We start from the raw sequence: 72,089 nt of genomic DNA, 5'->3' as shown, positions 1-72,089 counted from the left end.
AACACAGACTGCCAGACCAGGCTATCTGTAACTTATCCTTCAGCCAAAATATCCTGGAGGTATTCCTGGCTGGCCTCTAGCCAAGCTGTGTCAGTTGAGGGAAGCTTCATATCTCTACTGTGTCAGAATAGAACTGGCTGTTTGAGATGAAACAGTGGTTCAAGTAGAGAACCCTTTAAAGAAGACAAGACAGAAAGAATGTATAGATCTAAAGAGTCAAACAGTTGATGGAAGCACAGGAATTATTTCATAAACCTAGAAGGAAAGAACCATTCCTGCCATTGCTTGGAAACACTAGTAAAGTGTTGCTGAGTAGGTCACTTATTGATGCTCTGTGCTAGAATACCGAAAGGCTCACCAATTCTCTAGTAGGCAGGTGGGAGCCCCAGTTTACTAACCACTGAGGGATTGGAGAGAGGGTTAAAGATGAGCAAACAGCAACTGAGCATAAAATAGAAAATACTCTTGCAGAATACAGCCCAGTCTGGGCTTCTTAATGTAGCTGTAGAACTGTCCTGTATGTATCTTTTATGACTTCTCTGTTTAGGAGTTTAGAAAAGGTTGGCATGAAACAGAAAGAAACTAAGAACTGGCTACCATATTATACCATCTCATTTAAGACTGATAAACAGATTAGAAATTAGGCTCCTCATTCAAATTTATATACAGAACTAAGAGGCTGAAAAAGAAGAAAAGATTCCACACAAGTGGAAAACTGCTGTAGCAGACATGTGATCTTGAGTCTTTCTGTCCTTAGCTCACCATCTGAAATTTCCCCCACAGGATCAAAAGTAACACAGGCAGATGATGGGAAAGCCTGCCCTGTCCACTCTGTCTTGGGATAATGTGCCCTTCCAATCTTCACGATAAATTCCCTCTATAAATTGTAGAAATAACAGGTATTATCCTGGAAACTTGCAGTTTATTATTTCAGTCCTATTCTTAAAACACACGGTGGCTATGACCATTGGAAACAAACGGGAGGTGATCTGGTCCTGGGAAAGTAAATAACGGGAAAGTAAATAACCGTGTAATTAGCAAAGTTAATGTTGTACAGTTTCCATAAATAACATGCAGTCTACTTTTGTTATTAAGAGACACTTAATATTAACAAGTGAGGCAGTGTATGAGATAGAAAGGATAGTGCTCAGCACATCTTAAGGGGGAAAATAACCTAAGATATTGTAGCCTTCATTTTGAATGACCTCTGTATTTAAAAGAAAACACACACACACACACACACACACACACACACACACACAACAAAACAAAAAAATCCTTCAGTGTTTCTCTTGAAGCCTTAGGGCATGCTTACTTGCTGCATGAGACATGTGAGTGGTAAAGTTAAATTTCCACCTGAAAATTTGCCTACAAAAAAGACGGCCTGTTATTATTAGCCAAGACTGGGAGTCTCCTGGTCAAAATCCCACCCCTAAGGAGTCTGAGCTGAGGCAGAAGAGGATTAATATTAGATCATGCAGCCTCTGCTTTCTCTCCCAAGGTTCTTAGAAATGGCCGCAAACCAGCCCTAAGCTAGACATTTCAGACTCCTTACATGTCCCTCATTCCTAACTGCCTATGTCAAACTCATTTTCTCCTTACTTACCTTTTCTGGGAATGCATTATTCAATATTTCTGCTTTGGAAGTATTCTCAATTCTTTCCACTTTGTGGCTTTGCTATCTAATTTCAAGCATAAATCCACTAAGCAGAGTGGACATCTAGTTTTAGGCTTTGTCCAAGGGACTACAGACATGCAATAAATGTTAAATCATGATGACAACAACAATAGACCCAAATGGCAAAGTGATCACAGTGAAACACTTCATTTTCCCAATTGCATGAACTCTGTAAAGCTTCGACCCCGACACAGCTTTGTATGTACACACACACACTTCTATGGTTTCTGTTACCATAGGAGATGTTTCCATTTCTGCACCACTCCGTGTTTACACAACACCTCATTTCTATGGTCTGTAGGAACATTGCTTAAATTAAATGAATAGGAAGCGTCAAGGGAAAATAAATGGATTAAAATAAAGGAAGCTAATAGGGAACAGAAATTACAGAGGGTAATAGATGATTTTTAAAAGCAAATGTTTTCTAAAACAATTTTATTCTGATACATTTTCTTTCTAATACATACTTCACTGAGCATTCTGATTCGCTCTGTCCATTGTAAACCAACTCAGAGATATAAAAAGGACATTTTTTTTTTGTCTTAAGATATATTTTAAAGGGTTTGGAGCCCAGACCAAATCATGATGTGTTTTCTTAGCTTCAGTGGCAAAGCACAAGAGATATATAAACGAAGACTATTCTTGAGGGAAAATTTCATAAGATATCAAAAATCAAACTCCAAATCCCCAATAATAACATGAGCACAGCTAACATTCACGCTGAGCATGGCGTGGATGTGAAGAGCGTTCACGCTGCTGACATTGCTGCTGGCTAAGAAGCTCAGGCCTTTACCAGCATCAGGCGTGGTCCCAAACTCTGTGCCCTCCTTCTTCCCCATTTAGAATTCTCTAATTCTCTTCTATAGTCTCTCAGAGCAGTCTGGATTTTAGAGTAAAAGTTTCTCTAGCTCCATCCACAGGAGCCTCTTTCAGGTCAGATTTGATGTCAGCCCAAGCTCACTCTAGGTTCTGCTTCAATCTTCTGCTTTGTTCCCCTGGGCTGAAGTATTATGTCCTTGTATCTGCTTATTTTCCATGTCCTTCATGACTGGGTACTTGCCCATCTTTCAGCTTCTAACTTTTCTCTCTATTTGTACCACTCATACCTACATACCCTCCCTATTCCCCTATGCTACACACACACACACACACACACACACACCGTTGAGCTCCTGGTGCAGCCACTGCTTGTTGTCAGGACCCTTGACTCCTCCCTCATTTAACATAAGTGTCTCCTGTTCTGAAGTAGCACCGCCACTTGCTGCTTCCCGGTAGGAGATAATGTTCTGTGAAACTGAGCTTCCTCTGCTTTGGGACAAGGTGTAGTCTTAAATGCCAGCCTTTCCCACTTGGCTCCATCCTGCTGCCTCCTGGCTAGATATGAGGCCATCCACCTCCTCATCCAAAATAGCACAAACCTAATTTGACCACACCCTCCATTTCCATCCCAAGAACAGTTGTTCTAAGGAGTGACTCAGCCCACCCATTTCTGGGTCTATAATAAAAATCACATTTTGTGCCGGGCGTGGTGGCACACGTTTGTAATCCCCGAGCTTGGGAGGCTGAGACAGGAGGATCACGCAGGTTCAAATCCAGCCTCAGCTGGCTTAAAAGACCCTGTTTCCAAATAAAGTATAAAATAGGTCTGAGAGTGTAGCCCAGAGGTAGAAGGCCCCTGCATTCCATCTCCAGTACCACCAAAAAAAAAAAAAAATCACATTTTGTTTTGGAATGTAAATATTTCATTATTTCACTTATTTCATTAGATTAATCAAATACCACAGTGCCTTTCTAGGTTAAAAAACAACAACCACAGTTTGTAGGCTATAGTGATGGAAATGGGACCTACTTAATTCTCCCTATGGGAATGCTTCATTGATTCACTACTTTCCACAGATGGATCCTGAGAAAGACCAGAAAGCCACCTTTTTAGAATACCTAAATCTGCTTACTTGAGAAAACTGATCTGAACCCAATTCCCAGGAAACTGGCATCTAAGTCAAATTTTAACTTTAATCTGTTGATAAATTGCAAATGTACAATATAGAAACAATTAACATCATCAATAATGGAATAAATTGTCATCAGGGCCTCCTAATATTATGCACGAGAAGAATACACATCACTTCAGTTTTTTTCCTGCCCCAAAGTCTACAACTTCAATCCAACTACAAGGAAACATTAGACAAACTAACTCAAATTGAGGGATATGTTGAAAGGCAACGACCTATGCTCTTCAAAAAGCAAAAAGAAAGGGAGAAAGAGAGAGAGAGAGAGAGAGAGAGAGAGAGAGAGAGAGAGAGAGAGAGAAAGAAACTGTTTCAAACTAAAAGAGACTCAAGAGACATGACAACTAGATGTAACATGTGATCCTAGATTGGTCCATAAGTATCCCTCCTCCCAAATACTTTCACTGGGATAATTGAGGAGCTAGAATCTGTAGATTAGATATTAACATTCAATTGACACTAATTTTCTTATTATAATAATTGTAATGTGGTTATACAAGAGAATTTGCTTATTCTTAAAAGTTACACACCAAAGTATTAGGGATACAGGGATATTGTATCTACAACTTATTCCTAAATGGTCCATGAAATAGTAACCAGTTATCTTTAATTTTTATATTTATATATATATTTTATTGGTACATTATAGCCTTACATCATAATGTAGACCATGTTGACAATGGCATATATTCACACAGTACTTGGTGCCCTTCCTCCCTCCCCACCTCCCCATTTTCCTCCCTCCCAATACTGAGTGTCCAGGTTAACTATGTTATATTCACATGTAAACACATAGTCAGAGGTAGCATTTCCATTAATGAACCTCAACCTTCTTCCTCCCCTACCCTTCCTCCCAGGCTCAACTGAGGGACCAACCTAGGTGTCCATCAACAGATGAATAGATTACAAAATTATGGGAAATACACACAATGGAATTCTACTCAGCAATAAAGAAGAACAAAATTATGTCATTCATAAGAAGAAGGAAAGGCATGTAGAACAATATGTTAAGTGAGATTAGTCAAGCACAGAAAGAGAAGGGATATATGTTTTCTCTAATATGCTCGAGCTAGGGAGTATTTGGGATCAGTTGTGTGTGTGTGCGTGCGTGCGTGCGTGTGTGTGTGTGTGTGTGTGTGTGTGTGTATGTGTGGTACTGGGGGTGGAACCCAGGGGCTTCTCTACCTCCAGGCTACACTCCCAGATCTATTTTATACTTTATTGGAAACAGGGTCTCACTAAGTTCCTGAGAGCCTCACTAAGTAGCTGAGGTTGGCTTCAAACCTGTGCAATCCTCCTGTCTCAGCCTCCCAAGCGCTGATATTACAAGCATGCACCACCATGCCCCGCTAGGGGATAAGTTATCTTTATGTAGAGAAATGATAGGAGCAAATGTGCTTAACAATTAGGGAATTCTGGGAAAAGGAGTATGGGATTTTTTGTACTGGTCTAGTAAATTTTTTGAGATTCCAAAATATTGAAATAATTTCAAAATAAAAATTATTCCCGAAATTTTTAATCTTTAACAGTTGAAGGCTATTCTTTTCTAGTTATCAGGAAGCCTGAATAGGCCATCCCATTACTATCCATTGGTGCTGCACTTGAGAAGTCAATTCAATCAAACAAGATCCAACCCTGCACAATCCCCATCATCTCAACTGTTGATAGGACCCCATGTTATCCATCCTTCTTTCTACATTAGCCTTCTTTCTTTCCATCTTTCTCCTTTCTTTGTTGTACCCATGATTCCTAGGGCATCACGTTCAATGGACTGAATGTTCTAGAAAGTTCAGTGAAAGGAGGGCCCCAATTCCCAGCTCTTCTGTCTAATTTAGTAGCTGTGTGCTCCAGGGTAACTAATTTTTCATCTTTAACATGAAAGTGAAAATAGAACCAACCTCATGAGGTTGTTACAAGTATTTAATGAAATATGAATGCCATGCGCCTGGCACAAAGTAAGTATTCAACAGATGGTATCTATTTGTACTTTAGGTCAAATATGTTGAGAACTATAGAAGAATAAGGAAATCAATCAAATAAATAAGTTAGCACTATCCGTAATGAGTTCACTTCCGTAGGGCACACTACACTAGGATTCAAAAGGGGATGTGAATTCTGGCAATTGCATATCCATGACTGAATTAAGAAATGCCCCAAATCCACAACACCAGAAGACATGAGCATATATAGGCAGCTTAATTCCATTTTAGGGCTGTGACAAATCTAAAACAAAATGGAAATTATAGGCAACAGCTTAAGGAAAAATGAGACAAAAAAAAAAAAACAGTACTTTGCCTCCCAGTGGGAAACTTAAAAAAGATAGGGAAGAATATTTGATTGTGAGACAAAAACATGTGTAACTTTCTCATTTCCTGCTCACGAGATGCTCTGGCTGCCGCTATTTAAACTGTGTTGAGGACATATAATAAGAAACTAAGCAGAGATAAATGTTCAGCAGAACGGTTCTTTATGACTCCTTGGCACCCCATGCCAAACATTAATAAGGTTTACGAGAAGCCAGTGAGCATTGTAAATTGCTTTTCTTCCAATTTGAATCATGCTACAGACTTCATTTGTTTCCTGCATGCTGATCTGACAATGAGAGATAAATCTGATAAAGTTCTCTAACTTGGAAAGAGATTTGTTTTCTGTCCAGGGAATCTATCCGTGTGAGGAAAAGGTTATTGGGCCTGGAGCCACAGGCAATAATATGTGTACCTGAACCACTCTTTTGATATGCTGAGCATTGTCACACAGGATTCTTTGCTTATTCGGCCTTTTTAAATGGTCCTGAAGGAATGTTTTTGTGCAGCCCCATCAGCCACAAACTCGCCTGCAATAATTTAGGACTGAAATGTCATTAAGTGAGCCATATTTTACTCGCAAGTGCTGGGTGGCCATCACGTTAGTCCTCTGTCATCCCAAACTCCATTTCTTATTTACACTTTTAATATTTAGTGGATAAATAGTCCCAAGACACTTATTCTGGTTCATACCTTGTCAGAACAAATCAAAGAAAAAGGATTGGGCTTCTCCTTAATATCCAAGGGTTTCAGACTATTTTGTATTTTGAGCCTAGCCATATTCTTTTTAAAACAGTAGTGTGTCATATTAAATTGCACAGAGGCAAAGTCATAACTGACAACTTTCAGGAAGGAAATTTTCCATCCTGTGGGAAACATGGATACCATACACATTTTATCCAGCACTGTATTCACATTCCTTCTTTAATGCCTGGAATCTCAAACACTACACTTAGAAGTAAGTAGAAATCCAAGCACTACTCTTTGTCCAAAATGGTGAGATTATTTGAATAAATATCAGTGGTACTCTTTTAACACAAGGATCTCACATGAACCCTGATCAGTTGAAAAGAGGCAAGTTAAAACTACAAGTTTTGCATAGGATGATAGTCACAGCACCACAAGATTATCTGAATTTTGACAGAAACATAAAAATTATAGCAATAACTTATGTATACACCAATTCTACTACCAATGATTAAACTCTCAGATCAGAGCTCACGTTTATTGAGTGCTTATGGATGTCAGCACTGGAGTCAGCTCTTGATCATGGATGATCACTTTGAACCCTCACTTCTACAGAAGAGAATGGAACTTCGACTTTCCGAGTTCACAGTGCTTTTAAGTGGTAGATTTCATATTTGATTTTAAGACTCACTTCTAAGCTCAAGCCCTAAATTCTTTGCCATACCACCTCAGTCACTTCAGTCTAGCCTACTTCTCCAGCAGCAAAACTCTTGTCAAGACTGAGAGTATTAGTGGTACTAAAAAGCTAACAATTGCGCACGCTTGTAATCCCCGCGCTTGGGAGGCTGAGACAGCAGGATCACGCAGGTTCGAAGCCAGCCTCAGCTACTTAGTGAGGCTTCTCAGCAACTTAGTGAGACCTTGTTTCCAAATAAAAAATATAAAACAGGTCTGAGAGTATAGCCTGGAGGTTGAAAGACTCTGGGTTCTACCCCTAGTACCACCAAAAAAAAAAAAAACAGCTAACAATTTTTTTAAAAACCTACATAAAGCTCTAGTAAGGACAAACACTAGGATATAAAAAGTTTTTTTTACAGATGTCAGCTGTGCATAGTGGTCCACACCTATAATCTCAGTCCTTGAAAGGCTGAGACAGGAGGATTACAGACTCTAGGCCAATTTCAGCAACTTAGTGAGACCCTCAGCTATTTAGCAAGATCCTGTTTGAAATTTTAAAAAATAAGCTAGGCTTGGTGACACATATTTGGGAGGCTGATACAGGAGGATCTCGGTTCAAGGACAGCCTCAGATACTTAGTGAGGCCCTTTGCAACTCAGTGAGACCCTGTTTCAAAATAATAAATAAAAAAAAAATAGGGCTCGGGGTGGAGCTTGGAGGTAGAATACCCTGGGCTCCATCCCCAGTACCAGAAAAAAAAAATTTAAATAAAATAGGGCTGGGGTCCAGTTCAGAGGTAGAATGCCCTGGGTTCAATCCCTAGTACCAAAATATAATAATAACAAAATAAATATTTTGAATGGACTGGGAGTATATACACAGAGAAACACCAGGATCTTAATGTTGTCAAGGATTCCACTTGCTGGAAATTCAAGAAATATGGATTGAGTGCCCATGGCACATCTGGCAAATTTTCCAAAACTTGAATTTATGGGGGTGACATACCTTTGATTTTTCTGTATTTGCTTAACATTTCTACCAGAAAGCCAGGTAATGCATATCTGTACTGGGAGCCAGAATTTCCAAGTTAACTAGGACACAGGTGCTGGTTTCAAAGAGCTCAAAATCCACAGACAAGAATCAGGAGTCCTTGGCTTTTTACAATAATTATACTTCTTCCTATTCTCTTCTTTTCCCTAAAAAAGAGGGAAGGGGTTAAATGCCTGTATCCAAACTCAGATCTTTGAGGTACATAATGCTGGTTTTCACAATTAGCCTTTAAAAGAGGCAATGATCCAAGAACTATCTTTGCTCCATGGAATCAGGAACTGAAGAGAAACTTAAAGCCACTCACTCTCTGGGTCTATAGATGAGGAAACTGAGCCCCGCCTTACAGGAAATGACTGGAAGAGCTGTGGCTCTAACCCATGCCATTTTGCTTCCAGGGACTTTGTTCTTCCTGGTGCACCATGCAGGGCTACCTCCTACATGATTGGCCCATATCTCTTCTGCTTGCCAGGAGAAAATGAAAAGTTTTACTGTTCATAATTTTGGATAAGTTGCAATATTGTGGGTTTATATAAATTCACTCACAAATTACACTCAATAAACCCCAGTGAGCCATTTAAAGACACGATACTACCCCCCTCTCTTGCTGGGAGGGCAAGGTGATGATGGCGCTGGAGAGAGGAGAATGAAGAAAGTCCATAAATTATGAGAAGCAAAGGAGTGATTTCATCAAAGTGCCAAGCTCAGTCCATGGAATGTTTCAATTGTATAAAATTTATAGTTTTCTGAGGAGGATGATTTACGGGCCCTAATTTTCCACAATAAAAAGCTCAGTGGGGATTCTGTGAATGAAATATCTTTTTAAAAATAAATAAAAAATGTAGTTCGAAATGAGGGTCAATGGTGCCACGTCTGGAGAATAACTCCTTCTCGGATCGGCTCCAAAAATGAGTCACAGGAGAAAGACCCCATAAAACATGTGTTGTTTAAAAAGGCATAGGAAGTTGTATAATAAATAAGCAATATGAAGAAGAGCATATCTGATCCAATTTGTTCAATTGATAGGGTTATATCTTTACCTAACTTTTATTAGGTTTCAGTGAAAAGAAGAACTGGTTAGAAATCTCAAGGGTTTTAATGAAAGCTAAGATGTTTAAACAATAGAAAAGAAAAAGACAAGAAAAAACAAAATCTTATTTCAAAGTTAAGTGGAGCCAAGCATGGTGGCATATGCTTGTAATCCCAGTACTTGGCAGGCTGAGAGAGGATGATCGCAGGTTCACAACCAGCCTCAGGATAGTGAGACTCTCACCAACCTAGTGAGACCTTGTTACAAAATTTAAAAAATAATAATTAATTAATTAAAATAGGGCTGAGGGTGTAGCTTGGGGGTAGAATGCTCCTGGGTTCAATTCCCAGCACCACAATAAAAATAAAATTAAAATTAAATAAAATATAAAATAGTTAAGTGAATTGCCTTATATTCAGGGGGAGAAATATAAGTATGTACTTCTCACAAATTGATCAATGTGGATCAAAGCCTATATTTCATGAGATACTCCTAGTCACTTCCTTCAGGAAGACCTTTTTCAAGGAAAACCTCAGGTCAGCCAATCCTAGCTTCAGGAGTGAAGACAGATCCACTGAGTCACCATCAACTTCAACCCCACCTGTATGTTGATCAGTTCTCCACAGCCATGCTTAAACCTTGGCTTCTTGCCAGCAGAATCATGTCCCAGCAGGCTCTACTCCTAGCCTTCAAGACTGCAGTCCTCACAAGTTCCCTGAACCTTGCCAACTTCTCTCCCTGAGAGACTGAATGAACCCCAGTTCTAGTGTAACCCATTCCTGTCATCTGCTCCTGATGAGGTGGCCCTGTATATCAGCTCCAGGAAGAGCAGAGCCTCAGTGGACCAGGTTCTTTGGGGCAGTGACCACTCATAATGAGTTATCTCCCTCAACATACACCCACTAGACAGATGCATTCCTGGGCTCCGTCTCCACAAGCCACAATCTGCTGCTTAACGAAGACCATTTGAATTATGATGGTGATGTCATTGCAGCAAGACAATCAGAATCAGGTTTTTAATTTTAAGAACTAGTACTAGTATTTGCTAGATGAGTCAAATTCTCAAATGTTTGTACATGTCTTATTTCTTTCACTTTAGTAGTGGATAGATTTTAAGATGATCCTCCCAGGGTCCCCAATTCTTGTTTTTCACACTCCCATGTGACCCAATCCCCTCTTAGAACTAATAAAAATATAGCAAAAGTGATGGAATGGCATGCCCAAGATTACTTTATTTAAGACTTTGTCTTACCAGTAAACTTGCTCTAGAAATTCTTTCCAATGCTTGCTTCCAAGAAGGAAACAATCATTTTGTAAAAGAGTAAATGAGAGAACCATGTAATGTGGATTGGGCTGGAGGGGGCAGCTACCAGTTGCTGATAGTGGCCTCCATCTAACAGCCAGCAAGAAGCTGAAGCCCTCAGTTCTACAACCATAGGAAATGGCTTTTCCCAACATAAATGATCTTAGAAGCAGATCTGTTTCCATTCTGACCTCCATATGAGAACTCTCCCAGCTGAAACCTTAAGAGCAACTGTGCTGAGCCCCAGTTAGAGGCCCAGATCCTGACCAGCAGAACTCTAAGATATACATGTGAGTTGTTTTAAGATACTGTGTTGGTGGTAAATTTGTTCAGTAGCAATGAATAACCAGTGCAACTCTAATTCAAATCAATACAAAGAAAAGTGTTCAGTGTTCACTACAGTAGGCACTATAGTTAGTTTTAATCCCTAAAATAAAGTCACTAACTTGAAGAAATTTACAAACTGGATAGAAAGATCCCACAAAATTGAATAATCTTTACTCATATGAGAGTTAGCATAAGATTGTTTATGATCAACTGCTAAATTTTTTATATATATATAGATATATAGATATATAGATATATAGATATATAGATATATATATCCACATTCATGGCAGCACAATTCACAATAGCCAAATTATGAAACCAACTTAGGTGTCCATCAACCGATGAATAGATTACCAAATTATGGCCTATCCACACAATGAAATTCTACTCAGCAGTTAGAAGAATAAATTATGTCAGTTTCAAGAAAATGGAAGGACCAGGAGAACATTATGTTAAGTAAGATTAGCCAAACACAGAATGTGAAGGGTCATATGCTTTCTCTAACATGAAGAAGCTAGGGAGTAATAGGGATACCAGAGGGACTCCAGATAACAGAGGAGAAACTTCGTGGAGCCAGGGAGGTGGTCTAAGTAAAAAGGGAGGGGGAAGAGTGAGGTTCATGGAAGGATAACAATGTCAATTTCAGTACTCTATATAAGGAAAAGGGAAATGGGGAGGCAGCTGGTGGGGGCACCAAGTGCTGTGAGCTTGTATGTCACTGTCAACATGAATTACATTATGATGTGAGACTACAATGAGCCAACAAAAGCCTATAAATAAATAAATAAATAAATAAATAAATAAAGGCATATGTTTTCTAAGTGCATTGTGGGAAGGATGATCCATGGGTCCCAGGAAGAGTTTATGATACAAGAACAGGGCACCCACAGTTCTGGAAGAATGTATAGGGCTTTCTTTTGCAGGGATGAGGGTGTAAGAAATTTGAAACAGGTAGCACACCTTCTTTAGAAAATTATTAACACACTATGATCTTCGTGGAACAAAAATGCCATTCTCTATGAGATCAATGATTTAGAACACAACAAACACATGACTTTGGCAAGTTATTTATCTCTCTGAACCTCAGTTCCCTCAGCAATAATACAGAAAAATTAGGATATCCTCATTATTGGGTTGTTTTGAACATCAATGGCAAAGAATATTAAAGTGTTTAGCACATGTAAAAACCTGGTAAGTGGTAGCTATTATTACCAACAGAACTTCTAATGGTTTTGAGAAAGGAATGCAGTTCATCAAGAGAAATCTCTTTCCACCAGCCCTTAGCCAGCAATGAAACAAGCTAAGAGTCTCAGCCTCTCTCTCAGTGCCCTGCACTGTAAAGCTATGTTACCCTCAGACCCCGTGTCCCAGCCTTGCATTGTTGGCACTTTTATGATGATGAAGATCCCCTGTACTGCATTGTGAGGGCCCCAAGGACAAAGACCTTGTTCATTTTACCTTCTTAACTCTCACCAGGTCCAAAACAAACCTTGGCATGTAGTAAATCCTACCAAAGTAATTTTGCTTTGTGCTTTTGTTTTCTGATGATTAGGCCAACATCTCAAGAGGCTACAGGGGGAGGAGGAGTAATAAAGATATTGCTCACAATTCTAGTCTCTATTCTGTGTCCTTTCAAATACGTTGCTTATGGTTCCATAATTTATTCACATACTTTTCAGCTTCAGGGGAATTTCCCTGGCCCAGTTTATGTAGTTGGATCTTTTGTTTTTTTTAAAATATACCTATTGGCAGCCAGACATGGTGGTGCACACTTGTAATCCCAGCATTCGGGAGGCTGAGACAGAGGGATCGTGGTTCACAGAAAGCCTCAGCTACTTAGTGAGACCCTTTGCAATTCAGTGAGACCCTGTTTCAAAAATAAAGAATAAAAACTAGGGCTAGGGGTGTAGCTCAGAAGTAGAATGCCCCTGGGTTTCATCCCCAGCACCACAAAAAAAAGAAAGAAAGAAAAATTATACCTATTGACTACCACTTACACATTCTTTCTTCTTTTCATTCAAGATTCATCTTGAGAAATGTTCTTTGCAAATTTCTTCATAATATCCAATTGCTGTGACCAATGAGAACAGCAATGAGAAGGTTCCACTGATTTCTACTTCTGCAAACTATGCCTGCTCCGTGTACAGGGCATGCAACACCTCTGCTGTACCAAAAAGTCAAGTTCAGAATGCATTGCGTCGATTGGGTATTTATAAATATGAGGCATATATGAGTCTTCTGGTTAGCTGATGGAATTTACAGTCTTCCTGTTGTTCAGCACTGACACTGGAACATAAGTCCCCAGGAGTTTACTGGATATTCACATATGGTCAAATATTACACATGCACTTGGCATCTTGATATATTTGAGATGCAGTGTGTTTTCGCACAGACAACTGTCATCTGGCTCAAATGTTGAATAGTATGGAGGGAAAGAGAGCTGCCAGTAGGAAATCAAAAGAAAAGAAAAGAATATAGAATGGCCTTTCCCCAGCCCAACAAGCATTGGAAATGCTGCAGTTCCATCAGATGATCAGCTGTCCGACTTTGAAAACTCAGTGTGCCTTCGGGGCACTTTTACTTAAAATTAATCCAGAATGTTGTTTCCTTAAATCAAACGAAAAAGACCTGAACAACAGAGTTGATTTATTTTAAGAACTGAAGCCTCTAGGAAGAGGATGTGGTAGGAAAGGCTTATGTTCCATCGCTATAAGTTACCAGCTGTGTGTCCTTGGGCAAATTGTAGAACCTCTCTGCACATTGGTTTTCTTGCCTATAAAATGGGGACAGATATACTTGTTGCTTTACTGTATTCAGCAGTTATAATTTCAAGATAATGGAACCTGTACATTTTTATAAAAGAGAAAATGTTACTAACTTCATTGAGTCATTTTGTAAATATATCATCACCAATTTCAAAATCAATATTAAGTGCGTTTCTCCTTCTTCTTCTTCTTCTTCTTCTTCTTCTTCTTCTTCTTCTTCTTCTTCTCCTTCTCCTTCTCCTTCTCCTTCTCCTTCTCCTTCTTCTTCTTCTTCCTTTGTCTCCATCAGAGCATACTATCTCAGCAGCTTTCCTGTCACTCCCCTAGGGTTCATCAGTCATGTAAAAACCACATTATTCTAGCTTGATTGGACAATATGCCTAGGTCTTAGCCACATTTCTGTAATCAGGTATGTTACATTTCAAGAAATTCATAATAAATTCCAGGTAGCAATTTTTCTTACTTAAGTTCAACTGCAACAAAGAAAATTTTTAAACAATGGATTAAGAGTAAAAAGAAATGAGGAGAATAATATTAAATTTAAAGTGAAAATAACCAAGGAAATAAGACTGCCTGAGTTACAGCTATTTATTTCTCTCCTTTTTTTTTTGAAGATTTAAAGGAGTTTATTAAAAAGATGGAAATACAGAAGATAGTTACAGCCTCGTGTTACCCAGTGGTAACATGAGGGAGTGCTTCAAATGAAATCACCGACACAGTTGTTTATTTCTCCTGAAATTTTTATCATTATGACTACACTACATTGAGAAAATCACAATCTGATGTTGCTTTAATCTATAAAGGAACTGGTTTGAAGTGCTCATAATATTTGGGATACAAATATGATCCTTGATCATATATAACTACATTCATCAAATATAACTAAAATCAACACAAGCATCTCATACTGTCTTGGTCCACAACCTTTCCTTCCCCTATATCATGTGAGAACCCTGGGAGGCTTAAATATACCAAAGAGGAGAATCATCTAAGTTTCTGTTAAAGGCATGCAAAAGATGCCATTAGTTGACGTGCCAGTCTCTGGTAAGAGAAAAACTGTCAGCAGCTCTCTTCCCTTGGCTGCACACTCTACAAAATGGCATAAGTATGTATTTACCCAAGACTATGACAGATAGGGAAACTGATCCTCAAAGGATCACTACAGTGTGAAATATTAATATTCCTTAGTGGGCTTCTGTTAACTACACTGTTATCCAACTTGTCAGGGCTCCCTGCCCTCCCTCAACCTCACTTCACAGATCTCTGACAAGGAAGATAAAGAAAGGAGACCACTGCTACCATGTCAGAGGGGAGAGATAAAGAATTGCTGCTGCAGAGAGAAGCAGGCAAAGGTAGTGTTTCGAGAGACAGTTTAAAAACTCAGACTACCATTCAACAGGCTATACATACTTCAGAACAGCATGTGTGCATAATACAGTTTTTATCTGTCAATTAAATAATAACTTTAAAAATATTGGATCATTTAAAAATAATATAGCCTAAAAGGCTTGGACATTTATGGAACCAGAAACAACCACAATTCATTTACTATGTTACAGTAATGCAACTGAAGCATACCCTTCATTAGAAGACAAGGATGTCTAAGAGAAGTACACATGGTTTACACAGAACCATTGTTCAAAAATGAAATAGTACCTGGGACAAAGAGAGGACAGATTGTCAAGAGGACTAGTGAGTTTGAGTACACAGGACTGGGAGGAGGTGTTAACACCTGTCCCAAGGGCTCTGCTGCATCTGACCATGAAAACAAGGCAAATGAGTCAAAGATACTGGAAGAACAGAGATGGAAAGTGAGGAACACCAAACAGGAGTGATACTCCAAACTACAGCTCAGCAGGCAGGGGAACCAGGGAGGAAGAGGAGCGCTATCTGGCTCTTCTAAGGACGCATTCTCCGGGGTGGCCGAGTCTGGAGACGTGACCCATCCAGAAAAAGAGTGGGGAAGCACCACCCAAGACCACACACCCTTCCAGTTAGTGTTCTGGAACAAATTTTGAATGATTCCTCAGATCATTAAAATCCAGGGGAAATTTCAGGGAAATTATCCTACCCAGCACTTTGGAAAACCACTTACCATAAAAATAAACAAAGAAAAATTGGAGATGTTTCTTTAAAAGGATAGAGGCATTTTTAAGTACTTTCCTCTACTTCTTCTCCTTAATGCCCACACCCCTGAGTCTTTGCCCCAAGAACATACACTGTATTGAAGTGTAAAGGAATAAAGGGCCAGAAATGGTGCAAACATACCTGTAACCACAGAAACTTAATTTTGAGACTTTGTTTCAAAATAAAAAATAAAAAGGGCTGGTGGTATAGCTCAAAAGTAGAATGTTTTGATACTGGATTTGATCCTCAGTATTAATAATAATAATAATAATAATAATAATTAGAAATAAAGAGTTTAAACAAATTTTACTCTTTATATGCCAACTGAACCTAGGGACAAAAGACATAAAGATAAGAACAAATTGGGTTCAAAGTCTGATTTTATTTTTATTTCAAATGACTACAAGTGATTAAAAAAATGCTCAAATCATGCTCCAGAAACCATTTAAAATAAAGTTTTACACTTGCTATGTATGCAATGAAATAAAAAGTATGGCATGTTCCTAAAACAACACCATAATATACTATTGTCCTAAAAAAGGAAAGCTGAGTACAGTGGGAGCACTTCTGTAATCCTAGTTACTAGGGAGGCTGAGGCTGAAGGGTGCAAGTTCAAACAGCAAGATTATTCATTGTTGTTTTTTAGCAGCAAGTTGGACATTGACAGCACTAACAACAGGCTGAGGAAGGAAGATTAATTTCCCAAGAAGAAGAGACCTATTCTTTTCTTTTTTGTTTGTGGTTTGTTTTTTAATTTTTTATTGATGCATTGCGGTCATACATCTTAATGGCGTACAAGATGATAGAGGCATACATGCACACATCACTTATTTAGCCCTTTCCCAATTCCACCTCCCACCTCTCCCCCTCCCTTCCTCTCATGTTTGGCTTACTGATTGACCTTAATATGTTTGTGAATGTACATTATGTACATTAGGGAATTTCCCTCTTCTTCCTCCCATTTCCCCTCAGGTCACCTTATTTGCTCATCTATGGTTTCTCCTTCCTCGTCTAGAGTTCTTCCTATGACCCATTTTCTCTCTAGCTTCCACATATTAGGAAGAACATCTGATTTTTTACTTTTTGTGACTGAGTAATATCAATTAGCATAACGGTCTCCAGTTCCATCCATTTCCCTGTAAATGGCGTAATTGTATTTTTCTTTATGGCTGAGTAAAATTTCACTGTATACATATTTCATAGTTTTGTAATCCATTAATCAGTCGATGGACATCTTGGCTGGTTCCATAGTTTAGCAATGGTGAATTGTGCAGCTATGAACATAGATACTCATGCATTAGTTTGTTAGTTCAGTTTCCATTCTTTTGGGTAGATACCCAGAAGTGGTATTGCTGAGTTATATAATAGGCTCATTCCCATTCTTTTGAGGATCATCCATATTTTCCAAAGTGGCTGCACTAAATTTGCAATCCTCCACTTTTTCAAAGTGGTTGCACTAGTTTGCAATCCCACCAACAATGTATGAGAGTTTCCACTTCTCCATATCTTCACCAACATTTGTTGTTATTTGTGTTTTGAATGATTGCCCTTCTAGTTGGAGTTAGGTGAAGTACAGGGTAGTTTTGATTTGCATCTCTCTGATTGGTAATGATGTTGAACATTTTTTCATACATTTATTGGCCACTTGAATTTCTTCTTTTGGAAAGTATGTATTTAGTTCACTTGCCCATTTTTTATTATGTTACTTGTTTTCTTAGTGTTGAGTTTCTTGAGTTTTCTGTATACTCTAGATATTAGTCTTCTATTGGACGAATAGTTGGCAAAATTTTTATTCTATTCTGTTGGCTCTCTATTGAGATTTTTGATGGTTTCTTTTTCTATACAGAAGCTCTTCAGTTTAATGCAATCCCACATATTATCTGCCTTTTAGTTTTTTGTGCCTTTGGGGTCTTGTTGAAAAGTTTTTACCTGTGCCTATGTGTTGAAGTGGTAGACCTATGCCCTCTTCAAGACATAGGAGCTGCAAGGTCTCTATAGAATTTACCAAGAAATTCAGCAAAGTTTCTGGATACAAAATAAATCTTAAAAAATCAGAAGCTTTCCTACATGCCAAACACAAATCCACTGAAGAAGAAATCCAGAAAACACTTTCACTCAGGATATCCCACGAAAAATTTAGGAATAAACCTAAACATAGGTAAAAAATAAAAACTTCTACAAAGAAAATGATAAAACATTAAAAAAAGAAATTGAAGAAGACCTTAGGAGATGGAAAGATCTTTCATGTTCTTGGATAGGCAGAATAAATATCATCGAAATGGCCATTCTTCCAAATGTGATCTATAGATTCAACATAATAACCATTAAATTAGCAAGAAAATTATTCACAGACATTGAAGAATCAGTCCTAAAATTCACTTGGAACAACAAAAAACCCAGAATAGCAAGAGTATTTCTCAGCGACAAGAACCATGCAGGAGGCATTACAATACCTGACTATAAACTATACTTATAAAGCCATAATAATAAAAACAGCATGGTACTGGCACAAAAACAGACACATAGACCAATGGGTAAGAATAGAAGACTAAGAAACAAATTTGCACACTACAGCCAATTGAGTTTTGACAAAGGGACCAAAAACATACACTGGAAAAAAGATAGCCTCTTTAACAAATGGTGTTGGCAAAACTGGTTAATCATATGCAGAAAAGTTTAAATAGACCCCCCTCTCTCACCCTGCACAAGAGTTAATTCAAGATGGATCAAAGACTTGTTTGTTTTGTACTGGAGATTAAATCCAAGGGCATTCTGCCTTCCAGCTACACTCCTATCCCTATTTTCAATTTTTTTATTTTGAAACTCAGTCTTGCTAAATTGCTGATGCTGGCCTCCAACCTGAAATTCTCCTGTCTTAGCCTTCCAAGTACTGGGATTATAGGTATGCACCTCTGTACCCAATTGGGAAAGATTTTCCAATCAAACTATTCTATTATAACCATGAAGATAACTAATTTCTCCCCAGAAAATACTACCAGAGAATTCTGTCTCACAGTTATCACCCTCAAATCATGTATTATGGGAAATGCACAATTCCACTCATTTTTATCTAGTCATCTTTAGTTTTGATATGTTAATATCAAATAAAAGTTATGCTATTTTAGAGGAATAAAAGTCTGCAGTCTAAAAGAGTCTGATGAGACAAATAACGGTTCCTGTAATTACATATTATTTTATTTTATTTTATTTTATTTTATTTTATTTATTTTTTGTAGCCAAGAGATTTATTGGAAGGGCCGGTATGAAAGGAAGAAAGACAGACAGACAGACAGACAGACAGACAGACAGACAGACAGACAGACATAGCGAGAGAAAGAAGAATCCAGGAAACTACATATTATTTTAGCCATTGATTGTGGTTGTAAACCCAACACTTCTATCTGCAGCCATGACTTACTGCCTTGAAGTCTCTTCTCTAGAAATTTTAGTGTTCACACTTTTTTAAAAAAGCCTCTTTCTTAAGAAATTCTCCAATTAAATTGAATCTTTTAGTCAATTTTATATTAATGGATATATAAAATATTATCAAGATCCAGATTCCTGATGCAATTCAAAAATAATTTATGGGAGAAATATGATTACAAAGTAAACAGAGAACAGAGATGTTATTTCTACTACAAGTACAGGATCATCCTAAGAATAATAAGGATTCAAATGTTAAGATGACCCTTTCCCATTTAGTGAGATTTAAAACATGGCCATGAATAGCAATAATATCCTAATGTTCACAACTACAATAACATCTAAAACATTTAATTCTCATTACAAAGGGGCTGAAATTTAATGTGTCTGGGCTTTTGATATTAGACATTGCAAGAGCCTATTTAGCCTCATTCTGTGGCTGACAGAGTTGGAGACAATGATTAAGGAAAGAGGAAACATGATAGAAGGTAACAGAATGGTTTTCCATTCTGCAAATTCAGAAAATCAAATTTTCTGGAGATATTTGTGATTAATCAGTCCCAGAACAGATTGAAACTAACAAAATTTACAATTAACTGAATGGCAAACTTAGAGCACCACTTTACCAATTTACACTGATCAATCAGATTAGTTGCCAATGAACCTGGAGTTTTATGACTTTACTGGCCTCCAATTAAAACTAAATATTCTTCAGTCAAGAGTAATTTCTAAGAGAACCCAAAGTCTCCTTGGACTCTGTTTTCATTGGCTCATCATTTTATGCAGAATAAAACCCAAAACCTTGTTCTGGAAATCAAAGTCAATCTGTCTGATGCCAATTTGAATCCAGTATTATCTCTTTCTTCTATGTCTTCTCATAACCCCCAAAATACCAAGTTCCAATCACGCAGGAAAATGGCTTTATTTCTTCAATAAGACTTGCCTTCTTACACCTTAGCAAATAGCTGATTCCACATAATAAAAAGTTCTCCCTTTTCTCTCCTACTTCCTAAGAGTCAAATTAAACGTCTATTACCTCCTAAATGAAACAATTTCTTTCTCTCTTTCACTTAAACTTCGTCCCTGTATGGTTAGTTGTTCCCAATACATTCTGTTCATACCTCTGTTGGAAAATATTTTTACATATTTAATTTCTTTCCCCTTCCCAACCCCAAATAGATCATAAGCCCCACAGGGACAAGAACAGGGACAACATTTCTGAACTCTGACTATATAGGCCTAGCACTTGGCACATTACAAAAATGTTTGCAGATTAAATAAAGTGGTTCTGCAGTGAAAGCCAAGTTGGAATCAGAAAGTTCTATAGCAAAGAAACAGACCAAGAGAGTTCAATATCCCTAATGAGCAGCTCATCCAGCAATCCACATTCAACTCCAACTAGGACAGCATGTCCCACAAAGATCAGAGTGCCATAGCTCCCTCTCCTTTAGACTATATTTAAAACCCTGACAGACCCCTATAAATAATTCAACTCTCCATCATTCATCAGTAGGCAATATAACCAAGGAGATTACTTTTCAGGCCTGTCCTCCTCAGGTTACCTGCCTCCTTAGGGAAGATCTGATGCTCAGTGATCCCATAGGAGGACTGTGCTCATCCATCCTATTTTGGCCATTGCTAGTATCCATTTCCAAACAGGACTGATATCCAACATTTCAATCATGTTGTCCCGAAGCACTAGAGGTGCATATCATTGCAAACTCAGATAGACAGCTCTAACTCTATGGAAAAGTGCAACCTTGATGAAATAAATAACCACTCTATGTTTCACGAGTCTATCTTGTAGACAGAATAAAAATAAAGTTTTAAAAGCATCTTATTTTAAAGATGAAATGAAAGCCATTAAGATAGTCAGTACAATCTAGAACTGATTCTCAATCCAGGATTCTTTCACTGTGTCAAAAATCATATACACATCTTCCCTACAAAATCAGGGTGAAGATAAATAAAGCAGGATGTGTGGGCAGAGTGATCACATGCAAGAGCTCTCTGAAAAGCCTCTATATAATATACTTGTTATTTATTAAGCAGAAAATAGGCCACAGTGAATATGACCTGCAGCATTCACCCCAAGAATGTTCTTGAACATTCAGCTCACACATCAGTAATTAAGAGCCACAAAAAGAAACCATTGTCTTGTGTCTTTCTACATTCAAAAACAGGCCAGCCTCGATGAGATCCCTGGCATTCTCCATTCACCAACCACAGGATAACCTTTCCTCGGAGATGCTGAAGGAAATGTTGAAATATGTGCTCACTGTGACCCAGGATTGAACACAACAGGCCAGAGGTTTCTGTTTCTGCCAAGATCAGGAGTATCCAATCAAGATGACCTGGGCAAAAATTTTAAAGCTCCAGCCGGGCGTGGTGGAGCACGCTTGTAATCCCCGCGCTTGGGAGGCAGAGACGGGAGGATCGCGCAGGTTCGAAGCCAGCCGCGCGTGCTGGCTTAGGTGAACCTGTTTCCAAATAAAAATGTAAAAATAGGTCTGGGAGTGTAGCCCGGAGGTAGAAGGGCTTCCAGGAACCCCAGTACCACCAAAAAAAACAAACAAACAAAATTTTAAAGCTCCATATATAATAGACCCGTATATAGCATTGTAACAATTTTCAATGAGAAAATTTCCCTTCTAATGGAACATCTTTGTCCATCCTACTGGCCATTTGACAGTTCTTAGCTTCACACAAGATTAAATGATACTACCACTCTCAAATAACACATGAGATTTTATTATTCTGAGAAGCACAACATTTAATAACTTTGAAAAATCCTCATGAAAGAGGAATACTCTCTCACTTGGCATGTTACATCATATAAAATAGTCAGAGCCAAGGTCAATAAGACAGCTCTACTCATTATGTAGTGGCTGCTTCTATAGGAACTTTTTTTCTATCTACCACTTGGGTTAGAAAGCATGAACCCAGGGCCAACTGTTTAGAACTATACCACACTGAAAAGTCTGTTTAGAATTATATTCACCTGTTTAGAACTATATCCACCCTGAAAGTTCACCTAAGAACATGGTTTCAGGAAGTATCCCATGCTCTTGCTGCGCTTATCCCACTTTTTAAAGACTCTAGAGAAGACTGAAGCTTCACATTTCTGCCCTTATTCAAAAAATTCACAGTTCCTTATTTCTACATTTAGGAATATAAATTTTATATACTGAACGTATGTGCTAGAAACTTACTAAATGAACTAGTTTTATGGTATGTACATAGATTATGGGCCTCAAGCCATTCCAGTGCCTGATTAACTGTACTCTTTTATTCAATATATATTAATTGTATAATTTAACTCTAATTATTTATTTATTTATTTATTTATTTATTTATTTATTTATTTATTTTTGGGTGGTACTGGGTTTCCTGGAAACCCTTCTACCTCCAGACTACACTCCCAGACCTATTTTATATTTTTATTTGGAAACAGGGTCTCTTAAGCCAGAAAGGATGGCTTCAAATCAGTGTAATCTTCCTGTCCCCGCCTCCGAAGCATGGGGATTACAAGTGTGCGCCACCATGCCTGGCTTAACTCTAATCTTGAGTGAATTCCAGAACCCAACTGACCAGCCAGTACTAGGAAGAAAATGTGTCCTGTGACCTGCACTGGATACCAAGTGAGGCAGCCTTGCCTAGGACACTGAAGAGTAGTAGCATCACCCCTAATGTGTCCCAAACCCCACAGCAGTCATAATTAGGCAGTTAAAAGACCCTGCTACTGGTCTCCAAGCTTCTCATCACACATTAATTTCCATTTTGAAATTAACTATCTAGTTTTATGGTCCAAGTATCTCTAAACTCCAAGTGCATCACAGACCAGAGAATCTGAAAAAAGTAAAGAAATCCTGAAGTTTTTCCTGGAGAACCAACAGTGCTTGCTTGTGCCTCTAAGGTATCTAGAGTTCAGATTGAGCGATGCAGTGGAGTTATTACACTGGGAGAAAATATTAACTTAATGTGTTTTTATTTTACCCAGATAACTCAGATTTATGATGGACTAAATGCAAAAGATAATTTATAAAGCTCTAAAATTATACTTGTGTAAAGAAAATAGCTCCCTCTTTCCACCTTCATTAAATAAGCAATGTGGAAAATATTTTAGGAATAATAAACGGTCCATGGGGCAGGTTAAAATAAAATATTCCGCACACAAACTCCAGCAGTTAAGAAAATTGAGCAAGGGGTCCAGAATACATTGGAGTAAACTTAAAAGTCTTGGGTAATTTTAAGTACTTTGCCATTTATCTCCATCAAGATTTGTAGAGTCCACACACGTCCCAAATCACAAATTAAGAGTGCATCATTTGTAACTATTTGTGAAAATTCCAGTACCCAATTGATCAGCCAGAAAATAATATTAGGAAACAGAACCACTGGATTGAAAAAAGTACCTGAAATTCCTAGAAATCATGAAAACAAATGCAAGCATTCACAGTTGCTATAGACTCTAAGTAGCACAACAGATATTTAAAATTAAATAATCCAGTCTCCAAATAAAGCCAAAAGCTTGGATTTTATTCACTGTGTTCTTCAGTTCCTCTTTTTCAAAGTTAGAAAACCAGGTATAGTCCTCAAATTAAAATTGAATTAAATCTACATAGAGGATTCAAACACCATGAGTAAGTAATCATGATTAATCATACCAAATAAAGATTTTATAAGGCTACTTTAAATCAGAATCATCTGAGTAACTATCTTAACTGGCCATTTCACATTTCTTCCACAGCTTCTTAAAATTTAAAATGCTATAATTATAGAGCATTGAAATGTTTCATAAGACTCAGGTGTAGGTGATGAGTTAGTTTTAACACCTCCATTCTGGGTAATTTAAACACAAGGTATATATTAGCAAGTTACAAAGCCAGAATTCGAGCATACTGAAAAGATCTTAAGAAATGGGAATGGATTTCCATGTGGTGATTTCAAATCTGGGAAATACTGAAGGAAGACATCAGTGTGTCACTGATGAGAGATAACTGTTTTCCACTATTTGTTTATTTGTTTGTTTGCTGGTTTGTAGCTTAACGCATGCTAGTGGAACACTCTCCGCTGAGCTACTTCCCAGCCTGATAACTCTCTTGAGTTATACTATTTCAATGCAAAAGAACACAGCTAGTGCTCTCCAGGCTTCTGTGCAAACAACCAGGTTGCCACACTTATATCTTTGTGCCTTCCATGTTGGAAGCCTACCCAAAAGCTAGGCAGATGCGGCCTGAACTACCGCAGCCAAGAGGCGGTGCCCCAAATCTCTCTCCTCAGTAGGAGAGAGCACATCTGTTTCCAAGAAAAGCTTTGAAGAGAGCGGCTGGATTCAGATGCTCTCTGCCATATAATGAACCAACACCCACACCCCACATGTAAGGATTAATTCTCTCTCACAGCGGTTAATGCAGTCACGGAACTCTCACAGATGAATATCAGGGTGAAGCAGTCCTAAATATTAGAGAAAACAGTGTTGTAAGGATGCCTTGATGCAGTAAATTAGTATTACATAGAATATTAACTTTTCAAAAGAGAAACTGACTATGTGAGACCAAAGTTTACATTCATACATTCCCATGTACATAAACACTGCTACCAATAGCAAAGCTTATCAGCTAATTGCTTTTGGAAAAGGCTTTATCTTTGTCCAATATTAAATGTATGTATTTATATATGTATACCTCTCCTAAAAGGTTTTTAAATGGGGTAGAAATCCAATCAGATAGTGATGAAGTCTCTGATCAATGTTTATGTTTTGGTTTGGTTTTTTTGTTTCTGTGGGTCTGGGGATGGAACCCAAGGGCATTTGACCTCTGAGCTACACCCCCTCCCCTATTTTTTTTTTTTATTCTTTATTTTGAAACGTGGTCTCACTATGTTACAGAGAGCCTCACTAAGTATCCGAGGCTGTCCGTGAACTGCGATCCTCCGGTCTCAGCCTCCTGAATGCTGGGATTACCAGTGTGCGCCACCACGCCCGACTCTGATCAACGTTTTACTATATGGCCTATTGGACAAATTCCAACTTGATCAAATTATAACTCGCTCAAAACTTTGCTAACCATACAAAGTGTTCAGTGTACAAGTGTGCTAGGCACTGGGGATCTGAAACAGTCCTGACCTGCCAGTCAGCATTCAGTTACTTTAACAAATATCTCAGCTTACATCAGTTTTAAAAGAGAAAATGTTATTTTGGCTTATGGTTTCAGCCATAAGATGAAAGGTTATTTTGGCTTATGGTTAGTCAGCCGTTGCTTTGGGGACTAGAACAAGGCAGTACATCACAGTAGGAGCATATGGTGGAGGAAACCCTCACTTCGTGGTGGCGAGAAAGTAGAGAGAAAGAGAAAGTTGCTGTGATCTAAATATCCCCTTCAAAGTCACCTCCCTGATGAACTCACTTCCTCCTAGTAGGCTCTACCTCTTGAAGGTTCAACCAATAGTATCACAGGCTATAGACCAAACCTTTAGCATAGAAGCCTTTGAAGGAGAGTTACCAAACCTTAGCATAACCCAGAGAGGCTCCTACCTCATAAAAAAAAGACACAATGAGAAACAATTGCCATTAAACTCATGAAAACCCTAACAGAGCAAGTTATAAGGTATAGACAGATAAAGGTAATAAAAAAAAAAGTTCAACAGGGGAAAGATGCTTGAATATCTGGGGGAACCGGCTAGAATTTGTCATGTAGACATAACTGAGGTGAGGAAGGGCCCGTGACCAGGGAAAAAAAAAAAAAAAACATCCTGTGCATATTCATGAGGGCACAAAACAGCACAACAGCAGTAGTTGAACTGTCATTGAATTTAAATATAAAACAGAGCCAGACATGGCACATGCTTGTAATCCCCTTGCTTGGGAAGCAGAGACAGGAGGATCACGCAGGTTCGAAGCCAGCCTCAGCTGGCTTAAGAGACCCTGTTTCCAAATAACAAAAAAGTATGCAATAGGTCTGGGAGTGTAGCCCGAAAGTAGAAGGGTTTCCAGGAACCCCAGTACCACCAAAATATAAATAAAATAAATAAATATAAAACAGTTGTGTTAATATATTCTATAATTTCCTTATAAATAATGAAGTACAGCCACATTGCTACTCTTCATCATTTTAACACTGTTTGGAGGGGGGAATGCCATGAATTTCCTTTGAAATTTTACAAGACCATCCAAAACACATCCAAGTGGAAAGTTACAAACACAATTACAGTAGACATAAATTCAGAAATGACTTACAGTTGAACTTAAATGAAGAGGAAGACTCCTACAATTCATTTCTTTTCCATCACCCTTGGATTTCGGGTTAAGCGTTTCTTTCATTGCGTTATTCAGCAGCACCAGGTGGTAGAAGTTATTCCTCTGGGCACAGGGCAGAGAGGTTAAGAGTGCGGAGCTCCACAGAGGCGGTTCAAGTCTTGCCTTTGTTTCTAAGTAACTGTGTGACATGGGATAGGTTTCTTATCTTCTCTACCCTTAGTCTCCTTGTATATCAACCAGGGGTTATAGTAGTACATGGCTTAAATAGGTGGTCTAATAAGTAAATAAGATTATATGTAAAGCACTTCACAGGAGTCTGGTATGTATTTTCCCTTTTGAGCTCAAAAACATGCTATTCTAAATATAAACAAATGCAGATTTCTTCTGAATTTTAGAGATTGCTTAAAGTAATCAGTCTCTCTGGAAGACCCACACAAGGGTCAGAATTACAAATAGGTACAGGGCTTGGTATCCAACAACAAAAGCTATCTGGCTTTTTTTATGTACGGATTGAACCCAGGGGCACTTTGTCTCTGAGCTTCACCCTAGCCCTTTTTTACTTTTTGTTTTTGAAACAGGATCTTGCTAGGTTTCAGAGGCTGGCCTTGAACCTGCTGTCCTTTTGTCTCACCCAAGTGCTGGGATTACAGACTTGTGAAACCATGCCCAGCCACTAAGTTTTATTTAATGAAAATGTTTAATGACTTAAATATTCAAAACATAAAAACTTTTGCCGGGTGTGGTGGCACACACTTATAATCCCAGCATTTGGGAGGCTGAGACCAGAGGATCGTGGTTCGCGGACAGCCTCAGCTACTTAGTGAGGCCCTCTGTAACTGAGTGAGACCCTGTTTCAAAATTAAGAATAAAAAATAGGTCAGGGGGTGTAGCTCGGAGGTCAAATGCCTCTGGGTTCCATCCCCACACCTGCAAAAAAAAAACCATAAAAACTTTTAGTTGAACAAAAATGTAAATATCAGATGAGCATAGTTTGATGTTTGATTTTTCTAGCAGAGTGAATTCTCTTTTATTCTTTAAGAATATAAAACAAATGTACATTCTTCTTACTAAACTCCCTGAACTCCTTTGACTTTGGATCTCTGTTTTTACACTCAAGCTAAAAAATGCTTATAAGAGATAGTGTGAGGACAAGTGCCAGTGTACCAACAAAGGGGATATTTGGTTATTTCAAAAGCTTAAAAATTCATATACAGTCTGACACACATAAAGGAGGCAGCTAGTAGAAGTCCACAGAAGCAGCTGCCATGGTAATCTTTAATAGATTCGTTTTGTTGATTAACTGACAACAGTCAATGCAGGGTAGCACCATGGTTCTTTTTAACTCTGTCTACAGAATAGAATCACTTGAAATGTTTTAAAACTCCTTATATCATCTGGCTGAGTTTGGTCTTGGTAGAAGTCTTAGTCTCTGTATTTTTAAAACTCTCAGGAGATTCCAACTGTACATCCAGGGTTGAGACCTTCTGGTGTGGCATAGCACCTACTTAGAACTTAGAAAACAAGAGAAAGAGAAGAAAGATGTGTTATACATAGGAACAATGATGATGATCATATTATAATTTTTGTTTCTGTGAATAACTTTGGAAGAGAAAAATCTGTCATAAAATGTCTTTTGCTTAATTTGATTGAATTTCATCATAATGCCCACCGAGTGCTTACTATATATATATATGCCCATTGTGCTCATAACTGTCAGGAATGTTCTTTAAAAGTCAATGACAGAGCTCTTGGCAGAGAGAGTAATCCAATTAGAGAGACAATGTTTGCACACAAAAACGTAATTAGAGATAACCATAACACAGTAATATGAACAATTGAATAGTCTAATTCCAAAGCACTCAGGCAAGTCAGAAGAAATGGCCAAATGGGGACCGTGGAAGCTAGGGGAAACTGAGGCAGTTTTGAAGTGGTAAAACTTACAAAAATGGAGAAGAAAGAGGAAGGAATTTCAGATGTTTTGGTTTTTGTGGTTTTTTGTTTTTTAGTGTTGTGGATGGAACCTAGGGCCTTATGCATGCTAGGCAAGCACTCTACCACTGAGTTATATCCCAAGTCAGAATTCCAGTATTTCTTTTGGGGCATGTACATTGGGAAGAATATAGTTTTCAAGCTGTCTTTCTACCTGGTCCCCTTTGATGTTTAAAGCATGCCCAGACTGCTGTCCTTGGCTCCTACAAGACTCGCCTGTCTTCACATTTCATGGCCTGCATTGCATGTAAACAAACACACACCATGATAAAATGACAGCCACAGCCTCTTCCTACAAAGAAAAAGTCTTCAAGATCAGCTTATGAGGACAAACAAAAAACAATGGAACAATCCTATAGAAATCAGACATTTTTTAAATACTTGAATTTGTTTTATTTTCCCTTATTATCCAAATGGGCTTTCTGACTTTTTTTTTTTCTTGGCTAATGTTCTTTCTTTTACCATTTGTCTTCATTCAACATCTTGTTCCCTTTGATTGGACTGTGTCCTCCTTTTAAAACATTGGCGGTATTTCCTTAATATTGGCTGAAAATTTTGTTTCTTTAATTTCCAATTTGTGGTTGGGAAATGATCTGCCTTTGTTTCAGGTTGTTTAATGTTTTCCAATATAATATTCCTTCTTGCACTCCAGTGGGTTCATTTACAAAACATTTAATGTCATTTGTGTCTTTGAAGAACAGTGTATTTGGTTAGAACAAAAGTGAGTTTCTGCATAGAGCTTGTGATGGTTTATAATTGGTAAATCATTAACTTCACTAGGTTTGTGTACTACTAAAAGGAGTAGGAAACTTTGGAATATTTACTCTCTTTTATCTATTAATTTATTCATTCAATAAGTGTTTATTGAAACACTCTCTCTGTGCCAGACACCATGCTAGGCACAAATAAATTTGACTCCTGCCTCTAAGGCTCCCTTTGGGGGTCAGGGTAGGAGATAGAAAAAGAAAGAGCTAGGAGATTCAAAATGGTGACTGAGGGACACAGCACTTCTCAGTAGCTGAAATAAATAAAGTTCAACTACTTAGTAGGTAGTGTCTTAACGAACAAAATAAATATATCCCAGGAACCAAAACAGATCCATGTACCTCGGTGGAAGGAATCCAGAAACCCTGAACTAGAGATTCACTGCAAAAAGAAAAGAAGAAGAAGAAGAAGAAGAAAGTTCGGGCATCAGACCTGCTGCAGACACAACCAGTCCGCCGCCTGCGCCAGCGTGAGCTGCCGGCCCAAACTGCATTCCCTAGTCCTGACTGAAACCACTGTGGCAAAATAACCCAAGAGACTGAAAACGGTCATAGAGCCTCATCTTAAGCAGTGAGGGGCGCCCACACCAGAATCCTGTGTGCTCACCAAAGACAGGACCACAGCAGCACAGTGAGTCCTGCAGACACCTGGATCAAGGAAGCCAGGTTTCTGAGTGCGTCCAGAGAAGCTGAGGGTCTTAGCGTGCGCCCCAGGTCTGGCACAGGCCCTGGGAGTCTGTCCCCTGCCCCAGAACACAGCACTGTCCTCGTGCACCCTGTCTGCGCCCCAGGACCTCCACTAGGTGCCTGTGCCTGTACCACCCCCACCTCTAAACTCTGCGCTCACCTTGTGCGCCTAGACCCCACACCCTGCCGAAGCCCAGGCTCTTACCTCAAGGGCACTGCCTGCTTCCTGGGCAGCCAAAGCTCTGTGTGCCAGTGAGATATCCTTGGGCCTCCAGCTCACGCACCGGGTCCACCACCAGCATGTATGCCCGCCGCACACCCTGGACTCTAGTGCTACTGTCATGCGCCCTGCCAGAGCCAGAGACCAGTGCTGGACCCTTGCTGCAACTGCAGCCCCAGATCCATGTGCACCCACCCCGCACCCCTGGCCCACCACTGAGTGTCTGTGCCCGTCCTGCAGCTGGAGACTCAGTTCTAGTCTAGAGCACAGCCCTGTGCACCCTGGATGAGCCCAGGACCAGACACTAGGCATCTGCGCCCACCCACGCTGGGGTCCAGTAATAGCAGTGCACCCAGCCTGCACCCTGAGAACTGGCAGTGCTCTGGCAGTAAGTGTATGTGCCCAGGGACCAGCAACCCTTTGCCCAGGGTGCATCTTGGGACCACACGGGCTAGCCCAGTTAGAATTTCCAGACACCGGAAAATTCATCGAGAGCAATACCTGCACAGGGCCTCAGGGGGAGGATCCAAGTCTACTTTGGAAATCCTCCACACCTGCTGTAGGGAAGCATAGGCCCGAGTCTAGGGTGGTGAGTGCAGAGGCGCTAACTACAGGTTGGAAATACACAGAACCTGGGAATTGTACAGAAGTTAATAACAGTGACACCAGACATTCTGACACCTAAACCCAAAGCTGTCAAAGGAAAGAAAGGTGTCCATATACCCAGAGAGTGACTAAAGAAGATGAAAATAGAGTACAGAGAAAATTAAGAGAGATTGGATTATATTCTGAAAGCTACCACAGCAATCAGACATTCAAATATTATATGGACCTGACCCCATATTCGTAAACAAGTAGTACTGTTTTTTTTCTTTTGCTGTTGATGTTTTGTTTTGTTTTATATTGTTTTTATTTTGTTATTGTTGTTGCTGTTTTGTTTTTTTTTTCCCGATCCTTCTTTTACTTTTACTTGTATTTTTTTATATATATTTGATAGTTTGCTTTATTTTCTGGTTTCACACAGTCGCTAGTTCTTTTTATTTTATTCTTGTCCTTTTTTCCTCTTTCTTTTCTTTTTACTTTTTCTTCTTTTGGTTGGTTTTTTCTTTGATTACATAATAATTAGTCTTGGTATCTTGTGTTGATATTTTATTTATGTTTGTTTGCTCCTTCCCCCACTCTTCTTACAAACTTCTCCACACTAACTATCTACTCTTTTCCCCCAAAACTTTTTCCTGTAATATACCTCCTTGTTTAATACTCAAAGTATTTCATATCTCTATAATTACTCTACTAACTACAAGAGTTCTTCTAATTAACTCTCTCTCATTCTCAGCAAGATATTACCTTATCACACTTAAAGTCTTTCTCAACCTAAACATATCCTCTACCTAATCTGACTCCTATACCCATCACCCCAGCTCCTTTCCCATCACCCAACTTTCAACATTGGAAAAGCACTGCTAACCTGACAATACCTCTAAACTCCTAATACTAAAATTGGACTAAACATAATACTCACAAGCGATGGGTAGAAATCAGAAAAACAGGACTGAGAACACTGAAAATATGAGAACCAGGAATAATGAAGAGACAACAGAAATCACGAATACAGACCTACAAGAAATGCAAGAAGGGGAGTTCAGAATCTTGATCTACAATATGATGAAAGGTTTTAAAACAAGTCTACAAGAAATGAAAGAGGTCTGGAATGAAATGAAAGAGTCAATAAATGAAATGAAGACAGCAATAGAAAGAAATTCTGAAAGATTAGATGAAATGGAAAGTAGAATATCACTGTTAAAAAATAGTTCATTCAAAACCAAAAACACAGTCAACAGCATACAGAAGTCAGTACAGCAACAAAACCTAAGCATCCAGCAACTATGGGACAATATGAAGCATCCTAACCTAAGGAAAAAAGGCATTGAAGAAGGGATAGAATTAGAGACAAAGGGCATCCATAATCTCTTCAAAGAAATAATTTCAGAGAATTTTCAAAACATGGAAAGAGACTTGGATCTTCATGTTCAGGAGACGTACAGAACTGTTCAGGAGACATACAGAACACCATTAAGACAAGATCAAAGAAGAAAATCCCCACATCATATAATAATCAACATGAACAGTATAGACATCAAGGAAAGAATCTTAAAAGCAGTGAGAACAAAAGGACGAGTAACATATAGAAACAAAACAATAAGAATCACTCCAGACTACACATCCCAGGTCATGAATGCCAGGAGAGACTGGTATGATGTGATCCAAACTCTGGAAGAAAACAACTTCCAAAAAAACTGCTATATCCAGCAAAACTATTATTCAACATTGATGGAGAAACAAAAGTATTTCAGGATAAGAAGAACCTCAAAAAATTCATGAATTCTAGGCCAACACTAGAAAAAAATACCTAAAGAAATAAACCATGAAGAAGAAAAAAAGAAGCAGACTCCAGAACCAGAGAAGAGATGAAGTTGGTCAGCAGGGCATCTAAATATGAAGAAATAATACTATATCCAACAAAAGATAGAACACAAAATGACAGGAAATAAACAAGACATTTCAATAATACCACTGAATGTCAAAGGACTTAACTCTCCAACCAAAAGGCACAGACTGGCAATGTGGATTAAAAAATATAATCCAAATATATGCTGTTTGCAAGAAACACACCTTACAGCAAAAGACATTCACAGACTGAAAGTGAAAGGATGGAAAAAAATATGTCATGCCAATGGGGACCAAAAATGGGCAGGTGTAGCAACACTGATATCCAACAAAACAGACTTTAAGCTAAAACACATCAGAAGAGACAAAGAAGGGCACTTCCTTTTATTAAAAGGAACAATCCACCAAGAAGATATAATGATAGTAAATATTTATTCCCCGAAGGTGGGTGCAGCCACATTTGTAAAACAAACCCTCTTGAACATAAGATCTCAAATAGACCCAAATACAATAATAGTGGGAGACTTCAATACAGCTCTCACGCCACTAGATAGAACTTCAAGGCAAAAGATGAGTAAAGACTCTGCAGAACTGATGAAAACTATAAACTAAATGGACTTAATAGACATATACAGAATATTTCAACCAGGAAGAACAGAATACACATTCCTCTCAGCAGCCCATGGCACCTTCTCCAAAATAGATCACATTCTGTGGCACAAAGAAAGCACCAGCAAATTCAAAAGATGTAATATAATTCCCTGCATCTTTTCAGACCATAATGGAATGAAAGTAGAAATCAACAATAGGAAACCCAAAATAAACTATTTAAATACATGGAGATTTAATGATACATTCTTGAACGATGAGTGGGTAAGAGCAGAAATTAGGGGAGAAATAAAGAAATTTATGGAATTAAATGAAAACAGAGAAACAACTTATCAAAATCTATGGGACACTTTGAAGGCAGTGTTGAGAGGAAAGTCCATAGCATTGAGTGCCCATATAAGAAGAACAGAAAGCCACCAAGCACACAACCTAATGACACAACTCAAGGACCTAGAAAGACTGCAATAGTCTAATCCCAAAGCCAGCAGAAGGCAAGAAATTATTAAAATCAGAGCAGAAATAAATGAAATAGAGAACAAAAAACAATTCAAAGAATCAACAAACAAAAAGCTGGTTCTTTGAGAAGATTAATAGGATTGACTAGCCCCTGGCCAACCTAATCAAAAGAAAGAGAGAATCAACTCAAATTATTAAAATCAGAAATGAAAAAGGAGACATCATCACAGAGAGAGGGGAAATTCAAAGGATTATTAGAAACTATTATGAGAATTTATACTCCAACAGACTAGAAAACATGGAAGAAATCGATAGATTTCTAAGCACATATAACCTACCTAAACTGAACCAAGAGGACATAGCAAGCCTAAACCAACCAATAGCAAACAAAGAAATAGAAAAAGCAATCAAAATTCTGCCAACAAAGAAAATCCCAGGCCCCGACGGGTTCCCAGCTGAATTCTACAAAACTTTCAGTGACAAACTAATACCAATACTTCACAACTTGTTCTGGGAAATTGAAAAAGATGGAATTCTCCCTAATTCCTTCTATGAGGCCAGAATCACATTAATCCCCAAACCAAATAAAGATATTTCAAGAAAGGAAAATTACAGACCAATATCCTTAATGAACATAGACACAAAAATTCTAAACAAAATACTAGCTATATGCATTCAAAACCATATCAAGAGAATTGTACACCATGACCAAGTTGGTTTCATCCCAGAAAAGCAAGGCTGGTTCAACATACACAAATCAATACGTTATTCACCACATAAATAGAACTGAGAACAAAAACCACATGATTATTTCAATAGATTTTGAAAAAGCATTCGATAAAATCCAACACCCATTTATGTTAAAAACACTGCAGAAAATTGGAATAGAAGAAACATATTTCAACATCATTAAGGCTACATAAAATAAATCAAAAGCCAACATCATATTGAATGGAGAAAAATGGCAAGAATTCCCTTTAAAATCAGGCACAAGACAAGGATGCCCATTAACACCTCTCCTTTTCAATATAGTCCCTGAGACTCTTCCCACAGCAATAAGACAAGAGAAGGAAATCAAAGGAATTCAAATAGGAGGAGAGGAGCTAAAACTATCCCTATTTGCAGATGATATGATTCTTTATCTAGAAGATCCAATGAACTCAACCAAAAGACTTCTGGAGCTGATTAACCAATTCAGCAAGGTTGCAGGATACAAAATCAACCTAAAGAAATCAGTTGCTTTTCTTTATGCCAACAATGAATCCACAACAAAAGAAATAAAGAGAACTATTCCATTTACTATAACCTCTAAACCAATAAAATACCTAAGAATAAACCTAACCAAAGTTGTAAAATAACTCTGCATAGAAAACTACAAAACATTAAAGAAAGAAATTGAAGAAGAACTTGGAAGATGGAAAGATCTCCCTTGCCTGTCCCTTCATGGACAGGCAGAATTAATATCATCAACATGGCCATTCTTCCAAAAGTGATCTATAGATTCAATGCAATCCCCATTAAAATACCAACAACATTTCTCATAGATCTGGAAAAATCAGTTATGAATTTTGTATGGAAGAAGAAAAGACCCAGAATAGCCAAAGAAATTCTCAGCAACAAGAACCAGGCAGGAGGCATCACAATCCCAGACTTCAAATTATACTAGAAAGCAACAGTAGTAAAAAAAAAAAAAAAAAAAACAGCACGGTATTGGCACAACAATAGGCAGACTGACCAGTGGAACAGAATAGAAGATACAGAAACAAAACCACACAACTATATTCAACTGATCTTTGACAAAGGGGCCAAACTCATATGCTGGAGAAAAGACAGCCTTTTCAACAAATGGTGCTGGGAGAACTGGATATCCATTTGTAGAAAGTTGGATCTGAATCCTTACTTCTCATCATGCACAGGAATCAACTCGAGATGGATCAAAGACTTAGAAATTAGATCAGAGTATGTGAAGTTATTAGAGAAAGGCACAGGATCTACACTCCAACATATAGATACAGGGAGTAACTTTCTCAATAAGGCTTCCAAAGTGTAGGAAATTAAAGCAAGAATTAATAAGTGGGATCTCTTTACACTAAAAAGTTTCTTCTCATCAAAGGAAACCATCAAGAACCTAAAGAGGAAGCCTACAGAATGGGAGAAGACCTTTACCAGCCACCACTCTGATAGGGGGCTAATATCCAGAATATACAAGGAGCTCAAAAGACTCTACACTACCCAAACAAACAACCCAATCAAGAAATGGGCAACTGAAATGAATAGACATTTCGCAAAAGAAGAGATACAAATGGCCAATAGATACATGAAAAGATGTTCTACATCACTAGCCATCAGGGAGATGCAAATCAAAACTATGCTGAGATTCCATCTAACCCCAATCAGAGTGGCAAGCATAAAGAAATCAAAGAACAATTGCTGGCGAGGAGGTGGGGAAAGAGGAACTCTTTTACACTGTTGGTGGGAATGCAAAGTAGTCCAGCGACTATGGAGATCAGTGTGGAAATTCCTTAGAAAACTGGGAATAGATCCACCATTTGATCCTGGGTATCTTTCCAAAGGGGTTGAAATCAGAGAACTACGTTAACATATGCATACCCATGTTCATAGCAGCACAGTTTGTAATAACCAAACTATGGAATCAACCTAGATCTCCATCAACAGATGAATGGATTGCAAAATTATGGGAAATACACACAATGGAATTCTATTCAGCTATAAAGAAAAATAAAATAATAGCATTTGCAAGAAGATGGAAGGAACTAGAGAACATTATGTTAAGTGAGATTAGTCAAGCACAGAAAGAGAAGGGACATATGTTTTCTCTAATATGTTCAAGCTAGGGAGTAGTGGTAATACCAGAGGGATTCCAGATGATGGAGGGGAAATCTCAGCAAAGCTTGAACAGAAGGATAGGAGAGGAAGAAAGCTGAGGTTGTTCAGTGGAGGAGCTACATACGAATATTTGTAATAGCATAAATACAACATGATTAACCTGAACTCTCTCTATTGGGCGGGGAGGGAAAAGGAGGGGGAAGGGCATGAAGCACAATGTAAATGTACACCACTCTCAGTATGTTCCACTTATAAAAAAATAAAAATTAAAAAAAGATATCACAATTAGAAAGCTTTTTAAAAATATTTTATTTGATCTTCTCCCCATAAAATATTTGTGGGCATGTGCTTCATTATGAAAAGACATTAGAGCAGTAGAATAAAAATATAACTTGGAAACAAAAAAAAAAGAAAAAGAAAAAGAAAGAGCTAAGACATAATGTGAATAATCATAAAGGTAAGCACAGGAGGCTATAGGGAGGCCAGAAGTAGACCACTACCTCAGAGGGCTTGCTCCAATGTAGTCAAAGCAATGGTTTTAGCTGTGCAAATGAAATAGGCCGCCCCAGGCCTTCAGAGGAAGCATTATGTATAAAGGCCCCAAATCGTGTGATATCACACGAGTGTACACAGGAAATCCCACCCCCAGGTACTACTAAAGAAATGAGCATGAAACTAGTGTGAAAGATCCAGAATGTGAGCCAAAGAGTACAAACCTAACTCTCTAGACCACATGGAATCACTAAGTAGCTTAAGTGAAGAGATACAAGAGTTGCTGGACATGGCTGTGATTTGGAAAATGAGGATGGAGAGACCAGATGAAGTAGGTACAGTACCTGTCTCAAAAATGAGCAGGAGTGGTCAAAATCCGAATGCAGAAAACAGAATGGATGTGGGAGGCTCTCGGAGGTAGAACTGACAGGACTTGGTGGTGATTTGATAGGGACAGGTCTGGGAATGGGGAAAGAGCCAAGGATCAGGTCTGAATTTCTAGCTAGGGCAATGGACTGGATGTGATGCCTGCCTGAAATTAGGCATTCCTCTCTTATAGTCACTGTGGCATAAACAGGTTTCCCCAGAATTAAAATGGTATATTATGGTAATAATGAAAATTTAAGTAATTCATTCATGAATCAATATATAAAATTAGAAGAAACTTTATTTCCATTATATTTGGATGCTATCTTAATTGAGTACTTGTTAATTTAATCTATTCTTTCCAAATAGATAAATCAGCATGGGATTAGAGATTAGAAAATGAATCCTTTTAATTGAATCATATAAGAACATTTTTCTCCAGTTATGATGGGGGGCACTGGGATTGAACCCAGAGGCATTCTACCTCTGAGCTATGCTCCCAGCCCTTTGGGGGTTTTGTCTCAAAATAGGGTCTTGCTAGTTGCTGAGTCTCCCTACATTGCTTAGGCTGCCTTTGAATGTGTGATCCTCCTGCCTAATCCTCCCAAGTACTAGAATTATAGGCATGCACTGCCACAGCTTGGTTCCTCTAGTTACTAAAACTATAGACTTCTGAAAACACTCTTAATTCATTTGTTTTATTGTTTCATTACTGTTCTCACTGTTTTAAAAATAATTTCAGTATACTATTGGTGTATTGTAACCATACATCATATTGAGGTTTAGTGATAGAAACATACATGTGCACAGCATCCAGCACGTTTCCCTCTAAATCCTGCCCAAGTCCCTCCCCTTTCCCATTCATATTTTTGAAATTGGTATTGATAGCTTCACAAATGTGCATAGGGTTGTTTGAACTGATTCCTTTCCCAAGTCTTCCCCCTCCCTATTCCTTTTCCCTCTCCTAAATCCCTGTCCACTATTCTACTGGCATCTCTCCTTATTATCTGAAGTTGCTTTTGTTTACCAGTTTTTTTTTTCCCCTAGCTTCCAAGTATAAGAGAAAACTACACTGAGATTCCATCTAACTTCAGCTAGACTGGCACTCATCGAAAATACAAACAATAACAAATTCTGGCAAGGATGTGGGGAATAGGAATCCTGATGCACTGTTATGGGACTGCAAATTAGTCCAGGCTGTATGGAAATCAATGTGGAAATTCCTCAGAAGACGGGATATGGAACCTCCATGTAACCCAGGTATACCACTCCTAGGTATCTTTCCAAAGGAATCGGAGTCAGAATGTTATAATAATATGTGTGTGTTCATGTCTATAGCAGCACAGTTCCCAACAGCCAAACTAAAGACTTTTAAAAGAGCAGTTTTAGGTTCACAGCTGGATTGAGAGTACCCACATACCCTCTGCTTCCACACATGCAAAATCTCCCCCATATTAATATTCCCAGAGTGACATATTTGTTACAATTGATGAAACTACATTAACATATTATCATCCAATGTGCATATTACTGTTGGGCTCTCTCCTGATATTGGACAATCTATGGGTATATACAAATATACAATGGCATATATCCATCTTTATAAATCACAGAGAGTATTTTCACTTTCTATCACTCATTTATTTTAACTTCTGAGTGTAGAAAAGAGTGCAAGCAGGCACCACCGGGAACATGGCCAGGAAATCAGGTGAGTGTAGAATTCAGCTGTGTTGAGGACTGGCCTAATGCAGCTCACTGACCCCATGACCTTCATGAGTATATGGAAGACATTGAGGCACATTCAGGGTCTGAGGAAACAACTTTCCTCACCTTAAATATGTTAAGCTGCCAGGCATGGTGGTGCATGCTTGTAATCTCAGTGCTTGGGAGGCTGAGACAAGAGGATCATAGGTTCACAGCCAGCCTCAGCAACTTAGCGAAGTTCTCTGCAATTTAGTGAAAGCCTGTTTCAAAATAAAAATAAAATAATAAAATAGGACTGGGGGTGTAGCTTAAGGGTAGACTTCCCCTGGTTCAAACCCCCACATATATCCCTCTCCCTCCCTCCCTCCTTTTCCCTCCCTCCCCCCCCCTCTCTCCTCTCATACACACACACATACACACACACAGAATGTCATGCTACCTTACATGCCAATCATTTTTCTTGCATTTTCTGTGTTCAGAAGGCAAAGGAATTTGAAACAACAGGAAAACAAAGGAAAATGGAAAAAGAGCCCAGCCCTCCATGGAATTAACAGCAGACAAAGCACCTCTACCATCCACCCCATAGATAATTTGTCCAAAGCACTGCATGGCCTGCATTAACAGACACTGTGTGTCAGAAACCAAGTCAGCACTCTGCCCCTTCAGAATGTGTAGGCTAGTGAAAAAGATTTATGAAAATTATACTTTGGCTTCAATGAAGTATAACTGTCAAATAGAAATTGTAAGTATTCAAGGTAAAATTTGTGATATTTTGATATGTATATACTTTGTGAAATGATCATCTCAAAGTAATAATCATATGTATCACCTCACATCGGTGTGCGTGTGGGGGGTTGAGGACACTCAAGATCTACTCTCATAAAAAATTTGAGAATTTAGTACATTAACTATATTCACCATGCTGTACCTTACATCTGCAGAATTAATTTTATCACTGAAAGTTTATATCCTTGTGCTCGCTCTCACTACCTCCTTCACCTCCGCTTCTATGAGTGACTTCTTTAGAGTCCAAATGTAAATGAGACCGTGCAGCATTGGTCTTTGGCTGATTCAGTTGGCATAATGACCTACAAGTTCCTCCATGCTGGCCCAAATCACAGGATTTACTTCTTTTGTAAATTTGAAAAATACATTTTTCCATATTCTATGCAACATCAAAATTAACTCAAAAATGGGAAAATACCTAAATATTAGACAGAAACTATAAAACTCCTAGAAGAGAATATAGAAGAAAAGTCCCTTGGCAATGATGTTTGCGATATCACACCAGAAACTCAGGCAGCAAAAGCAAAAATAAATAAATGGGTTACATCAAGTAAGCAAACAAAAACAGCTTCTTCCCCTAAATGTCTATCAATGAGCAAATGAATAGAGACTGGGGTACATATGTACAATGGGATATTATTAAGCTCTAAAAACAAATGACCTGATCACAGGTTCAAGGCAAGCCTTAGCCACTTAGGAAGGCTGCCAACAACTTAATTAAACCCTGTTTCAAAATAAAAAAATAAGCCAGGCATGGTGGTGCATGCTTGTAATCCCCGCCCTTGGGAGGTGGAGACAGGAGGATTGCACAGGTTCGAAGCCAATCGCGATGGCTTAAGAGACCCTGTTTCTAAATATTAAAAAAATGTATAAAATAGGTCTGGGAGTGTAACCTGGAGGTAGAAGGGGTTCCAGGAACCCCAGTACCACAAAAAATAAATAAAATAAAATAGGGCTAGGGGTATAGCTTGGAAGACAATACCCCTGGGTTCCATCTCCAGTACCACAAAAAAAAAAAAGAAAGAAAAAGAAAATACAAGTCAAAACCACTAGAAGATACATCTGCACTAAATAGATACCAACCACTAGAAGATACCATCTTCTACGCAGCAAAAGAGACCACAAAATAAAAAGACAGCTTACGGATGGGGGAAAAGTATTTGCAAACCATATATCTATTAAGAGGCTTATATCCTATTTTTATTTCAAAACTCATACAACCCAAAAGTGGAAAAACAAATAACCTGATTAAAAAGTGGGCAAAAGAACTTTTATTTAGATATCTCTACAAAAGAGACAAAAAAATAGATTATAGGTATATGGCAATGTGCTCTTCAACCATAAAAAAAATACAAATCAAGCCAGGATTGGTGGATGACACCTGTAATCCCAGTACTTGGGAGGCTGAGACAGGAGGATCGCAGGTTCAAGGCAAGCCTTAACTACTTAGAAAGGCCGCCAAAACCTTAATGAAACCCTGTTTCAAAACACAAAATAAAGCCGGGCATGGTGGCGCATGCTTGTAATCCCCATGCTTGGGAGGCGGAGACAGGAGGATAGCACAGGTTCGAAGCCAGCCACGCTGTTTTATGAGACTCTGTTTCCAAATAGAAATATAAAAATAGGTCTGGGAGTGTAACCTGAAGGTAGAAGGGTTTCCAGGAACCCCAGTACCACCAAAAAAAAAAAAAAAGAAACCCCCAAAAAACAAAAAACAAAACAAAATACAAAATAAAATTGGCCTAGGAATGTAGCTTGGAGGAGAACACCCCTGGGTTCCATCCTACAAAAAAAAAAAAAAGGGGTTGGGGGGAAGAAAATATAAACCAAAACCACTAGAAGATACCATCTCATACCTACTCTGATGGCTATTATCACAAAGCTAAAAGATAACGAATGTTGGTGAGAGTATAGTGAAAAGAACCTGTAAACTGTTGGTGGAAATGTAGGTTGGTGAAACTGTTATGTATGGAAGTTTCTAAAGATATTAAAAATAGAATTACCATATCACCCAGCAATCCTTCATCTAAATGTATACCCAAAGAAAATTAAATCATCACCTTGTAAAAATATCCAAACTCTAATGTTAATTGCAGTGTCATTCATAGTAGCCCAGATATGGAAACAACCTAAATGTCTATCAAAGAAGAAATGAATAGAGAGACTGTGGTGCATATGTACAATGGAATATTATTAAGCTCTAAAAGAAAAGAGATCTTGAGCTGGGTGTGTGGTTCATTGGTAGAGCAATTGCCTCACATGTGTGAGGTCCTAGATTCCATCCCCATTACTGGAAAAAAAATACCAAAGAAAAAGAAAGAAGTCTTGCCATTTACAATTTGCTATAAAATGTAATCCTAAAGGACCTTATGCTAAGTGAAATCAGCCAGACATAGGAAGAAAAATGTCATATGGTCTCCACTGTACATGGACAGGAAATAGAAAGATGTAGGTGAGGAGGATACAAGGTGGCTATGTATACAAGGCAGACCTGTAGAATGAACAGGTCTATAGATACAATGCACAATATAAGGGCTATAGAGAGTAAATTTGCTTTGTGTATGAGATTCATACTGCTGTTGTCACAAAAGGGGTTAACTATGAGAGATGATGGCCATGTTAATTTGTTCACTAGCATAGATCTCCCAAGGGCCACACCACCCCCTTGGGATCTGGAATGAAATACAGTTACAGAAAAGAATGTAAATTTGTCACTTGAGTATTTCTGTCTATTCTCTTAAAGAAGGTAAAATTTCCATGGGAGTGCCAAGTATTTTTTTTTTTTTCCTGAAAAGGGGGCAGTAAGTAAAATAAGCTTGGGAAGCTCTGAGACTATCGCAACTTTTTTCTTTCTTTCTTTTTTTTTTTTTTTTTTTTTTTTTTTTTTTTTTTTGCTGTACTGGGGATGGAACCTTGGGGCATTGTACCACTGATCTACACCCCCATCCCTATTTTTTTCAGTCTTTTTTATTTTTGAAAGAAGGTCTCACTGAATTGCGAAGGAACTTGCTAAGTAGCTGAGGCTGTCTGCGAACTGCAATCCTCCTATTTCAGCCTCCCGAATGCTGGGTTGGATTACAAGCATGTACCACCATGCCTGGATCACAACCTTTTTCTGTTTTTGTTTTTGTTTTTTAATTTTCTATTGGTACATTGTAGTCATACATCTTAATAGAGTACAAGATGGTAGACGGATACATGCACACATTACCTAATTAGCCCTTACCCAATTCCAGCCCCATTTCCTCCTCCTGCCCTCCTTCTCATGTTTGGCTAAGTGATTGACTATAGAAATCTTTAACTATTGATATGTGTCCTATAGCATCATGTTCTTTAACTTAAACATACACAATAAACCTTATATAAAAATAAAAAGTAATAGGAAAGATATTATCAACAACAAAAGTAAGCTGATTAAATGTAGGATTCAATCATTTTCCAAGATTCATTAAATGTCTGCAATGACCAAACAACTACAAATGAAATGGGTGTGTGGTATCAGCCCGCCCACTCCAAGCCTTCAACTGTGGCACTGTCCTCTTTCAACTTCCCCCTAGATATGCTTATTGCTTCTGGCTTACTATCTCCATTGGTGTGAGATGAGAAGTCCCAAGAGCATCTGCTTTGCCTCTCCTACTATAACAGCTCTCACTCCATGGATCAGAGGGCTAAAGTGAGGAGGATTCTGACAGTGGCCAAGTATGTCCACTCCCATTACACACTCAGGAACTGGAGAAGGAACCATGGGGTGGGACAACTGACCAACTGGACCCATTGTAAGTTAAACCTGGGCCCAAATTTCATCTGAATCCTAACTATTAAAACCCATTTTATTTTATTTATTTATTATTTATTATTATTTTTTTTGGTGGTTCTGGGGATGGAACCCTTCTACCTCTAGAACCCTTCTACCTCTGGGCTAAAACCCTTCAACCTCTGGGCTACACTCCCAGAAATACATGTATGTATGTATGTATGTATGTATGTATGTATATTAAAAACAGGGTCTCTTAACCCAGCAAGGCTGGCTTCGAACTTGCATGATCCTCCTGTCTCTGCCTCCCAAGCACAGGGATTACAAAGTGTGCGCCACCACGCCCAGCCCTTGAAAGCCCCCATTTTAACTATTAGCTTACAACGTAGTTTAGGTTGTAGAAAGTAATGTAATTAAGAATAAGTATTTAGCAATTCATGAAAGATCAGGGTATTTTCCACAACACACATTCACTTTTTTGTTGTTGTTTTTGGCACTGAGCATTAAATCCAGGGTCATTCTACCTCTGAGCTATACCCTAGCTCTTTTTATTTTGAAACAGGGGTCTCAATGGGTTACTGAGAGTCTTGATAAGTTGCTGAGACTGACTTCATATCTGTATTTCTCTTGTCTCAGCCTCCAAAGAACTGGAATTACAGGAATATGTGGTACCATGCCCAGCTCACATTCATTCTTTAAATAGGTCCCTTTTAAAAGGGCTTGGAGACAGACTTATCATCTTTATTCTCAACAGTGACTCAGGGTTCTTTCTCAAAAAGACCTTGGCTCTCCTTCTGTCAGGGGCTCTGAATGTTAAGTCTGCACAATTAGTAAGTAGCCCTGGCCCACAAGTCATGTTTTAAACCATGGAATCAGTATTCCTGTTACACAGATCAAGTGATACTCTAGTAGACTGTCCACCTATTTCACTGCTAGGGACACTGATCAATCAACCCCCACTAAAGATCTCAGCAGCTTTGTGCTTCTCCATAAGTAGTATGTCTCTGATGCTCTTTATAGCCCACTATCCTTAAGATACAGGTGCTATCACTTGGCCTCTGCTGCTCCAGTGATCAACCTCCCTGGCAACCAGGGTGCCCACCTCAGTGATGTAACCTCCGTGGTCTTACTTGGCCTACAAATGACAATAACCACAGAGCTTGGCTGGGCTGCAGGTGTTTCCTTACTGAAATACTGGCCAAAATCTTAGTGAAGGGGATGTCCTCAGGGCCTTCTAGATGGACTCGGTTGGGAATAATTGTGCAGCTCATGCATGGCACACCCACTCCACCCCCTCATTGGTCTGAGGCTCCGGATTCCTCCTTCTCCTGTCTTGTAAGTGGTGGAACTTCAACCTCATTAGATCCAGGCCGTAGTGTGCTGAAGCCAGCTTGAAACAGATCACAAGAGCACACTGTTAAATCTTCAGGAGCTTCATGAACACACTGTTAACTACAGCTGTTATTTAAAATTAAACATATAAATTCAAAACTTCAGGAAAAAAAATATCTCAAGGAGAAAAAACAAGGAGTTTACCTATCTGGTCCTTGGATTTCCAAGAAAAAAATGATTCTCTCCAGAGAAATGCAACATAGACCTACCTCAGGCTTGTAATTCTGATTTATTCTACCTTTATAATCCAGGGATTCCCAGGATTCATTTCTCCAGGGAATGAGAAATTAATATGCAACATTTAATCTTTCTTCCTCCCTCCCTCCCTTCCTCCATTTTTCCTGGTTCTGGGAATCAAATCCAGGGTTTTACACATGTTAGACAAGTGCTCTGTCACTGACCTATATCCTCAGCCCTTTTCATTTTGAGACAGGGTCTACATTGCTAAGGCTGGCCTCAAATCTGCAATTGTCCTTTCTCAGCCTCCAGATTAAAGGGAATCACAGGCATGCACCACTTCACCCGGCATGAAACATATTTTGCTCATCTAAGAGAGATGAATACTTACCTCCCTCAAAGGACTGTTGTGAGATTTGAATGTGACAATCTATAAAGCACATTATATACAAATGCAAATTGCTTAGAAACTTTTTAATATTAGCCATTACTTTTACTTTATGAGAGAAGAACACTACAAATTATCATTTCCACATGCAAAAGCCTGACCTAGCCATCATACGCTGTCCAGAGCACTAGAGCAACATCAAACTCCAAAATGTCCCAAGGTCAGTTTTTGTGACTTGACTCTATGAAGCAGCTGCGCTTCCTCAAGCTGACTGAAGTTTTGTACCTTCGGCTCCTCAGCAGGGGCTACGTGCACACTCAAGGCACAGGCTAAGTTTGTCCTCAAAGAAGCTTGACTCTCTAACCTTGAGTAAACCAGCAATGTGGGGCCCAGGACAAATGCACAGTAAGGCCGGCATTACAACAGAGGAGCTACTTGATTTATTGTGTCTTATGAAATAGAAACCTCTTCACATCATGGGAATTAGTGATGGAATTTAAAAAAGAATAACAAAGTGAAATCAGGAACGGAAGAAAAAAATGCCCGGATCCAACTTTAGGAAAAAAACTTTCTAATAAAAAATGCAAACCAGATGCAGTTAGAGATGACTGATAATTAAGGATGATAAATGACTAATGTTTTCTATTGAATTATCCAGTGCACACTATTGTTTCTTCATGAGGGAACGATTTACATATGGCTGCTGGGCTATCTTTTTACCCAAATTTGATTTCACAGACAATTCTCCCAACCCCAAAGTACCTACTCCATCACTGAGTCCTGTATTTCCCTTGGGAAGAAAAAAAAAAAACCGTCTTACCTTTCAGAGATCTCTTTTATAGGAACAAAAATGAGTGGAATAGATTAAGGATAAATATTCTCTACAATGAGCATAAGAATTGTGTAGCAAACCCACTGTGGGCAGAATAAAAACCTGTTTGCTCAACAGGAATAAGGCATTGGAACAAGGCTGGCGGTATTCCCTTGCCTAGTCTGTCTCATGACTGAGGGTCTACATTTTTCAGACTCATGCAGGGGGTGAGGTGCACAGCCCGTGACTAAACTTTTCTTTAAATCCCAGGACAATCTCTGACTCTCATGGTCATCTATCATGACTGCAACCTCTTCCCTGAGCTCCTAAAAGGTTTTAGTTTATACCATGCAACTTAGTATTAGTGGTATGCTGCCTTCACTTGTAATCACAGTGATATCTATGGCATCTCGTGATATCTCACCACAAAGTAGGGACTTAATCTGCTGCTCCCACTCCCTTAATAGCATGTGAACATTTAGAATATCCTCAGCAAATACTCAATGATTGGTTGATAAAGGCTGCTCTCTCAATTAGGAGTATGCTGAAGTTCAACTGAGACAACCAGCCTCCACCCAGACTTGGTTTATGTAATTTCAGACCTGAGAGGATCATGTTAACCTATAAGAAGGAAAATAAATTTTAAAAAGAATAAGCCGATAGCCAAATGATAACCTGTTTCTTACCCTGGTTTGTCCTACTTAAAGCCTAAGTTTAGCCCTCCTCAGTCAATCACTGTCATGTGAAGTTGTTAACTGACATGTCAAATCCTCCCTCTAATTCAGGGAAGAAAGTGTTTACTTTATATGCATTGAAGGTGAAGCTACTCCAATCTGGAGAAAAGAAAAAGTATCAGAATGCATTCCTGTTGGAAAAGGAAATGATTCTTCTTGAGCACCTGGGCTTTCTTTCCATCCAGTATGAAGAACATGGCTTAATTTACCATTCATTGTATCATTCTGTGGGAAGGAATTTGTAGGATTTTTCATGTGGATTCTTATCAAGGTCATTTAATTACCTCAGATAATAAAACTTTCTTTACATTCTCTGCTTTGCTGGAAAAGAGGAAGAATTCTGCTTTTGAGGCAGAGGTTTCCAGAAAACACTAGCAAAATGAGATGGAAACAAAACTACACAGAAGAGAAACATCCCAAGTTGGAGCCTCCTATCTCATTCGAATGTTCACCTGTCCTGTTGGATTTCCAATACACATCCTCAGAGTCCAGATGCTACATGTCTGGAGGAGAGCAGGTTGGGCACTATGGCGATGACAATTGCAAAGAAAAGTCACTGTTCAGTTCAACATTAGAGAGCTGACTTGTGCTGTTAGAATTAAATTTAAAAGTTGTCCCCAGCTGCTCCAACTTCTTTTGGCTCCTGATTGAGAACACTAAATAAAGACAAATAATTAATCAGGCTATTGGAAAGAAGTAAGCAAATATCCTGTGATTTTGAAACTGAGGTTACCATAGTTTGGGTCACCAGAAAGTTGTTGTGTATCTTACAGACTTCTCATGAAGTGTTAAATTAAATAGGCAACTTGGCCAAATCCTCCAAAACACTCCATGGAGCTTGGATCTAGCTGTGGGATCTATATCTTTATGGTGTCATGTCCAGAAAAAATATTACTCGGATTTACTTTACATATTTGCAAAACAGTCTATCAACTAACAGTCTGATCTTTGTGGAGGTGCTAGAAATGGAGGGGAGTTATATCCTTGAACCCAATTTTTAATACTTGACTCCTCACATGTGGTAATGATTAACTGCCAAAATTAAATCCATTTTCATTCAGATAATCATCAGCCAGCTACTAATTGTAAAAACTCTACTAATGATTGAACCAGGATTAGAAGAAACACATATGGGGCAATTAGTCACTCCTCATTTATATGGTCTCTTATCTTAAAAGCAGTCACTCTGCCTTGTAAATATATGGGCTATAATTACCAGTACTTTCTTAATTATTTGGGTTTGGAGACAAAGGGGTATAAGGATGGTGTTTTAGAGTTTTGTGGTATGATAGCTCTTCTCTTCTGGTGGCAGAAACTCAACTCAGCTCAAACTAAGAATATACCCAGCAAGGGTACTAAGTGGTACTGCTTGATCCAGAGGTTCTACCAGTGCCATAAAAATTCTCTTTTCTGATGGCCCAACATTCTCTTAGTCTGGCATCATTTTTGAAAAGACATACTGGTAGCCCTATCTTGGCCAGTGACTTGCATTATAGACATGCATGTTCCTAAAGCAGAAAGGAGGGCTCCCTGTTCCACAGCTATGGATGACTGATCAGCACAAGTCATGTACCTATCCCTGGAAGAAAGAGAAAGGCCAAGACAAAACTATGTGAACTGAATTTGGGAGACAGGTGGTTCTTATAGGAAATTATGGGTTCTACGACCAACAGAAATAGTGCATGCACTAAATATGTCCTCCTGTCCTCAGTTTCTCCCTACCTCCACCCCCTCACCCTGCTAACCCTAACCTCCTAAACAGGCAGAAAAAGGGATGAGTGTGCTATGGTTTGAGTATCTCTTCCAAAACTTACGTTGAAATTTAACTGTCATTGTGACAGTGTTGAGAATTGAGACCTTCAGGAGGTAATTAGGTCATGAAGGCCCCATCCACATGAATGGATCAATCTCAGGAATGAGTGAGTTACTTAGGGAGTGGCTTTGTTGTAACAGCAATCTCTTCCTCCCATCTCCCCCTACCTCCCCTTTATTTCTTGTCCTCCTTCTCCTATTCCTCCTCCCCCCATTTCCCTGTACCATGTGATGTTCTCTGTCATGCCCTGATGCAGCAAAAAGGCACTCACCAGATGCAGCTGTTTCATATTGGATTTCTCAGCCTCCAGAATGGCAAGAAATATTTCTTTATAAATTTCTTGGTTTCTAGTATACAGCTATATGGCATTCAGTAGCAGAGACAGAAAACAGACCAAGATGGGGTGAAATTCTTGCTGTCGTAGCTATTGTGAGCCAGGTGTGATATTTGGGAGGCTGGAGACAGGAAAATTGCAGGTTCAAGGCCAGCTTCAACAACAGAGTAAGACCTTGCTACAAAATAGAAAAATGAAAAGGGCTGAGGGTACAGCTAGGAGGTACAATGTCCCTGAGTTTAATCCCTGGGTCCCGAGGGGAGGGAACGCAGAGAGAGAAGATATTGTGGCAGACGCAGTTAAACCCATCAAGCATCTGCGCGCTCATAAAATGCATTTTGTACCCTCACCTGCTGTTTTCTGGCATTGTGACTAAATCTGGTGAAACAAACTCTGAACCACAATGACATATGTTACTTCTGGACCATGGTAGTGAAGGGCCATGTGCCTTTTCCATCTCCCTCCTCTTCCACAACAGTGACCCTGGGAGTTCTTTGGTCTAGAGAAGATGGCTGCCAGATGGAGGAAGACTCCCCAACCCAGACTGAACCCCACGTGAGCAAAAATAACCTTTACTGTATTAAGTTCTTGAGATGCAGGGATTATTCTGTCACAGCAGCTAGGAGTGATGACCCTAACTAGAGCACTACTATTCCTCAGGAGTCCCTATATCGAGATGAAAAATAGCAGTTAAATAAAGCCATACAGATTTCACATCTTTTTTTCTTCTGACTTCTATAACATGGAAATTAACAAGACAGCAAAAAGAAGTTGCTTCAAGGTGTCCTACATATGACCCCATGATTAATTTGTGGACAGTATGTGTTTTCTTTATACAGAGAACTTAATTGACATTTGGGACTTGAGAGCAGAAACTTGATTATCTAAATAGGATGTTGTGCTTATGTTAAAATTATTTTTTCTTTGTGAGAACCTTTCTGAGATGTATTATTTCTGTTATCAGCCATTATTTTTTATTTATTTATTTTTATTTATTTATTTTTTGGGGGTGGTACTGGGGTTCCTGGAAGCCCTTCTACCTCCGGGCTACACTCCCAGACCTATTTTTATATTTTTGAAACAGGGTCTCTTACGCCAGCACGGCTGGCTTCCAACCTGCGCGATCCTCCTGTCTCCGCCTCCCAAGCGCAGGGATTACAAGCGTGCGCCACCACGCCCGGCCATCAGCCATTATTTTTATTTTTTTATTTTTTTATTTTTTTTTCTTAGAAATTTCATTTTTTATTTTTATTTTATTTTTTTTAATTTATTTTTTATTGGTGCAATGTATTCATACATCATAGTGGTATAAAGAAAATACTTTTGTAGACATACATGCACATCTCGCCCAGTTAGCCCCTACCCGATCCCCACCCCATTCCCTCCCCATCCCTCCTTCCCACGCTTGGCTTACTGGTTGACATCTAGTATTATAGCAATTTATACAATATTAACATTGATAATCTCACATAACAGTTTCATTTGTCTGGTACCAAACTTTTGATGACTTAAAGATAACATTTCAATATTTCTTTTTGCTTTCTTTCTTACCAGAGAATATTTTTTTCTTTTTTTTTTTAGGTGAAACTATCATACATTTATTTATTTATTTTTCAGAAAAAATCTATCCTGATATGGAATATGGACTCTAGATACCCAAAACAGTCTCAAAGAAGAACAAAGCTAGAAGATGTATATTTTCTGATTTCAAACCATATAAAGCTACAATAATTGAAACAGCGTAGTACTGTTCTAAAGGCAGATATATAAACCATTGGAGCTAAATAAAAGTCTAGAGATAAATTCTTCCATACATTGTCAAGTTATTTTTGACAAGGTGTCCATGAACTTTTGGTGGAGGAAATACTAGTCTTTTAAGTAAATATTGTTGAAAAATAATAATAAATGAAAAAGAATAAAATTGGACCCTTACCTAACACATATACAAATATTAACTCAAAATAGATAAAAGACCTAAATATAAATCTTAATACTATAAGCTTTTAGAAGAAAATCTGGGTCATAAAACCTCACAACATTGAGATTGGAAGTGATTTCTTGGATATGATTTCAATGGCACAGGCAACAGAGGAGTATACAGACTCCCTAAAAAATAAAAAAATAAAAAAATTGTATATCCAAAGACAATGTAAACAGAGTTAACAGTTACTAATAGAATGGGATAAAATATTTCCAATTGCTATATCTGAAGGTATATTAATATTCCTACTAGAAACCCTAAAAATTAACAACAATAAAGGCAAACAATACCATTTAGAGATAGGTAAAAGACTAACATAAATAATGAATCTCCACAGATAACCAATCTTAATTGTCTGTTGGATGGAAACTCTTGTTTCTCTGGTTCTGGTGTGTGTTACCTATTTCTTCTTTGTAGTTAATCTCTTTGAGTATTTTCTCTAGTGCTGGTTTTGAAGACAAAAATTCCTTCAGTTTCTGTTTGTCATGGAAGCTTCTTATTTTTCCATCTAATTTGATAGAAAGTTTTGCTGGGTAGGAAATTTTTGGCTGGAAGTTGTTTTCTTTCAGAGTTTGGAATATGTTACTCCAAGCCCTTCTGGCTCTCATGACTTGGTTTGGGAAGTCTGGAGTGATTCTAATTGGTTTTCCTCTGAATGTCACTTGGCCCTTTGCTTTTGTTGCCTTTAAGATTCTCTGCTTGGCTTCCACATTGGTCATTTTGACAATTATGTGGCGTGGGGATCCTCTTCTCCGATCCTGTCTAAAGGGAGTTCTATAAGTTTCCTGGACCTTTGTATCAACCTCTTGCTCTATGTTTGGAAAATTTTCTGCTATTACTTCTTTGAAGAGATTGTTGATCCCTTTGGTTTCACTTTCTTTTCCCTCCTCTATTCCAATTATTCTTAGGTTAGCTCTCTTAAAATGGGCCCATATTTCTTCAATATCAGATTTCTGCTGTCGGATATTTTTTTCTAGATTAGAAACTATGAGTTCATTTTTGGATTGCTCATCTTCTAAGAGTGAGATTCTATTCTCCATGTGTTCTAATCGGTTGTTTGTGCTTTGAATTGAGGCCTTTACTTCATTAATTGCATCCTTTATCTCTTTTTGGCTCTCTCTGAGTTCTTTTCGAAGCACCTCTATTATTTCTACAGTTATTTTCCTGATTTGATCTTCTAGAAATCTCTGATTTTCAGTTTTATCGGGTTCTGATGTTGTGGGGTTGTGTGCATTCATTGCTCCAGTATTACTCCTCTTTCCCATGATTTCGGATGTTTGTGCCTTCTCTGGGTTCTTCCCTTGGGTCACTATGACTTCACTTAAGGTGTTCTGGATCTCGAGTCAGTAGTATCTCAGACCCCACTACTCCTTTACTGGGTTTTATCACAGAGTCTCCGACCCAGAGAGTCGATAGAGGCTGCTTTAGACTGTGGGGGGGGTGCCAGGTTGCACGTTCTCCTATGGTGTGATATCTCTGCCACCGCCCCTCCCCCACTGGGTCAAGTCCCAGGGAGTACAGTACTGGGATTTCTCCTCTGTGGCCCGCAATTTGACTCACTGTTCTTGAGTACGCAGATGTAGCTGTACTGGCCTCGCTGAATTCGCTGCTGCTGCCGCCGGTGGCAATATGGCGCCGCTGCTACGCCCTCGGCAATGGGGCTGGCGTTTTTCTTCTTGATTTTGATTTCTACTCTGAATCCCTGCAGCGTGTGCTGAGCTCAGGCACTGGGAGCTTTAGATGCTCTCTGCGTGGAGAAATCCCGCCTAGCTGTTCTGCAGTGGCTCACCTCGGCTTGCTGTAGCCGTCCAGTGAATTCGCCGGTGCCTGGCAGTATGGCGCTGCTGCCGCGTCTGCCGCGGCCTCGCGCCCGAGGCCGGTGTATCTCCTCTGTGACTCTGTTCTCAGTCCGCTTTCTCTCTGGAGCCTGGTGATTTTTGGTTTCACTGGTGATGGTGTTTTCTGGCTATGAAAGGCGCTGATTTTGTGGTAATGGAGATTTGTTGTTAGCGGGGCTCTTAAGCCCCGCTTTTCTCGGTCACCATCTTCCCGGAAGTTCCTAAGCCATTATTTTTAAAAGTCATGAAATTTTTCCTGATGGAACATAACCATGAAAGTCAATTATTTTTATATACTTCTACAAATAAAGAAATGGACTTAATAAATACAGACCTTTGGATGTTTTCTGGCACCCAGTCTTGAAAATAATTATTCAATTATCATTCTTTTAATTTGCTTTTCTCCATTAATTTTCATAGGCTATTCTTAATTCTCATTGAGAATTCTAGCTAACTAGATTCCCATTTCTCCAGGCTCTACTGAAGAAATTTAAACACTGACATTTTTAATGCATCTTCTCTATGGTTAAACATGTATAGCCATGAAACAGGATATAAAAAAATTAGCTGTTAAGAAAAAATTCAGAAAAAGACATTTTACACTAAGAATGTGGATAAACATACATTGCCCCAGGGCCCAAGTAGCAAAAATAAGTAAAGACAGATGGACAGAAAGATACAACTTGTTGGCCTTAATGTCATTTCTCTGAACTTAAATAGTTCTCTTTGTCATTTTTTTTTCTTAGCTATAGGTAGTATTCAAAATATTTGATCTTAGATCTCTCCACCCCAAGAACTCTACCTTGATGAGAAAAAGCTAGATATAATTGATTATATCCAGAAGATGTTGTGTTCTCAGAACAAGAAACAAAACCTGTGCCCTGGGATTAAAGTGGATTCAGACCCTTGGAGCACATGATCACCAGCAAGGATGGCATCATCAGTGCCAAGTGCTGGGAGTGCCTGGTACCCAGAGCACATGGGGAACAGTTGGAGAAGGCTTTCCAGAGGGGGATTCCTGACAGTTTGGTCCTAGGAAAAGAGAGAAGGAGGACTGGATTGGTTGGTTTCATTTCTTATGCAATCAGGATACTCGGAAATCTATTTGGAGCCACTGAGAGCTTATTATACATCTTGTCAAAGGAAATGCTTTTACAGCCAAGCAAAGCCATGCCTCATCTGTCAGGTGGGTGATTCTCAGGGTGTTGAATGCATTTTGAGGTTTGCCTAGAAGTTCATCTCAGAAACTGAGATGTGGCATTTCATATGGTTATACCTGTGAGAATAGTCAGAAACCCCAAGAGAGCCAGTCAGAGGCAGGTGGGGACCACATCTGGAGCTGACTGGCTCAACAGGTGAGTACAGGACTGAGCATCACCAGGCCCTATGTGGCTCAGCAAGCTGCCTGCGGCTCCCTGACTGTGGCATGGACCTTCACTCTGCCATATCAAGACCTAAGTGTGGCTAGTTGGTACGACTGCCACCCTCATGAGATCACCCACTTAGGAGAGACCATATTTTCTTAAAAGTAGGTCAGTAATGCATTTCATATAAAAAGTGAGTATTTCTTTAAGAAAGGTATAGAATGTGTTCATTTATCTAGCCAAAAGATCGCTGTCTAAGGGAAGTACAAGGGATTTCATTTTATTTTTCACCTCTCATTTGATCATAATATTCCTTGTCAGTCTGACTCAAGTCACAAGAAACAGTTTTATTTTTTTAAGATTGACTATTCATACATCCTCCCTTAAGCTAACAGGATTCTAGGTAGCTTACAAAGGCATAAAAACGTAGAGAGATGGCATAAATTAAGAGCAGGTGACAGAGGAGAGCTGTTTACACAGAGCTCCAACACAGTTAACATACTTTTATACTAAATTATTTAAATATAGAAATTATATAGATGCATATATGTATGGAAAGGGATCACAAAAGTATTACCTTTGTTTTACTTCTCTGTATTTCCAAATATTCTAAGATTTCACAATTATAAAGCCTTTTTTAAATATCTGAGAAAGGAATAAAAACATGTACACACACACAAAGGTAAAAGCTCAAAACCACATTCTATAACATTAAAGGTACTTTTGATTGATGAGTCACAAATAGGGTCCAAGCTATCTAATAGTTACTGTGAAAAGGGAAACGATCCACTACAAATTTCACGTTAAGATTAAAAAAAAATTATTTAGAAAAATCTGATTTACCTGATATTAATGTAAAAAAGCTACCAAAGTTCTCCCTTAAGACACTAAAAAAGAATAATGTAACATAATCCTATGAATTAGAAAATAATTTTGACTCATTATCTAATCAGTAATCTTATTCCCACTGACTATATTTTAAAGAATAAAATAAGAACTATGGTGGCTTTGTATACTTGAGTTCTATATACCCAGATTTCAACCAACCATGGATCAAAAATATTCTAAAAAAATCTTTTTAAAACATGTACACTTTTTTCTTTTTTTTTATTCCTAAACAACACAGCGAAACAACTATTTCCAAAACATTTACTATATATAAGTAATTCAGAGATTATAACATATACAAGAAAATGTGTATAGACTATATGTAAATACTATGCCATTTTATATAAGGGACATAGCATTCATAGATTTTGCCATCCAAAGAGGGAACAGTGTCCTAAAATCAATCTCTCCTTCAGACACCAAGGGATGAATTTTTATTCCTATCACATGAGTTACTTGATTACTCTGCAAGTAGGTGAGTAGTTATCTCCAAAGTGATTTTATATATGGCTTTGTGGTTCCTGTACCCATCTGAGAATGGATAACAAGAGTAGGTCACACATAATTTCCAAGAGGTCTTCATTTATTAACTTAAAAAAATAAATCAACTTGTCTTTGCATTTAAAAATGGAATTGCCAATACATATTTGGTATGCAGAGTTCAATGAATCAGAGGGTGTTTGATAAAACAATGGTGTTCAGCAGTCTCTTGTCTCCAGGAGGAGATGCAGACCATGGAATGGCTCTCATTTTCCTGAGTGGACAATGCTCCCTCTGAGTGGATTCTGAACTGGGGCTCACAGATCAAGGGCCTTGGTACAAAGCAGCATTTTCAATTGTGTCTGGACTCAGTTATCCATAATTAATGGAAAAATGCTTCCCATAGGGTTACAGAGCTTGGAAATTGCTTATAGAACTTCTAATGAGGGGAACACTAACAATATCCCCTTGTAAAATCTCCCATGATCTGAACCAAAAAAATTAATTACATTCAACTTTAATGAAGATTGATGAAGACAGATTATTTGTTCTCCAATTCTGTTGAAGTCCTAAGAGACATTGCTATGGAATGAATGTGCACAAAATTCATATGTTGAGGCTTACATCCCAAACGTGATGATATTTAGAGGTTAGGCCTTTGGGAAGTAAATAAGAAGAAACAGAAGAGATATAATTCCCGATCTCTGCCATGTGAAGACACAATGAAAAGACAGCCATCTGAAAATCAGGGAGAGGACCCTGACCAACACCAGATCTGTTGGCACCTTGATCTTGGATTTTCAGCCTCCTAAACCACCACGAGAAACAGATGTGTGCTAGTTAATCCACCCAGGATATGGTTTTCTCTGTTATAACAGCTCCAACTAATGGAGCATATGTGTCTTCTAAGACACATAAAGTATAACCGTTCTGGTTACTTTTATCTACTCAAGAGATGCAAGTTTAAATTTAAAATTTAGTGTTTCTACTCAATAAGCACTTATTGAACAGTTACTATATTCAAGACATTCTGTTCTGTGCTGTGTCTTGTTGGACAAGAACACATTCGTGTGTGGGGCTGGGGATGTAACTTAGAGGTAGAATGCTTATCTGGCATGCACAAGGCCTTGGGGTAAATCCCCAGGACACACACACACACACACACACACACACACACACACACAGGCCTGGTGGCACACGCTTGTAATCTCAGTGCTTGGGAGGCTGACACAGGAGGATTGCACAGGTTCGAAGCCAGCCTCAGCAACCTAGTGAAACTCTGTTTCCAAATAAAGTATGAAAATAGTATAAAATAGGTCTTGGAGTATAGCCTGGAGGTAGAAAAGCCCTTGGGTTCCTCCCCCAGTAACACACACACACACACACACACACACACACACACACAAACATACATGACTTCCAGAACTCAATTGATTGTTATTAAGACATAAATACTGAAAGAAATGACTGGGCCACACAATGCTATGCTCAATGCTAGAACGCCCACATTCACATAAGGTTCAGACTCAAAGACAGGTGTTCCTTCACCTTATGCTGATAAATAGCATTGATTCATCTTCAGAGCTCACCAGAAAAAAAAAAAAAAGCAAACTCCACACCAATGCTTCAAGCAAAAGAGATCTCACTCAAACTATATTAAAAAAAAGTGAACATTTTTATTAGCTGGTATCCCAGTAGATGCTCTTAAATAGATCACGAGGTTCTCAAAGTGGATCCTAAACCTGCATTGGATTCAGTGCAGGTGAGACCGAAGACATGAAGACATGCTTAGGTCATATCACTGGTTAGTGTTGACCTGTGAAGTCAGAGGCTTATGTTTTGGTGGTAACAGTATCAGCATCATCTGAGCAGTCAGAAAAAGCAACTATCAGCCGGGTGTGGTGGCGCATGCTTGTAATCCGCACGCTTGGGAGGCTGAGGCAGGAGGATCGTGCAGGTTCAAAGCCAGCCATGTGCGCTGGCTTAGGAGACCCTGTTTCGAAATAAAAATGTAAAAATAGGTCTGGGAGTGTAGCCCGAAGGTAGAAGGGCTTTCAGGAACCCCAGTACCACACACACACACACACAAAAATAGCAACTATCAGGCCCCATCCAGGACCAACTGAGTCAGAAACTCTGGGCTGGGCCATCAATCCCCACTATAACAAACTCTCCAGATGATTCTGACACATGTTGAAGTTTGACACCCATTGCAATACCATGACATGGAGAACATTTTAGCTGAGACATGATTTTCTGAGCCTCTTCTGATGAGACATCTGAACACCAAAGACCAATTATAGTGTGACTTCTAATCCCATATTCTTCTTCACAACTCTTGGAAGAGTTCACTTTAGCTTCTGAGAAATAAAAAAAAGAAGCAAAACCATTTCTTTCTCACTGTTCGGTATGCCAGCTTTTATTCTTAGAACTAGGCCTGCACTGAATTATCTGAAAAGATCTCAAAGATCTTTACTATTCCACCAACACATGGGAAAATAAACCACTGACAATGTGTCAATGCCTTTTTCTTTCTTTCTTTTTTCTTTTTTTTTCTGTGATTGAGTTATTGAAAACAATTGATGGCTTTTGTAATCCTGAGCTCTGTAGACTTACAGGAGATCTAGTAAAAATGTCATAAACTCAAAACAGTTTAGTAAATAAAAATATGAATACAACTAGGACACAAATGCCAATGGCCCAAGTGGCTCATGATTAAAACATGACGTCGAGTTGCCATGATTTTTACAGCTATTAGAAAGATTTATCGGCATCCAAAAGAAGCCCCCCTGGAGGAATCAGGGCTGCACGCAGCGATTAACAATAACAAGTTTCCACTTAGAACGGAAAACTACCGCACTCCAACTGTTCTTCTACAAGGAAAGGAACTATTGCTTCTGAAGGAAAAAAATATCAGAGTTGAGGAAAGAATAAGGCCATGAATGATGTTCATTTCCCCATTTCTTCTTCCTTCATGACCAACTCAAATGTGATGAACTCTACAAAGCCTCCCTCACTGGACTTTCATCTCCTTCTATGACCCAAATCACCATCAGCAGCACAGCACAGTGCAGGGCCAGGCTTAGTGCTGGTGGGCAGCCAGGCCAGTCTGACCTATGCTTTACTTAGTAGGTTTGTGATGTTGGGCAAGTTAATCTCTCCAAACCGCAGTCTACCCATCTGTAAAAATGTGAAGCGTACCACTAACAGCATAGAATTATTTTGTTCTATGGATTAAATAAGGTTGTTGGGGCCCACTCGGCAGGACCGAGGTGGCACCCAGGCTTGTTGCCAGCGTGGACTCAAGATGGCGCCTGGGCTTGCAGCCAAGTCACGAGGCTCACGAGGCTGGCGGTGCCCTGAGCCTGCGCAGTGAGCCCTATCAGGCGCCTTACGGATAATTAGTGACGCAACGCCTCGTGCTACCACCTGCCCGCCCAGGAGAAGGTTAAAAAGCGCGCATGCCCTAGCGGGGAAAAAAAGGAGAAGGAGAAGGAGCTAAGAGGGTTGGTGGACAGGAAGAGCGGTTCCTTGGCGGACTGCTCCGGGCTCCGAGCTGGGACGGACATGTTCACAAAGCCACCATTGTGACCGGTGTGTGCTGCAGCAGAGACATAGAGTGCCAGAAGGAGGGTTGGTGGAGTGATGAGGGAGAGGATAGAAGACTGATGTTGTTTTTACCTGAGAGGGCGTTGAGAGAGCATTGAAACTGGGGTAATAAAACTGCTTGAGGAAGATCGTGTAAGAGTCGTCACTGCGCGCGACAAAGGTAACACATGTAAGATGCATAATACAATGCATAAGTAAATACTGATTAAATTTGGGTTATGTGTGATGGTGTCACTAACCAGAATGTAAGTAAGCAGTAGATCATATATATATGTGTGTATATGAGAAGGGTTGAATGGGGAAAGGAAAAGAAGGAGAGAAAAACATTCAAAACTCTCCTACCAACTAGCCAGTTCTTAGGATTTTACCTATGAAGCTTCGTGATACAATGTTAGGTTTCTGATCTCATGAGTTCATCTAGTTTTGCAAACATCTATCCCTTAGGATGAATGTAAGATCTAAAAGTAATATTTTCTTAATTCCAATATGGAGAAAGAGACCACATGAGAGTATGAGGGGCATGGGAAGGACAGAAAGAAAGTTAAAGAGGGTAGTCTGTGTAACCTAGCAGAATTCCAAAATTCTGAATTCTGATCACTAGCAACAAACTGGAAATCACTATGGAAACCAACTTGTCTCTGGATCCTGATAGAGGAATTCAAAAGAGAAAACAAAAGAAAATTTAGAACTCTGATAGGAAGCACATTTTGATCACTACCCTCAGACAATCGTCTTTTTCCTGCCTTTGGCTTCTACCCAAAGGACTCAAAAGAGGGACAGAAGCCCATGCCTACTACCTCGTATGTCATCTGTGTGTTTTATTTTGCTTCATATGGCTTTGCTTTTGAAGGACTTCCTAACTGCCTCAAACTGTCCCCAGAGATCAACTGGAAAATAGCTTTAACTCTTCCAATTGACTCTTCACAAATAAAAATAAAGGTGGTTCAACAGGGTATTTCTCACAGAACCGTTTTTGTTTTAATGAAACTCGTAAGAAACCTTCACCTACTGAAAACAAAGGTCCTCTCACCCCACGCCCACAGTTACAACCTTCAAGAACAAAAAGAAAACTGTTCCTCGTCTCCAATAACCCGGAGAAGATGATGCCTCTGAATGCTGGCAGGTCTTCTTGGACTACAAGTTCCGGAAACAGACACACTCTGCTGGCAGCAACAAATGAAGACATGCCAACTCGAAGCTGTTAACAAAGAGAAGTTAGGATAACATGCAGCTTGCAGCCGGATGGTTGTCTCCAAGTCCGGAGTTTGGACAAGGGTCTAACCAACTAAACCAGCAAGAATGCCAGATAAAATTCAATGTTGGAGACTTGCTGTTTTATTTTAGAAGTTTACTCTTTTTTTAATTTGTGGTACTGGGGGATTGAACCCAGGGGAGTTCTACCACTGAAGCTATATCGAAGGCTTTTTTTTTTTATCTTTTATTTTGAGATGGGGCCTCACTAAGTTGCAGAGGCTGGCCTGGTACATGTAATCCTCCTGCCTCAGCCTCCAAAGTTGCTGGGATTACAGAAATGAGCCACCACACTGGCTAAAAGATTAATTCATTTAAGATAAGAAATCTAGATAGAAAAGAGACAATAAACCAGGCATGGTGGCAGCCCCCTGTAATCCCAGTACTTGGGAGGCAGAGATTGGAGAGCCGAATGTTCCAGACAAGCCGCTGCAACTTAAGGGCCTGGACAACTTAGTAAAACCCCATTTCAAAGTAAAATAGGATTGGGAGTGTAGTTCAGAGGTAGAATACCCTGAGTTCAATCTCTAGTACAAGAAGGAAGGTAGGTAGGTAGGGAGGTAGGTAGGTAGGTAGGTAGGTAGGTAGGAAGGAAGGAAGGAAGGAAGGAAGGAAGGAAGGAAGGAAGGAAGGAAGGAAAAGAATATTTTCAATATTGCTCTGGACGCCAGGCGTGGTGGCGCACGCTTGTAATCCCTGCGCTTGGGAGGCTGAGACAGGAGGATCGCACAGGTTCAAAGCCAGCCTCAGCTACTTAGTGAGGCTCTCAGCAACTTAGTGAGACCCTGTTTCCAAATAAAATATAAAATAGGTCTGGGAGTATAGCCTGGAGGTAGAAAGCCTCTGGGTTCTACCTCCAGTACCACACACACAAAATATATATATTACTCTGGGTATATTTTCAGAAACAGTAAATCAAGGTACAGTCAACAGATGTTTAGTACTTGGGTGATTGTTCTCAGTTTTGTCTCCTTGATTTTGTGAACAATGTGGCCATTCAAAAAGAATTCACAAGTGGGGAATGGTGGCGCATGCTTGTAACATCATTACTTGGGAGGCTGAGACAGGAGGATCGCTGGTTTGTGGCCATCCTCAGCTACTTAGTGAGGCCCTCTGCAACTTAGTGAGACCCTATTTCAAAATAAAGAATAAAAATTAGGGCTGAGGGTCTATCTCAGAAATAGAATGCTCCTGGATTCAATCCCCAGTCACACACACACACACACACACACACACACACACACACACTTCCCTGACCTAGATCACAAACTACCAAACGATGACACCAAGCTGCTTTGGGCTACTGCCTAACTTTCACAACCTAGACTACTGAGTACTCAGTCAAATGCAGCCTTATAGGTTGTTAGGACAAGCAAGGGGCAGGAGGAAGGAAATTTATATACTGAGCATATTCTGAGTCATGGCATTGTTCAGGTCTATAAGAAACCCTTAATTGTTCCAGCTACCATGGAAACATAGGTCATAAATTCAGATGGTCCTAGAGCTTGGGCAACTCTACAACTGCTGGCCCAGGGAGTTCATACCTATAGAGACTAATGCCAGTCTATTGTCCCAGCCATTGCCCCCCCCCCCCGCAGTCCAGCCTTCACATTCACCCTGGTTTCTTATGGCATCTAGTGGAGGCAATGTCAGGCTGGCTAGGTGATGCCTCTCTACCCAGCCTCACTCCCATTTTCCTGCTGTCCTGCCTTCAGGACAGGTCTGTGAAATCCCCTAAGTTATCAATATCTCTAGGCAAGGAAATAGAATATCTTGATTGTATGATTATAATTCAGTTCATTACATGGGATTACATGTTTGTGTCCCCCATTCCCCTTTCCCAATCATAGGGACTTTGGGAGATAATTAAATAATTTAAAATGACTTCATGAGGGTGGAACCCCCAGGATGGGATTAAGAAAATCAATCTCTCCCTCTCTCTCTCTCCCCCCACCCCTGCTACTGACCCAAAAAAGTCCATATGAGGATATAAATTGGAAGGGGGCCCTCACCAAGTATCCAGCCATGCTAGTAGCACACTGATCTCAGATTTTCAGCCTCCAGCACTGTGGGAAACAAAGTTTATTGTTTAAGCTAGTTGGCATATGTATACTGATAAGACCTACCCAAACTGACCCAGACAGCCCATGAAAGGTCACACTCAAATGACTTGGACCTGAGATTCCCTCATGGCCAGGTCCGGGAAGATGAATTCCAGCCCCACAGCAAACCTATGGCACCCTGCTCTGGAGACAGAGGCCAGCCTGGGTCCTGACCTGCAAGTCAGTTTCTTCCAGAGGAATTTCTTGCTCACCTGCTTCCACATTCAGCCTTGATCATGGATCCCTCTAGCCATCAAACAAGGGACAGGGTCTGAACCCTTGTCCTGTTCCCTAAGAAAGCTGTTTCCATGCAAGATCTTCCTAACTCTGCTCACAGCATCCAAGCTCCACCTGTCTGTATAGTCTGAGCATCTGTCTTAGTATCTGTGCTTTCATATCACAAATAACTCATGAAATAGATACTATGGTCCGCATTGTGTATATAAGAAAACAATTTCAGAGAAATTGACTGCATAGCTAAAGAATAACAGTGATGATAATATAAGTTCTGTCAAAGTGTTATCTACTGAACACTCACTAGTGTCAGGCACTGTTCCAAACATATTGTAGGTATTCATTTTATAGGCTTTCCAACAACCCTATGTGATAGGTACTTTACTCCCATTTAACAACTAAGAAAACGGGGGCACAGAGATACAAGTTTTTCAAGATGTCACAATGAATGAACAGAGAAGTCAGGATTTGAACCAAGCTTGCCCAACCACAAACTTGAGCCCAGAATTAAAGGACAAGTTATTTCAGGTTCAAGTGTTCCCAAGAGCAGGCCACTCTCAGTAGATGAACACAAGGGGCCCTCCTACATGCTGCAGGGTGAATGGACTCCATGTGGTACTTCTGGGGCTGGGGTTCAGCTCCCACTCCCAGCCTGCACCACTACAAGAGGGTCTGTTTGGGTCCCCAGGGCCCAGGCTCAGTGCACACCAATATGGAAGAACAAGATTATTTGGCCAATTATCATCTCTCTTTTACACTACTCTAGAACACACAGTCCCTTTACAGTATATGACTTTGTTGAACTATTTACTTTAGAATAAATATGTCCTTCAGATTCAGTTCCATGGGGGCTTTTAGAACTTCTTTCATAGGCAAATAGTCACAGGGTTGTGAGTACAATACTACCAATGTTCTCTAAGCTCTAGAACTACCCATCCCCCTCATTTCCTCCTTTGGTCCCTAGTCTGTTCTCTAGTAGAAGTGGTAGTTCCACTCAGCTCTGCTGATAAGAATGCCAGCAATGATTTATCATCATCATCATCATGATTATTATTTTTATTATTCCAGTAATGGTATCAAATCCAGGGCTTCTCACATGCCAGGCAAGTGCTCTACCACTGAGCTCTACCTCAAGCCCCTCAATGAATCTGAATGCCCCTCAACTCAAACCAGGGCCCCCATCCTATCTGGCCATTTGCTTTCACTTCTAAAGTAGTTTCTAGTATCAATTAATTAAGGCTATTATTCTTTTTTAACTACCTCTGCTCCAAATGTGTATATTAAAAGAACACAGAACAAATGAATAAGAGAGAATGGAAAATAAAAACGACCTTGAGGAGTCATGACTTAGCATCACAGATTTTTAAAGGAAACAGACTTTAGGATAAAGAGAGTTAACCACTGACTTGAAGAGACCAGCAGCCTCAAGTCAGCCTCTCTTTCCTGTGGAGCTGGGCTTATTTGAGACTGCAGAAGCCATGTTTTTTACCTACACTTTGCTCTTAAATAGAATTTGCACGTTATGGAAGCCCTTCTACCTCTGGGCTACACTCCCAGACCTACTCTTTTACATTATTATTTGGAAACAGGGTCTCCTAAACCAGTGCGCGTGGCTGGCTTCGAACCTGCGCGATCCTCCTGTTTCTGCCTCCCAAGTGCGGGGATTACAAGCGTGCGCCACCACGCCCGGCTCATTGTGACTTTTATCATATCTGAAGACAAATTAATTTTTTCTATGCTACACAACCATTTTTTTTTTTTTTGGTGGTACTGGGGTTCCTGGTAACCCTTCTACCTCCAGGCTACACTCCCAGACATATCTTTATACATTTTTTTATTTGGAAACAGGGTCTCTTAAACCAGTGCGGCTGGCTTCGAACCTGTGCGATCCTCCTGTCCCCGCCTCCCAAGCACGGGGATTACAAGTGTGCGCCACCACCAGCTATTTTTATTGTTTTAAAACAGGGTCTCAGAGGAAGGAGGCTGACCTTGATTAATGAGGGGCTACTTCCGAATAGGTGGAAAAGTATGAATATAGCAGGGTTACCCTGGGTATTAATTGTCGGAAGGGGGTAAGGGAAAATGAGGGGGGGAGGGCACCAAATACAGATGAAATGTATAACATTTACTTTCAATAAAAATAAATAAATAAATAAATAAATAAATAAAATAAAACAGGATCTCACTAGATAGCTGAGAGTTTTGCTAAGTTGCTGAGGCTGGTCTCAAACCAGCCATCCTCCTGTCTCAGGCTCCCAAGTACTATGATCACAGGAATGTGCCACCATGCCCAGCTAAATTTATTCTTGGGAATAGAGGATACACTGATCCTTCTAGAACTGTGTACAAGTTCTTAATGATGTCCACAGAGCTCTAGTTTAATTCATATATCTATGGACACACAGGTAGATTTCCAGAGACACTTGTGCTGCCCTCATACACACCAGAAGTCAAGAGCCTCAACCTGGAGCTATTTCTCTCTCCAGCACCAGCATTCAGACCTCACCACCTCCTTCCTGCCTTTCCTCGGGCTTGCAAGCCTATCACTTCTCCTCTCTTCTTTCTCCAAAGGTTGCCAACTGCTAGCTCTTTTAATCCCCTGAGTGAAGGGGACCAGCAATGACATCTTCAGAACACAATACCAAATAATACCCTCAGACATGGCCATGTCTGTGTGGTTTTGCTCTTGAGGCTGCTCCTTAGCCCACTTCCATAGCCTGACCCAACAGTTCATCTCAGGCTCAAACTTTTGGAACTCTGAGCTCAGTTTCTCTCTGATGATTCAAGCCCCAGATCCAGAAGGCTCAAGTCCTCCCAGCTGTCTGCACTGAGCTATAAAAGCTTTTGCTTACCAATTGCTCATTTTTTTTTTTTTCTTGGCTCAGAGTGATTGCAAACATCATTGAGAAAGACAATTTCTGACAAGACACTATTGCCACTCACAGTGTAGCTCAGGGACCAGCAGCATCCGGCTCCACCTCCAAGTGTGATGGAAATAGAGAATCTCAGGCCTCACTGCACAGACATCTGCACTTTTACAAGAGCCCCAAAGAATTCGTCTGCACATTAAAATTTGGGAAGCTTTGTTCTAGAAAACATAAATGTCTGTTCTATCACAAAGTTTAATTTATTCTTTTTTTAAAATCCCTAGCTGTAAAACATCTTTACAAAATCAAACAGAACTGCTGCAGAAATATTTTCTTAATTTAAGTTCCACTGAATTTGGTTAATAAAAAGAGCTAATAATATTTTTTCCACTTTCTTGGGGAAATTTAGTATTTCTATAGCATTTCTTCATGGTACAACAAGGTTTAGTCTAGAGATCTAAACCTCATCATGTCTCCCCATATTAATTTATGCCAAAGCCCATTGATTCTCTAATTTATTTTCAACTACAAATAGCTTTTCATGTTACAAAATCAAAACATGTTTTTTTAGAAATATCATAAACTCATATTACTGAAATGAAAAAAATTCAACAAAATTAAGAGGGCTAGGAGAGGGGGAGGCATAGCTCAGTGGTAGAACACTTGCCTAATATTCTAAGGACCTGAGTTCAATCCACAGTACCCCCAAACACACAAAGAGATAAGTAAAAATAAAGCAAAACTACCCAGAGAAAATCATTGTAGGACACTAGAATACTTCCATGTACATGTAATATTATTATAAATAATATCCTATAAAATGTGATCACATACACATAACCTTTAATATTTATTTATAATAAATGCATGCCCAATAAATACCTACATTATTGTCTAATGGCTACAGAGCATTGATTATTTTGGATATTTAATCAGTCAATGTGTCACCAGGATCCATTTCCAATTTTTCCAACAGCATTATGGAAATGTGATAGGAGCTATATGTTAGTTATCTTTGGAGCTTGATTCAATTTATGTTCTTTATAAAGAAATGCATTGGTGGGAAAGTTGTGTGAATTTCCATGCAGCTTGATGAATAGTTAAAAGTAAAGTCTGCCAATTAAGTAATGTCCTTTGATGGTCATTACATAGATTGCTTATATTAACACTGCTGTTTTTTATGTAATAGATTGATAAGTTGTACATGTATTATATTTGTAATTTGTAAGGTACTAAGAACACCTGAAGACCCAAATCGGAAGTTTAAAAACTAAAACAAAAACACGTGAAAATAAGTCAGAAGTTACCATACAAGTATGGAGTTGAACAGATTTCTTCTGTTCTAGTGATTACTAATCAATATTAGTCTTTTTTATTTTGCGGTACTGGGGATGGAACCCAAGGGCATTCTACCTACAAGCTGCACCCCCAGCCCAATTTTTTATTCTTTATTTTGAAACTGAGTCTCACTGAGTAGTAGAGGGCCTAAGTAGCTGAGGTCTGCAAACCACAATCCTCCTGTATCAGCCTCATAAATGCTGGGATTACAAGCGTGTACCACCACACCCAGCTCCAATATGAACCTTTTTACAGAAACACACATATATGATTAACTATGGCAAGAGAAAGGAGAAATATTATGAATAAAATTTGAAGAGACTTCAAATCCTTTATAACTATGAAATACAATCTGAACAATGAAACAAAATATAAAGTTCCAGCGAAACATAAGTGCCTGCCTTCTTTATTGAAAATAAAATTATAGCCAAGCATGGTAGTGTATACCTGAAATCTCAATACTTGAGAGGCTGAGACTGGAGCATTGCAGGTTCATGAGCACCCTCAGAAATCTAAGGAGACCCTTCAGGCATGGTGGCGAACGCTTGTAATCCCCGCGCTTGGGAGGCAGAGACAGGAGGATTGCACAGGTTTGAAGCCAGCCTTGCTGGTTTAAGCGACCCAGTTTCCAAATAAAAATATAAAAATAGGTCTGGAAGTATAACCCGGAGGTAGAAGGGTTTCCAGGAACCCCAGTACCACCAAAAAAAAAAAAAAAAAAAATAGGGAGACCCTTTGCAACTTATACTCTGTTTCAAAAATATTAAAAATTAGGGCTAGGGTGTAACTCAGAGGTAGAATCCCTCTGGATTGAATATCCAGTACCACAAAAAAGAATAAAAAATAAAATTGTGATTTGTTCACAACATGAATCATATTTCAGTTCCTCTGCCCAGATAGGGTACTTTGGTTTGAACTAAGTGCAAAGAATGATGGCGACCTTAGGTAAATGGAAGTGGACTGTATTGAAGAAAATGGAACAGGGCAGAAGGAAAAGCTGAAGAACCAAAACTTGAGCAAAATGGTGACCCAGAAACTACAGATCCAGGAAGCCAGTGGTCCTTTCAACTATGACAGTAGCATAAATGAGCATCAGTCTCACAGCCTGAGACCATCTATTGGCCCTAGTTCAGTCACATGGCAACCCCAGGCCATTGGAGGGAAGCAGACCTTGGCCAACTGCCCCACACCGCTGCAGGTGGCTAAATACTGGTTTAGACAGCAAAAAGGATGTTGACATGTTTAAATATCAGATTGATTTGGTAATAGGTATCTGTCACTAAAAGAACAGACTGAATCTGAATTCATTCTGAGAACTGTCAAACTAGTAGGAAAGAAAGAAGCTTATGAATTCAAAACCACGATTTACTGAGAGGCACAATAAGTGGTTTCAGAGGAAGCAGACCACTTGGACTTAGATAAACAAATAATTAACCTTGATAACAAGAGTTTAAGAACTATGTTAATGACCACAGTCATTTTTCTTCTTCTCTAGCAGACATGTAACATATGTGGCACTTTGTTTTGAGTCTGGAGCCCTGATTTTCAAATTTTAATATTCATATAAATCTGACTTAGGATCTTGTTAAACTATAGGTTCTGCAAACCCAGCTACCTTGGAGGATGAGGCAGGAGAATAGCATCTTAAGTTCAACTCCAGCCTAGGCAACTTAGAGAGACCTGATCTCAAAATAAAATAAAAAGGACCTGGGATGTAGCTCAGTGGTAGAACACTTGCCTAGTATGTGCAAGACCCTGGGCTCAATCCCCAAAAATCACAAAATTAAATAAATACAATATAGGTTCTGATTTGAGAGGTCTGGCCTGAGATTATAAATTTATATATGGTCTGAGATTATAAATTTCTAACAATCTTGAGATCATATTTATGATACTGATCCACAAATAACATTTTCTTAAACTCTATACATTTATTGGTACACTGTAGCCTCACATCATATAGTCACATAATGATGGTAACATACATGCACAGAGCACTAGGTAAGTTTTTCCGCAGCTCCATCCCCAGTCCCCTCCTTCCTCATACAGGATATTGAAATTGGCAATGGTATTCTCACATATGTACAGAATGTCAATAGAAGTGTTACTTTCATTAATTTTCTCCTCCCCATCCTCCCCTAGACCACCGCCCTCGCTCCACTTTGAATAGCAAAGTACTGGAGCACTGAGCCTCCCCTACTGTGGTCCGTGACTCTTCTTTTACATTGAGGCCCTCCTTTATTCAACCACTGTACTTCTCACCAGCACTCCCAGTAACAAGAGGCCACTTACCTTTCAGCAGCTCTTAGAAACATTTGGAGGGGAAAGAGATTGAAACCATCTACTACAATGAGTGTTGCATATTTCATTTATCCAAGAATCCCATGTCCCTGAGCACAGAAAATACATAAACAATGCTTTTGTCCTCTGATCTGAAAGCAGACAACAAGCAGTCTATATTGTTTTCAAAATGCTACTAGACTCAGAAATCTAATATACTGAATTACCCCCAGCCCTTCAAAGGGGGCATTGTCTTTCATCAAAGTTGGGGGGATTCATTTCTCAATCAAAGGGAAAAAAAGAGAAACTCTGAAACCAGTCTATTGTGTGTCTTCTGGATAGAGCCCAGGCCTTGTCCTCACCTCCAACAGTGACTGGCCACATCCTGTGAGCAGGGCCAACCCAGCCTCTGTGGGTACTGTGATGTTCTTTTATCTGCACCTGTCAAAGATGCCCTGAGTGATGGGGCAGCTTGTGAATGGACTTTTCTCTCTGGAGAGGACTTGCCTGAAGGAGAGATGGGGGACCACACCACCCCGCCAGAATTTCACTTCTCTTGGTGGACAGCTTGAGCCTGAGAGCAATGATAAGATAAAAGTAAAATCGAAACAGTGGATGTCAGGTCCTGAGACGCAGCATTATTTTTAGCGGCTGTAGGTAATAGAGTGGCTAGTCCTTAGGAGAGAATAAGTCATCAATGTTTACATTTGAATTCTTGATCTAAGTTTTGGAGTTTAAGAACTGTAATAAATCTCCTGCAATCAGGTCTAAGTTAGGTGCACAGCATGATGAAAACAGATCCTGTTTCTGAAAAGGAAAAGTTATTATGCTTTTGAAATATATCTGCAGGGTTTATACAAACTTTCTCCAGGTCTTGATGGTCCTTGTCAGGGCATTTTCACTAGAAGGCTGGAGTGTGGAGGACTTTGTCATGGTCATTAGAAATAGTTCTTTCCCATATTTCCATTGACTATGATTCTTCCCTTCCTTACCTTCAGATAAATATTTTTCAAAGCTATTTTTAGACATAGTCACATGCAGTTGCATATCAACAGAAACCTTGGATTTGGGGAAATAGAATTTAACTCCATAAAACCAAGCACTGAGAGTAATGAAATGAATGGGCTAGGGTCCTTGTCCTGGAGAAACTGACGCCTGGACTTTGAGCTACTGAGCATAGAGCACAATGACCAGAGGCAGAGAACTCACTAGTCAGATGTGGGTCCAAACCTCACCTCCAACATAGTTGCCAATAAATAGCTTACATTGCTCAATAGTTGTGAATTGCAGTTTCTTCATCTGTACAATGGATACAATAATTCCTAGAACATAAATATTCCTGAAAATTCACTGGGCACAGTGGTGAACACCTGTAATCCCAGCTACCTAGGAGGCTGAGGCAAGATGATCACAAGTTTGAGGCCAGCTTGGGCAACTTAATGAGAACATGTCTCTAAATTTAAAAAGTTGTGAAAGTTAAACATTACATAAAAGGCACAATTCCACATATTTTGCATATACTAGGAATTATTATTTCAAGTACTATAGTAAATTGAATCCCTCCACCCAGCCTCTGCCTCTGCCAATAACTACTTTTCTTAGCATTCATGTTTTTGTTCTATTTATGAAAGTTGTCACTTTTAGCCATATGCTGCCTGCTTCACAGTGCACTGGAGAGTAAGGAAGAGCAATCCGGACATCATGACTTGCTCTTGGCTAGCACCACCTCTAACATCCTTCTTGATCCAGAATCTTGGAAGTGGATAGAAACTTGGAAATTCAGAAACAAAGCCACTTTACCCTAAAGTTGGTTTTTGTCCCATCTTTGGCCATCAACAGGGTCAGTGTGTACCAATAGAGAGCAAAGGTACACGAAACCAGTGCATTCTTCAGTTCATTTCGGAGGAGTCTAACTTCAAGATGATAGCTCTTTGACCTATCTGTGGTACAGTAACAAAACCAGATAAAGCTCCATCACATCCATGGGCCCCATCCTTTTGAAATACCACTGGGAAGGAAGATGAAGCTGCCTAAGCCTCTCAATCTTTGCCTGCCCTTTTACAAAGATGCTCTGGTAGAAAGACTTTGAAGACAACCACAGCAACAGGGAGGTAATCTGTTAGGCCATTAGGGCTTAACCTAGGTCCCTTGAGTTCCAGTGCTGTCAAGCTACTAAAACCATTTCACATGCAGATGGCGGGTTTGATGGACTGAAAGCAATGGTGAAGCTGACTCATTGTCTGTGTTTTCCTGAAAGCTGACTGCTGCCTGGGCAAAAGCATTTGAACTATTTTTAAAGAGTTAAACCAAACTCATTTCAAAGTTCCTGCTGTCAGTGAATTTTAAGCAACTTGTTTAACCCAACCTGTTTGGTTTACTGTCAGTTTGATTTCTCCCAAAATTACAATGTTCAGAGCTCTGATTTATATTCAATACTCACCAAAAAAG

The sequence above is a fragment of the Muscardinus avellanarius genome (genome assembly GCF_963383645.1).
Source record: "Muscardinus avellanarius genome assembly, chromosome: 8".
Taxonomy (NCBI): domain Eukaryota; kingdom Metazoa; phylum Chordata; class Mammalia; order Rodentia; family Gliridae; genus Muscardinus; species Muscardinus avellanarius.
This window is presented reverse-complemented; position numbering follows the sequence as displayed.